The 72,089-nt window shown below is 43.9% G+C and overlaps 1 protein-coding gene and 1 long non-coding RNA gene across 2 annotated transcripts; one reads left to right on the top strand and one right to left on the bottom strand.

Annotated features, from left to right (window-relative positions):
* Positions 1 to 38,064: 38,064 nt before the first annotated feature.
* On the bottom strand, positions 38,065 to 41,139 carry LOC132885938 (uncharacterized). The gene is made up of 3 exons (XR_009654642.1): positions 41,087 to 41,139; positions 40,394 to 40,641; positions 38,065 to 38,127 (listed from the first exon to the last, which is right to left on the bottom strand). It is a non-coding gene; the product is annotated as an uncharacterized LOC132885938 (long non-coding RNA).
* Positions 41,140 to 41,270: 131 nt separating this feature from the next.
* On the top strand, positions 41,271 to 61,392 carry LOC132885937 (uncharacterized). Its single transcript, XM_060920467.1, has 4 exons — positions 41,271 to 41,426; positions 56,305 to 56,431; positions 59,393 to 59,410; positions 59,766 to 61,392. Exon 4 carries the CDS (start codon positions 59,783 to 59,785, stop codon positions 61,274 to 61,276), a length of 1,494 nt encoding a protein of 497 aa, XP_060776450.1. The 5' UTR covers positions 41,271 to 41,426; positions 56,305 to 56,431; positions 59,393 to 59,410; positions 59,766 to 59,782; the 3' UTR covers positions 61,277 to 61,392.
* Positions 61,393 to 72,089: the final 10,697 nt, after the last annotated feature.

Here is a 72,089-nt window from a genome sequence, read left to right as displayed (position 1 = left end):
CTGTAATTTAATGTTATATTCTTTATTTCTGTATACTGTTTGCAAATGTAAAAATAATATTTTATTTTTTTCTTGGACACAATCATTTCTGTGGATATAGAAGACTCACTTGTTTGACACATTAAATGATTTAGGCCTTTAGTGACATCAGCAGCTGTAGTTAACTTTATGTTGAATGTCAGGGGACGACACATTGCTAGTAATCTTAGGATCTTCGTTAAGCCCCATTTTTTTAAAGTTATCCATAATAAAACAGGGGTTCCTCAGTCAGAGCTAAGAGTAACATTGCAGAGGTGTGTAAATTAAAAAAAAAACAAAGCCAAATGGCATAATATGCACAGGCCCCATCCCAATGAGGTATGTAGCTTACAGTTGGCCTGGGTGATAAAACGATAGCAATATGTACCGTCAATAGACACTTCATCAATAACCCTAACAAATTTTTTTTTGACAGAATGTTTGATAGTTTTGATAGTTTTATAGTTTCTGGCAGTTTGCATTGAATGCAAACTGCCAGAAACAGTGTGGAGTGAGAGAATGAGCTGTGTTTCCCACTGCTCTTTAATATACTAATGGTGGTCGCTGGTGGAAATGGCCACCAGTGAGTGAATACATTTTTTTAACTTACAAAGTAGGAAATGAAACACACAAAAAATACACCCTAAAAACAAAAATGGTGTTTAACTTTCTGTTACTGACACAAAAATAAAATGATCCAATGTACACAGACAATGTCCTTTTAATAATCAGTTACATACATAGGTGAGAAAAAAAGTGTGATTACAAACCTGAATGCTAAAGACCTGCATTTTGTCAAAGTAACATTGAGAACAGATAATGTGCATTTTGATTAAGATTGTTTACAGCGTGAAAGCTATTGTAATTATATTCAAGTAAAAATCGGAAAATAAAACTTTTTTTCTTTGGCCACACAACTTCCATAATATGTAGAGTTCAAAAACACATGTTCCTAAGTTTAGGTTTAATTCTTAAAGGGTCAAACTAGACAGTGGGGGAAGAGATATGCTGATTCACATTTCCCTATGCATTAGACTGGTTTTTGTTTTTCTCTTTTATTTCTCTTGCTTGGTACGTAGGAGCTGCAAATCCTCAGGTCCAGATATTTATCTAGTCGTTACAACACCTGACGTGTTTATACTGCGTAACCTGCTTCCTGTAAATCGCCTGACTAACTGGAGACTTCATCTGATGCACTTCTTTATTTCTGTCACAAGCTGATTGCACAAGGTAAGTTCCCAGCAAGGGAATCTATATCATAAAATGTATATCAGTTAGAAGAAGTAAGGCAATTTAAAAACTAAATAAACACAGACATGGAAAGAATATTTTCTACACCAAATTTAAAAATTTACTCAACAATATTATTGTGGCAGCGGGGGCGTGGTCTAGCATCGGTCTGTGACAGGAGGGCGGAGTCGGGGAAGTTAAGTGGCAGAATCATTACAACTGTTGTTAATTGATGTGTTTGTGTGTCTTCCCAGTGACCGCACCCTTCTTAAGGAGAGAGAGTGAGAGCAGAGGGAAGCTCTCCACAGCAGACAGCTGATGTGTGTGCGTGTGTGTCTGTGTGTGTATTTACAGCTGAAAAGCTGAATAAAGAGTTTTTGTATTCTCAGTTCTGTCCTGCCGCCCTTCTGTGCTCCACCCATTTACACGAACTGCCACAGTGGTGCCGAAACCCGGGAAAATGAGCACAGAAGACAACAGCCCCATGGAGTCCTCCACCTTCGCCGACCTGATCCACGCCCTCGCCACGGCCCAACAGAGCCAGCACCAGGGGCTGCTCGCCCTCCGAAAGGAGCAAGAACAACGGTTCGAGGCCCTGGTGCTGGCGCAACAGGAAGATCGTCGGGCGTTCCGGCACCTCCTCGCCTCGGCGGGGTCCACCAACTCCACCGCCGCGGGCCCTTCCCCCCTCACCCTCACGAAGTTGGGCCCGCAGGACGACCCCGAGGCATTCTTCACGCTCTTTGAGCAGGTAGCAGAGACCTCGGGGTGGCCGGTGGAACAGCGCGCGGCGCGCCTCCTCCCCCTGCTAATGGGAGAGACGCAGCTGGCCACGCTACAGCTCCCCGCCGACCGCGGGCTGGCCTACGCGGACCTTCGCCGGGCCGTCCTCCAGCGGGTGGGATGCACCCCGGAGCAACATCATCAGCGTTTCCGCGCTCTGCGCTTGGAGGAAGTCGGCCGGCCGTTCGTGTTTGGCCAGCAACTCCGTGACGCCTGCTGGCAGTGGTTGAGGGCCGACAGCTGCGACGCCGAGGGACTCATCGACCAGGTGGTACTGGAACAGTTCGTCGCGCGTCTACCAGCGGGAACCGCAGAGTGGGTCCAGTGCCACCGCCCGGCGTCGCTGGATCAGGCAATCGAGCTGGCGGAGGATCATCTGGCGGCTGTCCCGACGGCAGGACAGCAGACGACCTCTTCTCTTCTCTCCTCTCTCTCTCTCTCTCTCTCTCTCTCCCCTCCTCCTGTGTCTTCTCCTCGCCCCATTCCCCCACCGTGGAGACGGGGGCCGGTGCCACCTCAGCCGGCCCGCCGCACCCGTGGTGCCCTTCCATGTCTCCCTTCTGTGTCTGTCTCTCCCCCCCCTCAGGTGAGTGAGCTCCAGAGCACTAGTGCAGAGAGGAAGCCCGGGCCGGTTTGCTGGCGCTGCGGGGAACCGGGCCACCTCCAACAGCAGTGCTCGATAATGGAGGTGGGCGCGGTGGTTCGGATCCCCAACGCGCCAGGAGCCGCCCTCGATCCGGCCGGAGCGTATCGCATACCGGTGAGTATCCAAGGGGATACATATCAGGCGTTGGTGGATTCGGGCTGTAATCAGACCTCAATCCACCAAAACCTGGTGCAAGATGAGGCATTGGGGGGAGCACAATTGGTGAAGGTGTTGTGTGTGCACGGGGATGTTCACAACTACCCTTTAGTGTCGGTCCACATTATTTTCAGAGGGGAAAAATTTATAGTGAAGGCGGCGGTTAATCCTCGCCTTACTCACTCTTTAATTTTGGGGACTGATTGGCCGGGATTTCGGGGTTTAATGACACACTTAGTCAAGAGTGGGTCCTGCCATTTGACAGGGGGAGGTCCCAGTGTCGCTTTGGCGGAAGCAGCTGTCACAGAGCCGTCTACGTCATCTCCGCGCCAGAGTGAGGAGCCGCCGGCTCCTCCTCTCTCTATTGGGGAATCCCTCGCGGATTTCCCATTAGAGCAATCGCGAGACGAGACTCTGCGGCATGCTTTTGACCAAGTGAGAGTAATCGATGGTCAAACGCTTCAGCCGAACGCCACCCCGTCCTTCCCCTACTTCGCGATTATGAAGGATAGATTATACCGAGTGACGCAGGACACTCAAACTAAAGAGCGAGTCACGCAGCTTTTAATTCCGATGAGCCGCCGGGAATTGGTATTCCAGGCGGCTCACTTTAATCCCATGCCTGGATACTTAGGGCAGGATAAAACACTAGCCCGAATAATGGCCCGATTCTATTGGCCGGGGATTCGCGGCGATGTCCATAGGTGGTGTACGGCATGCCGCGAATGCCAGTTAGTAAATCCAGCGGCCATTCCAAAAGCCCCTTTGCGCCCTCTACCGTTAATCGAGACCCCGTTTGAAAGAATTGGCATGGATCTCGTCGGGCCATTAGATCGGTCAACACAAGGGTACCGCTTTATATTAGTTCTGGTGGACTATGCAACGCGATACCTGGAAGCAGTGCCTCTTCGCAATATCTCAGCATGCAGTATTGCGGAGGAACTCTTCCGCGTCATCTCCCGAGTTGGAATCCCGAAAGAGATTCTGACTGATCAAGGCACCTCGTTTATGTCACGAACACTGAAGAAACTGTATGGGTTATTAGGTATTAAGCCGATCCGCACCAGCGTTTATCACCCACAAACGGACGGTTTAGTGGAACGGTTTAATCGCACCCTTAAAAACATAATTAAGAAATTTGTAAGTGAGGACGCGCGTAACTGGGATAAATGGCTCGAACCCTTGCTCTTTGCAGTGCGAGAAGTCCCCCAAGCCTCCACGGGGTTCTCCCCGTTTGAATTATTATATGGGCGTAAGCCGCGCGGCATTTTAGATGTGCTGCGAGAAAATTGGGAGGAGGGACTTTCACCAAGCAAAAATGAAATTCAATATGTTATTGACCTGCGCGCAAAACTCCACACACTCACACAACTAACCCAGGAGAATTTGCGGCAGGCCCAAGAACAGCAAACCCGCCTGCACGACAAGGGTACGTGCCTTAGAGAGTTTGCACCGGGAGAGAAAGTACTCATACTGTTGCCCACATCGAGCTCTAAATTAGTCGCCAAGTGGCAAGGACCCTTTGAGGTCACACGGCGAGTCGGGGACGTCGACTATGAGGTGAAATGAACGGACAGGGGTGGGGCGCTACAGATTTACCACCTCAACCTACTCAAACTCTGGAATGAGGAGGTCCCCGTGGCGTTGGTGTCGGTGGTTCCAGAGAAGGCAGAGCTGGGGCCGGAGGTTCAAAAAGGAACATTAGCATCACGTCCCTCTCCGGTCCCCTGTGGAGACCACCTCTCCCCAACCCAACTCCCGGAGGTTGCCCAGTTGCAGACCGAGTTTTCGGACGTGTTCTCACCCCTGCCCGGCCGCACTAACCTCATAGAGCACCACATTGAGATGCCCCCAGGGGTGGTAGTGCGTAGCCGCCCTTACAGGTTACCCGAACACAAGAAAAAGGTGGTTCGGGAAGAACTTGAGGCCATGCTCGAAATGGGCATCGTTGAGGAGTCCCACAGTGACTGGAGCAGCCCGGTGGTCTTGGTACCCAAGGCCGACGGGTCGGTCCGGTTCTGTGTGGACTATAGAAAAGTCAATGCGGTGTCTAAATTCGATGCGTACCCAATGCCTCGTATTGATGAGTTGCTCGATCGGCTAGGCACGGCTCGTTTTTACTCGACACTGGATTTAACAAAGGGTTATTGGCAGATCCCCTTGACTCCATTATCCCGTGAAAAAACGGCCTTTTCCACACCGTTCGGCTTACACCAATTCGTCACACTTCCTTTTGGGCTGTTTGGGGCGCCTGCTACGTTTCAGCGGCTGATGGACAGGGTCCTCCACCCCCATGCCACCTATGTGGCCGCGTACTTGGATGATATCATTATTTATAGTAATGACTGGCCGCGGCACCTACAACACCTGAGGGCCGTCCTTAGGTCGCTGAGGCGGGCGGGTCTCACGGCCAACCCGAAGAAGTGTGCGATTGGGCGGGTGGAAGTACGGTATCTGGGCTTCCACTTGGGCAACGGGCAGGTGCGTCCCCAAATTAACAAGACTGCAGCGATTGCGGCCTGCCCGAGGCCCAAGACCAAAAAGGGGGTGAGACAGTTCCTGGGGCTGGCTGGCTATTATCGTAGGTTTATACCTAATTATTCGGACGTCACCAGCCCGCTGACTGATCTGACTAAAAAGGGGGCACCAGATCCGGTCCAGTGGACGGAGCAATGCCAGGGGGATTTTTCTAAGGTTAAGGCTGCACTGTGTGGGGGGCCACTTTTACACTCCCCTGACTTTTCTCTCCCTTTTATGTTGCAGACGGATGCGTCGGACAGAGGGCTGGGGGCCGTTTTGTCCCAGCAGGTGGAGGGGGAGGATCGCCCTGTCTTGTACATTAGCCGCAAGCTGACGGTGCGTGAGGGGCGCTACAGTACCATCGAAAATGAGTGCCTGGCAATCAAGTGGGCGGTCCTCGCCCTCCGGTACTACCTGCTGGGACGCCCTTTCACCCTCTGTTCGGACCACGCTCCCCTCCAGTGGCTCCACCGCATGAAGGATGCCAATGCGCGGATCACCCGTTGGTATCTGGCACTCCAACCCTTTAACTTCAAGGTGATCCACAGGCCGGGGGCGCAGATGGTCGTGGCGGACTTCCTCTCCCATCAAGGGGGGGGGAAGTCGGCTGCGGGCCGGACAGCTGCCCGGCCTGAGTCAGGCGGTGGGGGTATGTGGCAGCGGGGGTGTGGTCTAGCATCAGTCTGTGACAGGAAGGCGGAGTCAGGGAAGTTAAGTGGCAGAATCATTACACCTGTTGTTAATTGATGTGTTTGTGTGTCTTCCCAGTGACCGCGCCCTTCTTGAGGAGAGAGATTGAGAGCAGAGGGAAGCTCTCCACAGCAGACAGCTGATGTGTGTGCGCGTGTGTCTGTGTGTGTATTTACAGCTGAAAAGCTGAATAAAGAGTTTTTGTATTCTCAGTTCTGTCCTGCTGCCCTTCTGTGCTCCACCCATTTACACGAACTGCCACAATTATATTGTTCTTTAATAATATAACATTTCTTTTATGAAAGCAGCAGTATGACACATAATATCACAATGCATGGAGGAAATGTTCAAGCAGATGCTATCTTAACTGAATGTTTATCTGTAGTCTTTCAGTTTTACACAGTTATTTTTCAAATATTGATTTCTTTTAGTTTTCTGTGATCTAATTTTAAATTAAACAACTGAGTCCAATTTTAATGCTTAACTTATTTGAGCTTTAATGTCAGTGAATCATCATCATCAATAATTTGTTGCTACAACCAAGATCACATCATTTCCTTTGGTCTGTTGCAGGAGATCTTGTTATCTCATTCAACTTATAACTTATCAATGGGGCCATTAGCTTCACATCGAGTTTTGGACAGACAGGGGAAAATTCCAATTCTTCAATAAAAATCAGTTCCAATGGAAACTTCTACATTCCATTTTTCTGAACAGAGACCTGAGATCAAGTGACCAAGGAGCATCAAAAGCAAACACTGATGTCTCTCTGTGTTCTTTGAATCAACGTGGGTTCTTAAGCTGCCTGTCTGGTCTTCCAGGTATTTAAAACTGCAGTGTCATTACACATTATACTGTACAATCATGCACTAAAAAGTTTTAAGAAGTTCTCATTTCTTATTCATCCAATGGAAAGTCATACCTATGCAAAGCTGATGGAGATTGTCTACAAATGTGTTTTCTGTATTCAACTGATGCATAAGAAATAAAGCACGAACGCAGTTGCAATCTCTTTTTCCTTTACGTAATTTTCTGCCATAAAAACTACATAGTTTTCAAAGTGACATGATTCACCCAACTAAGGTGTAGTAGTTAGACTGTCACCTCATAGCAAAAAGGTTCAGGGTTTGAGCCCAGTTGCTGGCGGGGGGCCTTTCTGTGTGGAGTTTGCATGTTCTCCCCGTGTCTTCTTGGGTTACCTCTGGGTGCTCCGGTTTCCCCCACAGTTCAAAGACATGCAGTTAGGTTAACATGAGGCAGCCTTGGGCTGAAGTGCCCTTGAGCAAGGCACCTAATCCCTAACTGCTCCCTGGGTACTGTCTCATAACCGCCCACTGCTCTGGGTATGTGTGTGGGTGCTCATTGCTCACGTGCGTGTGCGTTCACTTCTTTAGATGGTTTAAAATGCAGAGAGGAATTTCACTGTGCTTAGGCGTATGTGTGATAAATAAAGTTGTTCTTCTTAACAGATGTGCTTAACTTGTGTACAATATCTGCACCATGTACAATAATTCCTGTAAATTTAACAAACACCTCATTTCATAATTTCTTAGACAGTATGTATCCATTTCTTTCTTTCTTTCATTTGTACCACCATATGAAAAAATTAAAATAGGAACTGTTTTAGCCTGCTATAAATATACCTTGCTTACAATAGACAGAAACATGATAGAATAACTGTAATTTTATTTGTGCATTTTATTTACAGAAGTTAAAATCATTAATCATGGCATCACAAGGACAAGCAAGTCTCCGTTTTGTCACCTGGAACACATGTGGTATCAGAAGCCCACCTCAGAGGTTTTCAAATGTGTTGAGCAGTCTCAGTAATCTTCAGGCTGATATTGCCTTTATACAAGAGACACATGCTGGGCCAAGGTCTTACCAACTCTTAACAGATGTGAACCATTGGAAAATCTATTTCACTGTACACTGCTCTAAAAGCAAAGGAGTTGCAATACTGATAAAAAACACCATACCCTTTGAGTACATATGCCATGATGAGGACTGTAGTGGAGGTTACATTGCGCTCTTCTGTCATCTTCATGCTCATTAATGTGTACAATCATAAGCATGACAGAACTGTCTTGGGTAGATTGAAAGAATATTTGATAGAAACAGCTGAGGGTGTGCTGGTGGTTGGAGGTGATTTCAACACAGTTTTACATCCCTACTTTGATCGGAGACCTTCAGCTTTCAATCCGAATAATTCACAGTTGAAATGTTTTTTAGAAGACTTCATTGTTTCGCTGAATCTCAGAGACACCTGGTCATACTTGCACGCTGCTGATGAAGGTTTTACACGATGTCAGAATGAGAGTCAATCCAGGATAGACATGTTTTTCATGCACAATGACACAGTGGGACGAGTGCGCAGTATCACAGTAGAGCATGATGAAATTTCTGATCATAATCCAGTTGTCCTGGAAGTTGAAGTGCAGCAACAGACAGGAAATACATTTCCAAGAGTTGCACCAGAATCTTCCACATCCCAGTATCCAATATCCAACAGGATCTCAGGGGAGATTAGTGGGGCAGAAATCCTGAGTGTCATCAAGAGTTTGCCTGACTCACAAGAAGAAAGACCTAATCAAATGCAAGTGGGCGACTACAAATGTCTTCAGTGGCAAATGACAGAAATCTTAAAGACAAAGTACAATGACATGTTAAGGTCAAATTGTGTATATGAAGCACTTACAGAATCTCGTCTTTCACAAGACAGATTCATTTTCAATGTAGAATATTTGATATTCTCTCAGATTTTGGCCAAGCGCCTTAGTGCATACATTTTCCCTTACAACAAGGAAAAGCAAGAAACTAATCTTGATAAATTTCTCACTGTGACATTCAAGAAAGTTACACAAAAAATCAAATTGTCTTTCCTTGAGGCAAGCCTTGAATTTGAAGAAGACTTGAGAAGGAAAATGATCTGCTCTGCCCCACGAGCAAAATTTCGTATTCTGAGACACCTTCTGCCAGAAGACCAAGGCTCTTCAGGGGAACTCAGACTTTTACTGCCTGGCTGTCCACTCACCCGCACTCTCCTTAATTTAGCTCTGAATAAGCTAGATTGGATTCTCAATAGTGAGAATGAGTGCAGGAGCAGTGTTTGTTTTCAGAGACAGGTTTTGCTCATACATGCACACCAGAGCAAAAAAGAGGAAGTTTTTTGGAGAGTTGACGATTTCGAGAGAGATTCAGGATTGAAATTTGAAAAAACCTTTGCATTATAAACTGAGATTATTAAAGTGCACAGTTGTATGTGACAGACAGATTACATTCATTAATTTGCTGTTGTAGGATTACAAAATATCAAGACACAAGCAAGACAAACTATTTAATTTTATATTGTCATGCTTAATTTAACCCTTACATACTGTTCATATTCCATGCCTTCATGGTATGGTCTGGGTCAATTTTGACCCAGGCAAAGAATACCCTACTAATAAGAGTCCACACCCAATTTTGAGCTCCATATCTTTTTAAAACATATAAATGACCAATCTGACATTAATAAATGGTTGATTAATCCTTAATCAATGTTTCAGAAAGCAGAGAGAGTGTATTTTTTATATATTTACACTACCCGATTTTGGATAGAAACATCTTTCACACATTCTTTTTTACCTAAGACATGAAAACATAATAGTCATAATGATGTTAATATATTTTATTGAAAGTACAGTTTGCAAAAACATTTATAACTCTTTATAACATTTATAACATTTATTAACTCTTTATATAGGTCTATAGATTTTGTTACATTTCTGGTGCAGGTGCAGATCTCACGCCTGTTTCAAGGCACCCTCTGACCTCATATGACCTCTGTTCCTTATGTTTACTATGTATGATCACTGTGCAACTGTTTTTTTTCACTGTTTCGAGATTCCCCATGACTCTTCAAAAACTAACAGGTACATGTTCCTATGGAAACCATATTTTCTGTGAGAAAATATGGTGGGAACATGTAAAGTTCCCGAGACAGGTTCAAGTCCCCCCTTGAACACTGTCATAACTGTCCCATAAGTGATATACAAGAACATGGCATGTACTGTCCCTCCCCTCCCACCCTTTACCATGATTTAACACACTCTGGGAAGTTTAAAAGACATTCAAATGAATATGGGTCAAATTTGCCCCAGAACAGCCTAAGTGTACAAAAAATTGTAACCCCCCTGTAAAATTATACCAGTTTAAAATATTTTCAGTTTTGTGTATTTTGGATCACTTTAGGAAAAGTCATACGATATCAGGCCAAAAAAATGACATTTAGGGTATTTTTATTGCTGTCAAATGTTAAAATGGGTCAAATTTGACCCAAACAGTATGTAAGGGTTAAAACACTTTATGGATGTACAGAGCTACATTGTTTGTAAATATTTAGAGAATTTTTAAAGTTATCTTAAAATATTATGTATCAGACAGGTTCTTTACAGCATCTGCATTACAAATTGTGAAACAACTTCTCTGTCAGAGGTGCATTTATTTTTTCATGCCTGGCTAAAAATTTATATAACACTGATTTTTTATCTTTAATTGGTCTTATGATTATATTGATTGCCATTTTGTTCTTATTTAAAACATTTCTTTATTATTGTATTGACTACTGATTGTAAATATGTTTAATGTAATTTCTTTAATGTGATCCAATTTAAAGTGATATCATGCATCCATATGGTCATTTTTATTGGGACTGATAGAAAGTAATTTGAAATGCACTTCATTTCAGAAAATCTTAGAGGAAAAGGGTCTTCTGTTGGTCTCTTCAGGAGTGACCATATATAAGCATTCATAAGTACCACTACCATCACTGGAGCCACAATTAAAATGGAATCAGTAAAATATAAAGGGTTTCAGACATTATCTACACTTACTTATGTTAAGATGCACTTCATGAGCTGGAATTATTGGAGTAATCTGTCCGATGTAAAGATATATTTGAATGCTTAAATTGTATTTCTATTGAAACTGCTTTATTGTTTAACAAGATATAACTCTTGTTTAAATTTCTTGTCCAGTTTTGACAATTTATTATAGCAGTGGTACAGTGCTTCATGTCTGACTGCAATCATTATAGATATATAAACAGCAGGTTTTAGCCTTTGTCTTGTCTAATGCAACATTCAAATGCCGTCATGTTTACTTTAATTATGAGGAGATTGTATTTGAAAAAAATCATTAATATGTAATCTGTCTTCAAAAATGAATGCTGTGTCATGTAAAACCTGTCAGTTGTCCTGAGGTCCATACATATTTAGCTGAATAAAATTTATAAGGAAGTTCTGCTTTCCTCCCCTTTTAAATGAAAAAGTCATGAACCTATGCAGTTGGTGCTCATTTCCTTTATGCATTAATCTGTTACTTCCATCCCAGCTTTGATCAGACTTTCAGCTGCAAAGCATTCATCACTCAGAGTTATTTTTAAAGACTTCATTGCATCTCAGAGAGAATCTCAGAAACACTGAGTAATACCGTCACTCAACATGAGGGGATTACACAATTTCAGAATGACATACACTCACTGTCCAGTTTATTAGGAACACCTGTGCACCTGCGTGTTCATGAAATGATCTAATCAGCCAATCATGTCGCAGCAGTGCAAGGCAAACGTGCAAATCATGCAGATACAGGTCAAGAGCTTCAGGTAATATTCACATCAACCATCAAAATTAATTAAAAAGCTGGATCTCTGTGATATCATGGATGTCGCTACCAAGTTCAGGATTGAACCCAGGAACCTGGAGTTGCGAGGCTTTAATATTAGAAATTTCTTTGTCAGTACCAACATCCTTGCAAGCTTTTATAATGCAATTAGATTGTGTTCATATCATGTTGACTGATCACACTCACGCTACGTAATTCAAATTAGTAGATTAGATAATTGTTTTAATTAAAATTATTTTAATAATTAAAATAGTATTTTATGACAAATTAAATATTTTATGTGAACTATATATAAGCTATATTTTCTCTTATATCTGACTGTACATATATGGATTTTTCACTGTATCTGGTGGTCAGATGCAGTACAATTTTTAACCACACTCATTCCCATGTTAGTGAATCGGACAATCTTTCACTTGAAGTTACAGCTACACAAATTATTTTAGTATTAAAACCCTAATATTATTTTAGTTATAAAAACTTACAGCAAAATGATATTCAGTCTTCTCTGTCACAGATTATGTCAATATTTTAGTAGTAGTGCAAAAAATGCAGAGACCTGGATTCAGAAATCCACAATCATTTAGAAACATTTCAGGGGATCAACATACCATTTTTAAACTAATTGCTGCAGTCAAATAATGGGAGAAACACCTGACCATACAATTCTAAACTCAACAAAAATGAAATGTTTGATGTATGCACAGTATCGTGGCAAGTAATTTTCAAGATTTTCTTCATAACCTTTGAAATCACTACTAATACTTGTGTGGCAGCGGGGGCGTGGTCAAGCGTCGGTCTGTGACCGGAGGGTGGAGTCAGGGAAGGTAAGTGGCAGAATCAGTGCACCTGATGGTGGTTAATCTGTGTTTGTTTGTGACTGCGCCCTATATGAGGAGAGAAAGAGCAGAGGAAGGGGCTCTCTCCCCAACGAGACGACTGGTGTGTGTGTGTGTGTGTGTGTGTGTGTGTGTGTGCTTGTGTATGCTTAGTAAAGCTGAAAAGCTAAAATAAAGAGTTTGGTAAACTGAATTCTGGCCTGCCATCTTTCTGTGCTCCACCCACACGAACTGCCACAGTGGTGCTGAAACCCAGAAAATCGAGCACAGGAAAAAGAACAGCCCAATGGAGTCCTCCCCCTTCGCGGAAGTGGTCCACACCCTCGCCACAGCCCAGCAGAGCCAGCACCAGGCACTAGTCACCCTCCGAAAGGAGCAGGAGCACCAGTTCGAGGCCCTGGTGCTGGCGCAGCAAGAAGACCAACAGGCGTTCCGGCACCTCCTCGCGTTGGCGGGGTCCACCACCTCCACCGCCACAGGCCCTTCGCCCCTCACCCTCACTAAGATGGGCCCGCATGATGACCCCGAGGCCTTCATCATGCTCTTCGAGCAGGCAGCAGAGGCCTTGGGCTGGCCGGTGGAACAGCGTGCGGTGCGCCTCCTCCCCCTGCTAACGGGCGAGGCGCAGCTGGCCACGCTACAGCTCCCCGCCGACTGCCAGCTGGTCTACACAGACCTTCGCCGGGCCGTCCTCCAGCGGGTGGGGCACACCCCTGAACAACAGCGTCAGCGCTTCAGCGCTCTGCGTCTGGAGGAAGTCGGCTGGCCGTTCGCGTTTGGCCAGCAGCTCCAGGATGCCTGCGGGCAGTGGTTGAGGGCCAACAACCGTGACCCCGAGGGGATCATCGATCAGGTGGTACTGGAGCAGTTCATCACCCGCCTACCAGAGGGAACCGCGGAGTGGGTCCAATACCACCGCCCGGCGTCGCTGGATCAGGCCATCAGGTTGGCGGAGGACCATTTGGCGGCTGTTCCAACGGCAGGACAGCGGACATCCTCTTCTTCCCTCTTCTCTCCCTCTCTCCCCCCCCTCCTGTGTCTCATCCTCGCCCCGTTCCCCCACCGCAGAGGCGGGGGCCGACCCCACCCCAGCCGGCCCCTCACACCCGCAGTGCCGGCCCGTTCTTCCCTTCTGTGTCTGTCTCTTCCCCCCCTCAGGTGAGTGAGCCCCAGAGCACTGGTGCAGAGAGGAAGCCCAGGCCGGTTTGCTGGCTCTGTGGGGAGCCGGGCCACCTCCAACAGCAGTGCTCGGCGATGGAAGTGGGCGCGATGGTTCGGATCCCCGACATGCCAGGAGCCACCCTCGATCAGGCCAGAGCATATCACATACCGGTGAGTATCCAAGGGTATACATAGCAGGCTTTGGTGGACTCGGGCTGTAATCAGACCTCAATTCACCAAAGCCTGGTGCAAGATGAGGCATTGGGGGGAGCACAATTGGTGAAGGTGTTGTGTGTGCACGGGGATGTTCACAGCTACCCTTTAGTGTCGGTCCACATTCTTTTTCAAGGGGGAAAATTTAGAGTAAAGGCGGCGGTTAATCCTCGCCTCACCCACTCGATAATTTTGGGGACTGATTGGCTGGGATTCGGGGAGTTAATGAGCCATTTAGTGAAGAGTGGCTCCTGCCGTAGTTTAGCAGGGGGAGGTCCCGGGGTCGCTTTGGTGGGAGCAGCTGTCACAGAGCCGTCTACATCATCTCCGTGTCAGAGTGAGGAGCAGCAGGCTCCTCCTCCCTCTCTCGGGGAATCCCTTGGGGATTTCCCGTTAGAGCAATCGCGAGACGAGTCTCTGTGGCATGCGTTTGACCAAGTGAGAGTAATCAATGGTCAAACACTCCAGCCAAATGCCACCCCGTCCTTCCCCTATTTTTCTATCATGAAGGATAGGTTATACCGAGTGACGCAGGACACTCAGACTAAAGAACAAGTCATGCAGCTTTTGATTCCAAAGTTGGGATGGATCTTGTCGGGCCATTAGATCGGTCAACATGAGGGTACCACTTTATTTTAGTTCTTGTGGACTATGCAACGCGATACCTGGAAGCAGTGCCTCTGCGCAATATCTCAGCACGCAGTATTGTGGAAGTGCTCTTCCGCGTAATCTCCCAAGTTGGTATCCCGAAAGACATTCTGATTGACCAAGGCACCTCGTTTATGTCACATACACTGAACGAACTGTATGTGTTATTGGGTATTAAACCGATCCGCACCAGCGTTTATCACCCACAAATGGACGGTTTAGTTGAATGGTTCAATCGCACCCTCAAGAATATAATTTAAAAATTCGTAAGTGAGGATGCACATAATTGGGATAAATGGCTTGAACCCTTGTTATTTGCAGTGCGAGAGGTCCCCCAAGCCTCCACGGGGTTCTCCCTGTTCGAATTGTTATATGGGGGTAAGCCGCCCGGCATTCTAGATGTGCTGCAAGAAAATTGGGAGGAGGGACTTTCACCCAGTAAAAATCAAATTCAATACGTTATGGACCTGCGCGCAAAACTCCACACACTCACACACCTAACCCAGGAGAATTTGCGGCAGGCCCAAGAACGGCAAGCCCGCCTGTGCGACAGGGGTATGTGCCTTAGGGAGTTCGCACCGGGAGATAAAGTTCTCATACTGTTGCCCACATCGAGCTCCAAATTAATCGCCAAGTGGCAAGGACCCTTTGAGGTCACACGGCGAGTCGGGGACGTGGACTACAAGGTGAGGCGAACGGACAGGGGTGGGGTGCTACAGGTTTACCACCTCAATCTGCTCAAACTCTGGAAAGAGGAGGTCCCCGTGGTGTTGGTGTCGGTGGTTCCAGAGAAGGCGGAGCTGGGGCCAGAGGTTCAAAAGGGAACATTGGCATCACATACCTCTCCAGTCCCCTGTGGAGACCACCTCTCCCCGACTCAACTCACGGAGGTCGCCCAGTTGCAGACCGAGTTTTTGGACGTGTTCTCGCCCCTGCCTGGCCGCACCAACCTCATAGAGCACCACATTGAGATGCCCCCGGGGGTGGTAGTGCACAGCTGCCCTTACAGGTTAACCAAACACAAGAAAAAAGTGGTTTGGGAAGAACTCGAGGCCATGCTTGAAATGGGCATCATCGAGGAGTCCCACAGTGACTGGAGGAGCCCAGTGGTCTTGGTACCCAATGCTGACAGGTCGGTCCGGTTCTGTGTAGACTATAGAAAAGTCAACGTGGTGTCTAAATTTGACGCGTACCCAATGCCTCGTATTGATGAGTTGCTCGATCGACTAGGCACAGCTCGCTTTTACTCGACACACGATTTGATGAAGGGTTATTGGCAGATCCCCTTGACTCCATTATCCCGAGAAAAAAATGGCCTTTTCCACACCGTTCGGCTTACACCAGTTTGTCACACTTCCTTTTGGGCTGTTTGGGGCACCCGCTACGTTTCAGCGGCTGATGGGTAGGGTCCTCCGTCCCCACACCACCTATGCGGCGGCGTACCTTGACGACATCATTATTTATAGTAATGACTGGCTGCGGCACCTACAACATCTGAGGGCCGTCCTTAGGTCACTGAGGCAGTCGGGTCTCACAGCCAACCCGAAAAAGTGTGCGATTGGGTGGGTGGAAGTACGGTATCTGGGCTTCCACTTGGGCAACGGGTTGGTGCGTCCCCAAATTAACAAGACGGCAGCGATTGCGGCCTGCCCGAGGCCCAATACCAAAAAGGGGGTGAGACAGTTCCTGGGGCTGGCTGGCTATTATCGTAGGTTTATACCTAATTAATCAGATGTCATCAGCCCGCTGACTGATCTGACTAAAAGGGGGGCACCAGATCTGGTCCAGTGGATGGAGCAATGCCAGCAGGCTTTTTCTGAGATAAAGGCTGCACTGTGTGGGGGGCCACTGTTACACTCCCCTGACTTTTCTCTACCTTTTATATTGCAGACGGACGCATCGGACAGAGGGCTGGGGGCTGTTTTGTCCCAGAAGGTGGAGGGGGAGGACCGCCCCGTCCTGTACATAAGCAGGAAGCTGTCAGTGTGTGAGGGACGCTACAGCACCATCAAAAAGGAGTGCCTGGCGATCAAGTGGGCGGTCCTCACCCTCCGCTGCTACCTGGGGCGCTCTTTCACCCTCTGTTCAGACCACGCGCCCCTCCAGTGGCTCCACCGCATGAAGGATCACCTGTTGGTATCTGGCACTCCAGCCATCTAATTTCAAGGTGGTCCACAGGCCAGGGGCGCAGATGGTCGTGGCAGACTTCCTCTCCCTTCAAGGGCTGGGGGGGAGTTGGCTGAAGCCCGGACGGCTACCCGGCCTGAGTCGGGTGGTGCAGGTATGTGGCAGTGGGGGCATGGTCAAGCGTCGGTCTGTGACCAGAGGGTGGAGTCAGGGAAGGTAAGTGGCAGAATCACTGCACCTGATGTTGGTTAATATGTGATATGTGTTTGTGTGTCTTCCCCAGTGACTGCGCCCTATATGAGGAGAGAAAGAGCAGAGGAAGGGGCTCTCTCCCCCAACAAGAAGACTGGTGTGTGTGTGTGTGTGTGTGTGTGTGTGTGTGTGTGTGTGTGTATGCGTGTGCACGTATGCTTAGTAAAGATGAAAAGCTAAAATAAATAGTTTGGTAAACTGAATTCTGGCCTGCCGTCTTTCTGTGCTCCACCCACACGAACTGCCCCAACTTGCTAATACTTGGATGTATGGTCAAGTGCTAAACTGTGAAAAATGTGTGAAAAATCTCAGCATTACTACTGATGTGCAGTCTTTTATATTATTGCTGAGAGAGGAAATACACTTTCATTTTGTACTCTATTTTTAACATTAAATCCAGAATTTGTCTTTCATGCAGGTTAGATTTTGCAATGCAAAAGAAAGCTGAAGTCATTTCTTATTCATATTTTTTGCAAATGAATGTAGGCTTTGCTCAGGTAAAGTCTGAATATTTCCCTGCATGGAAGCTGGAAGCACTGACTGAAACGAAACTGAAACTGGATATGAGCAGGTGCTGTGTCAGTAGCATCAGTCTATGTCTATTTAGTCTATGTCTGCATTACAGCCTTGAAAGGCCGTTTAGCAGCTGCTTACAAATCAACACTGAAAGCTTAACACTAGTCAGGCAAAACATTTTCTCTTCCAAACATGACTTTCAGAGACACATGAGAATTTTAGTACCATTTATTAGGTTTATAAAGAGCTTTAAAGTTTATTTCTCAAATGTGATTTAATGTGATATTCTTTACACTGTTATTATGAGGTTTGCAAATGTAAAAATAATAATTTAGTTTTTCTTGGAAACAATTATTATTCTGGATATAGAAGACTCTATTTTATGACACATTAAATGATTTAGGCCTTTAGTGGCATCAGCAGCTGTAGTTTGCTGTATGTTGAATGTCAGGGGACGACACATTGCAGGTCATCTTAGGGTCTTCATTAAGCCCCATTTTTTAGTTGTCTATAATAAAACATGGGTTCCTCAGTCAAAGCTAACTAAGACTAACATTGCAGAGGTGTGTAAATTAACAAAGACAAAACCAAATGATATAATATGCACAGGCCCTATGACAATGAGGTGTGGCAATGTAGCTTACAGTTGACCTAGGCGATAAAACGATAGCAATATGTTCCGTCAATAGACACTTCATCAGAAGGACTAACAAAATTGTTTGATAGAATGTTTGATATTTTAACTAAAATGCATTGAATGCAAACTGCCAGAAACAGTGTGGAGTGAGAGAATAAGCAGTGTTTCCCACCGCTCTTTAATAATGGTGGTCGCTGGTGGAAAGGGCCACCAGCAAGTGAGTACATTTTTTTTTACTTACAAAGTAGGAAATCACACACACACACACACACACACACACACACACACACACACACACACACACACACACACACACACACAAATGGTGTTTAAATTTCTGTTACTGACACAAAAATAGAATGATCCAATGTACACAGACTGTTAATATCCTTTTAATAATTAGTTACATAGGCGAGAAAAAAGTGCTATTACAAAGCTAAATTCTCAAGCTCTGCATTTTGTCAGATTAACATTGAGAACAGATAATGTGCACATTGAATAAGATTGTTTACTATTGAAAGCTATTGTAACTATATTAAAGTAAATATGTGAAAATAAAACTTTCTTTTTTTCTTGGCCACACAACTTCCATAATATGCAGTGTTCAAAAACACATGTTCCTAAGCAAGTTTAGGTTTAGTTCTTAAATGGTCAAACTAGACAGTGGGGGAAGAGACGTGCTGATTCACATGGTGTACAAATTTTCCTATGCATTAGGCTGGTTTTTGTTTTTCTCTTTCATTTCTCCTGCTTGGTAAGTAGGAGCTGCAAATCCTCAGGTGCAGATATTTATCCAGTCGTTACAACATCTGACGTATTTTTCGTGTGTAACCTGCTCCCTATAAATCACCTGACTAACTGGACACTTCATCTGATGTACTTCTTGAATTCTGTCACAAGCTGATTGCACAAGGTAAGTTCCCAGCAAGATAATCTATATCATAAAATGTATAATATCAGGGAGAAAAACTGATTTAATTTTCAATTTAATTTTCAATTTCAATCAATGTAAAAAATTAAATAAACACAGACATGTATAGAATTTTATACACCAAATAAAAAAAATCCTCAACAATATTATATCGTTCTTTAAAAATATAATTTTTTTTATGAAAGCAGCAGTATGACATAAAATCTCAATGCATGGGGGAAAAGTTCAAGCAGATGCTACGTGAACTGAATGTTTATCTGTAGTATTTCAGTTTTACACAGTTATTTTTCAAATATTGATTTGTTTTAGTTTTCTGTGATCTAATTTTAAATTAAACAATGGAGTCCAATTTTAATGCTTAATATATTATTTGAGCTTTAATGTCAGTGAATCATCATCATCATCATCCAATTTGTAGCACCAAGATCACATCATTTGCTTTGGGCTGTTGCAGAAGATCTTATCTCATTTGACTTCATATAACTTATCAATGGGGGCATTAGCTGAAAACAGAGTTTTGGACAGCCAGGGAAAATTCCAATTCTTCAATAAAAATCAGTTGTAATAGAAACTTTTACTTTCCGGTTTTCTGAACAGAGACCTGAGATCAAGTGACCAAGGAGCATCAAAAGCAAACAGTGATGTCTCTCTGTGTTCTTTGAATCAATGTGGGTTCTTTAGCTGCAGTCTGGTCTTTCAGGTAAAATTGCAGTGTCATTACACATTATACTGTACAATCATGCACTAAAAAGTTTTAAGAAGTTCTCATTTCTTATTCATCCAATGGAAAGTCATACCTACGCAAAGCCGATGGAGATTGTCTACAAATGTGTGTTTTCTGTATTCAACCGATGCATAAGAAATAAAGCACAAATGCAGTTGCAATCTCTTTTTCCTTTACGGAATTTTCTGCCATAAAAACTACACAGTTTTCAAAGTGACATGATTCACCCAACTGTGGTGTATTGGTTAGACTGTCATCTCATAGCAAAATGGTTCAGGGTTTGAGCCCAGTTGCTGGCGGGGGGCCTTTCTGTGTGGAGTTTGCATTTTCTCCCCGTGTCTTCTTGGGTTACCTCCGGGTGCTCCGGTTTCCCCCACAGTTCAAAGACATGCAGTTAGGTTAACATGAGGTGGCCTTGGGCTGAAGTGCCCTTGAGCAAGGCACCTAATCCCTAACTGCTCCCCGGGTGCTGTCGCATAGCTGCCCACTGCTCTGGGTATGTGTGTGGGTGCTCATTGCTCACGTGCGTGTGCGTGTGTGTTCACTTATTTAGATGGGTTAAAATGCAGAGAGGAATTTCACTGTGCTTAAGCATACGTGTGATAAATAAAGTTGTTCTTCTTAACAGATGTGCTTAACTTGTGTACAATATCTGCACCATGTACAATAATTCCTGTAAATTTAAAAACACCTCATTTCATAATTTCTTACAGACAGTATGTATCCATTTCTGTCTTTCATTTGAACCACCATATGAAAAAATTGAAATAGGAGCTGTTTCAGCCTGCTATAAATATACCTTGCTTACAATAGACAGAAACATGATAGAATAACTGTAATTTTAATTGTGCATTTTATTTACAGAAGTTAAATCATTAATCATGACATTACAAGGACAAGCAAGTCTCCGTTTTGTCACCTGGAACACATGTGGTATCAGAAGCCCACCTCAGAGGTTTTCAAATGTGTTGAGCAGTCTCAGTAATCTTCAGGCTGATATTGCCTTTATACAAGAGACATATGCTGGGCCAAAGTCTTACCAACTCTTAACAGACATGACCCATTGGAAAATCTATTTCACTGTACACCGCTCTAAAAGCAAAGGAGTTGCAATACTGATAAAAAACACCATACCCTTTGAGTACATATGCCATGATGAGAACTGTAGTGGAGGTTACATTGTGCTCTTCTGTCATCTGTATGGTGAAATGTTCACTCTCGTTAATGTGTACAATCATAAGCATGACAGAACTGTCTTGGGTAGATTGAAAGAATATTTGATAGAAACAGCTGAGGGTGTGCTGGTGGTTGGAGGCGATTTCAACACAGTTTTACATCCCTGCTTTGATCGGAGACCTTCAGCATTCAGTCTGAATAAGTCACCGTTGAAATGTTGTTTAGAAGACTTCATTGTTTCGCTGAATCTCAGAGACACCTGGACATACATGCACACTGCTGATGAAGGTTTTACACGATGTCAGAATGAGAGTCAATCCAGGATAGATATGTTTTTCATGCACAATGACACAGTGGGATGAGTGCACAGTGTCACAGAGTGGATTATGAGCAGAATGAACTTTCTGCTCATAATCCACTCCTCCTGGAAATTGAAGTGCAGCAACAGACAGGAAATACGTTTACAAGAGTTGCAACAGGCTGTAATATATCCCAGTATCCAAGATACAACAGGATGTCAGGGAAGATTAGTGGGTCAGAAATCCTGAGTGTCATCAAGAGTTGGCTGACTAACAAGAACAAAGACCTGATCAAAAGCAAGTGGACGACTACAAAAGTAATCAATTGCAAAGGACAGAAAACTTAAAGATAAAGTACAACAACATAATAAAGACAAATCATGCATCTGAAGCATTTAAAGAATCTCGTCTTTCACAAGACAGATTCATTTTCAATGTAGAATATTTGATATTCTTTCAGATTTTAGCCAAGTGCCTTAGTGCATACATTTTCCTTTCTAACAAGGAAAAGAAAGAAACTAATCTTGATAAATTTCTCACTGTGACATTCAAGAAAGGCACACAAAAAATCAAATTGTCTTTCCTTGAGACAAGCCTTGAACTTGAAGAAGACTTGAGAAGGAAAATGATCTGCTCTGCCCCACGAGCAAACTTCCGTATTCTGAGACGCCTTCGGCCAGAAGTCCAAGGCTCTTCAGGGGAACTCAGACTTTTACTGCCTGGCTGTCCACTCACCCGCACTTTCCTTAATTTAGCTCTGAATAAGCTAGATTGGATTCTTAATAGTGAGAATGAGTGCAGGGGCAGTGTTTTTTTCAGAGACAGGCTTTGCTCATACATGCACATCAGAGCAAACAAGAGGAAGTTCTTTGGCTATGTAGAAATAGTTAGGGTCCGATAGTTAGCCATCCGATAGGCTTAATTCCAAGTAACCCATACAGTTCGCACAGTGTGCATGACATAAACGTTGTGCCTTTATCAGTCAGAATCTCTTTGGGGATTCTGACTCGGGAGATGACGCAGAAGAGTGCTTCCGCAATACTGTGTGCTGAGATATCGCGAAGAGGCACTGCTTCCGGATATCGCGTTGCATAGTCCACCAGAACTAAAATAAAGCAATATCCTCGTGTTGACCAATCTAATGGCCCGACGAGATCCATCCCAATTCTTTCAAACTGGGTCTTGATTAATGGCAGAGGGCGCAAAGGCACTTTTGAAATGGCCGCTGGATTTACTAATCTTTGGGATCAAAAGCTGTGTTATCAGTTCCTTAGTCTGAGTGTCCTGCGTCACTTGGTATAACCTATCCTTCATAATAGAAAAATAGGGGAAGGACGGGGTGGCGTTTGGCTGGAGTGTTTGACCATAGATTACTCTCACTTGGCCAAACGCATGCCGCAGAGTCTCGTCTTGTGACTGATCCCACGAGGGATTCCCCAAGAGAGGGAGGAGGAGCCTGCTGCTCCTCTCTCTGACGCGGTGATGATGTAGACGGCTCTGTGACAGCTGCTCCCGCCAAAGCCACACCGGGACCTCCCCCCGCTAAATTATGGCAGGACCCACTCTTCACAAAATACGTCATTATTTCCCTGAATCCCGGTGTAGCAGTTCTTATGTATGGGCGGAGCACAGAAGACGGCAGGACAGAGCTCAGGTTGATAAACCGTTTTATTGTCACACTTTTCAGTCTAACAACTATGCTTAAATTTTACAGACACACACACACTCAGCGTCTGGTTCTGGGAAGAGCCCCTCTGCTCTCGCTCTCCCTCCCTAAATAGGGCGCAGTCACTGGGAAGACACACACAAACAGGCTAATTGCAGTCAGGTGTAGTGATTCTGCCACTTACCTTCCCTGACTCCGCCCTCCTGTCACAGACCGGCGCTTGACCACGCCCCCGCTGCCATATAACCCCACCGCCCGACTCAGGCCTGCAGCCGACTCCCCCCCCCCGATGGGAGAGGAAGTCCGCCACGACCATCTGCACCCCCGGCCTGTGGACCACCTTAAAATTGAAGGGTTGGAGTGCCAGATACCAACGGGTGATCCGCGCATTGGCATCTTTCATGCGGTGGAGCCACTGGAGGGGCGCGTGGTCCGAACAGAGGGTGAAAGGGTGCCCCAGCAGGTAGTAACGGAGGGCGAGGACCGTCCACTTGATCGCCAGACACTCTTTTTCTATGGTGCTGTAGCACCCCTCACGCACCGACAGCTTCCTACTGATGTACAGGATGGGGCGGTCCTCCCCCTCCACCTCCTGGGACAAAACTGCCCCCAGCCCTCTGTCCGATGCATCGGTCTGCAACACAAGGGGGAGAGAAAAGTCAGGGGAGTGTAACAGTGGCCCCCCACACAGTGCAGCCTTTACCTCAGAAAAAGCCCGCTGGCATTGCTCCGTCCACTGGACCGGATCTGGTGCCCCCCCTTTTAGTGAGATCAGTCAGCGGGCTGGTGACGTCCGAATAATTAGGTATAAACCTACGGTAATGGCCAGCCAGCCCCAGGAACTGTCACACCCCCTTTTTTGTCTTGGGCCTCGGGCAGGCCGCAATTGCTGCCGTCTTATTAATTTGGGGACGCACCTACCCATTGCCCAAGTGGAAGCCCAGATACCATACTTCCACCCACCCAATTGCACACTTCTTTTGGTTGGCTGTGAACCCCACTTGCCTCAGCAACCTAAGGACGGCCCTCAGATGTTCGAGGTGCCTCGGTCAGTCATTACTATAGATGATGATATTATCTAGATAAGCAGCCGCAAAAGTGGCGTGGGGGCGGAGGACTCTGTCCATCAGCCGCTGAAACGTAGCAGGCACCCCACACAGCCCAAACAGAAGTGTATCGAATTGGTGTAAACCAAACGGTGTGGAAAAGGCCGTTTTTTCTCGGGATAATGGAGTCAAGGGGATCTGCCAATATCCCTTTGTCAAATCCAGCGTTGAGTAAAAGCGAGCCGTGCCTAGGCGATCGAGCAACTCATCAATACGAGGCATTGGGTACGCGTCGAATTTAGACACTGCATTGACTTTTCTATCGTCCACACAGAACCGGACTGACCCGTCGGCCTTGGGTACCAAGACCACCGGGCTGCTCCAGTCACTGTGGGACTCCTCGACGATGCCCATTTCAAGCATGGTCTCAAGTTCTTCCCGAACCACCTTTTTTTTGTGTTCGGGTAGCCTGTAAGGGCGGCTACGCACTACCACCCCTGGGGGCGTCTCTATATGGTGCTCTATGAGGTTAGTGAGACTGGGCAGGGGCGAGAACACGTCCGAAAACTCGGTCTGCAACTGGGCGACCTCCGTGAGTTGGGTCGGGGAGAGGTGGTCTCCACAGGGGACCGGAGAGGTAGTGATGCCAATGCCCCCTTTTGAACCTCCGGTCCCAGCTCCGCCTTCTCCGAAACTACCGACACAAACTCCACGGGGACCTCCTCATTCCAGAGTTTAAGCAGATTGAGGTGGTAAATCTGTAGCGCCCCACCCCTGTCCATTCGCCTCACCTCGTAGTCGATGTCCCCGACTCGCCGTGTGACCTCAAAGGGTCCTTGCCACTTGGCGATCAATTTGGAGCTTGATGTGGGTAACAGTATGAGTACCTTATCTCCCGGTGTGAACTCCCTAAGGCGCGTACCCTTGTTGTACAGGCGGGCTTGCTGTTCTTGGGCCTGCCGCAAATTCTCCTGGGTTAGGTGGGTGAGCGTGTGGAGTTTTGCGCGCAGGTCCATAACGTATTGAATCTCTTTTTTACGTTGTGAAGGTCCCTCCTCCCAATTTTCTCGCAGCACATCTAAAATGCCGTGCGGCCTACGCCCGTATAACAATTCAAATGGGGAGAACCCCGTGGAGGCTTGAGGGACCTCTCACACTGCAAATAACAAGGGTTCGAGCCATTTATCCCAGTTACATGCGTCTTCACTTACAAATTTTTTAATTATAAAAAACTGTGATTGAACCGTTCAACTAAACCATCCATTTGTGGGTGATACATGCTGGTGCGGATCAGCTTAATACCTAATAGCCCATACAGTTTGCTCAGTGTTCGTGACATAAAAGAGGTGCCTTGGTCAGTCAGAATCTCTTTTGGGATTCCAACTCGGGAGAGGACGCGGAAGAGTGCCTCCGCAATACTGCGTGCTGAGATATTGCGAAGAGGCACCGCTTCCGGGTATCACGTTGCATAGTCCACTAGAACTAAAATAAAGCGGTACCCTCGTGTTGACTGATCTCATGGCCCGACGAGATCCATCCCAATTCTTTTGAACGGGGTCTCGATTAATGGTAGGGGGCTCAAAGGCACTTTTGGAATGGCCGCTGGATTTACTAACTGGCATTCGCGGCACGCCGTACACCATCTACGGACATTGCCGCAAATCCCCGGCCAATAGAATCAGGCCATTACTCGAGCTAGTGTCTTATCCTGTCCCAAGTGTCCAGCCATGGGATTAAAGTGAGCTGCCTAGAATACCAATTCCCGGCGGCTTTTTGGAATCAAAAGCTGTGTGATTTGTTCTTTCGTCTGAGTGTCCTGCGTCACTCGGTATAATCTATCTTTCATAATAGAAAAATAGGGGAAGGATGGGGTGGCGTTCGGCGGGAGCATTTGACCATCGATTACTCTCACTTGGTCAAACACATGCCGCAGAGTCTCATCTCGCGACTGCTCTAATGGGAAATCTGCAAGGGATTCCCTGAGAGAGGGAGGAGGAGCTTGTGGCTCCTCACTCTGATGCGGAGATGACGTAGACGGCTCTGCGACAGCTGCTCCCGCCAAAGCGACACCGGGACCTCCCCCTGCTGAACTATGGCAGGACCCACACTTCATCAACTCCCCGAATCCCGGCAAATCAGTCCCCAAAATTATCGAGTGGGTGAGGCGAGGATTAACCGCCACCTTTACTATAAATTTTTCCCCTCGGAAAAAAATGTGGACCGACACCAACGGGTAGCTGTGAACATCCCCGTGCACACACAACACCTTCACCCCCTGTGCTCCCCCCAATGCCTCGTCTTGCACCAGGCTTTGGTGACTTGAGGTCTGATTACAACCAGAATCCACCAACGCCTGATATGTATCCCCTTGGATACTCACCGATATGCGATACGCTCCGGCCCGATCGAGGGCAGCTCCTGGCGCGTCGGGGATCCGAACCACCGCGCCCACTTCCACTGCCGAACATTGCTGTTGGAGGTGGCCCGGCTCCCCGCAGCGCCAGCAAACCGGCCCGGGCTTCCTCTCTGCACCGGCGCCCTGGGGCTCACTCACCTGAGGGGGGGAAGAGACAGACACAGAAGGGAAAAACGGGAGGGCACCGTGGGTGTGACGGGCCGGCTGGGGTGGGGCCGGCCCCCGCCTCCACGGTGGGGGAACGGGGCGAGGACGAGACACAGGAGGAGAGAGGGGGAGAGAGAGAGAGGAGAGAAGAGTATGTCCGCTGTCCTGCCATCAGAACAGCTGCCAAATGGTCCTCCGCCAACTCGATGGCCTGATCCAGTGATGCCGGGCGGTGGCACTGGACCCACTCCGCGGTTCCCTCTGGCAGGCGGCCGATGAACTGCTCCAGCACCACCTGATCGAGGATTCCCTCGGCGTCGCTGTTGTTGGCCCTCAACCACCGCCAGCAGGCGTCCCGGGGCTGCTGGCCAAAAGCGAACGGCTGGCCGACTTCCTCCAGCCGCAGAGCGCGGAAGCGCTGTCGCTGTTGTTCGGGGGTGCACCCCACCCGCTGGAGGACGGCCCGGCGAAGGTCCGCGTAGGCCAGCCGGCGGTCGGTGGGGAGCTGTAGCGCGGCCAGTTGTGCCTGTCCCATTAGCAGGGGAAGAAGGCGCGCCACGCGCTGCTCCATTGGCCACCCTGAGGTCTGCGCGACTTGCTCGAAGAGCGTGATGAATGCCTCGGGGTCGTCCTGCGGGCCCATCTTGGTTAGGGTGAGGGGGGATGGGTCCGTGGTGGGAGCGCTGGTGGACCCCGCTGACGCGAGGAGGTGCCGGAATGCCTGACGATCTTCCTGCTGCGCCAGCACCAGGGCCTCGAACTGGCGCTCTTGCTCCTTCCGGAGGGTGACTAGCGCCTCGTGCTGGCTCTGCTGGGCTGTGGCAAGGGTGTGGACCAGGTCTGCGAAGGGGGAGGACTCCATGGGGCTGTTCTTTTCCTGTGCTCCGTCCCGGGTTTCAGCACCACTGTGGCAGTTCGTAGGAGGGGGAGGAGCACAGAAAGACGGCAGGCCAGAATAAAGTTCCATACTTCAATTTATTTGTTCTTTTCAGAGACAAATATGTGGCAGATCACAGAATCCAGGGACACATGTCGGCCCGGGGGCATTTTGAGTTATTGACAGATTCAGAAAGTACAGTTTCTAAGCTTTCCAATGATGCCTTCCATGTGGAGATCTGACAATATTTGAAGAATGTGTGGCCTTTTGAAAGTGTATACTTCTTAAAACAGAAAAGGGAGAAAATTGCCCTCAAAGTTTTCCATCTCAGCTACTCTGGGTGTAGGGCGGGCACATAATGGTGCTCATTTGCATGGCATTAAGGAAAGCCCTACCCCCTACGAGCTAGCATGATACTATTTTCATGTAAACAAAGATCACCACGTCAATTTTCCTTCCATGCAAATATGCCCAACACAATTATGAAGTACAAAAATAAGTCCTAAAGTATACTTTAATGCTTTGTGGTTGAAAAATTACTCACACCGTAAGAAAGAAAGATAGCACGATGATGACACAACTAACACAACACTAGTTTCATGTAAAGCCTCGGTCACAACCGGCCGTACGTGCTCCTCCGGCCGGTCTACATGCAAAAAACGCAAGAAACACACGGAGAGCGCGCATGAAACTCACGAGAGCGCGCGTGTGAAAAGCACGAGAGCGCGCGTGTGATGTGCTGATGTTCGAGCCGCAGACCGGCCGCAGAGGTTCTTTTTCATGTCAAACAAACTCTACGGGCGCTTACGTTTTTTTCAGGTTGCAAGACAAACTTACGGCCAACGCGCGTCTTTCTCCGTGAACAAAAAAAAAACGCAGCGATTTGGGAAACGCCAAAAATCGCACGGCCAAAAAATCATACGCCCGGTTGTGACCTAGGCTTAAGCAAACCACAACACTCTCCGTTACATGCAAAAATAACCACACAGCCTTAGATTAATAAACTTACCCCATCAGAAAGAGAAACGGCGCCTTTATTTCTCTTGCTTGGTATACCAAGCAGGAGAAATGAAAAAGAAAAACAAAAACCAGCCTAATGCATAGGAAAATTTGTACACCATGTGAATCAGCACGTCTCTTCCCCCACTGTCTAGTTTGACCATTTAAGAACTAAACCTAAACTTGCTTAGGAACATGTGTTTTTGAACACTGCATATTATGGAAGTTGTGTGGCCAAGAAAAAAAGAAAGTTTTATTTTCACATTTTTACTTTAATATAGTTACAATAGCTTTCAATAGTAAACAATCTTATTCAATGTGCACATTATCTGTTCTCAATGTTAATCTGACAAAATGCAGAGCTTGAGAATTTAGCTTTGTAATAGCACTTTTTTCTCGCCTATGTAACTAATTATTAAAAGGATATTAACAGTCTGTGTACATTGGATCATTCTATTTTTGTGTCAGTAACAGAAATTTAAACACCATTTTGTGTGTGTGTGTGTGTGTGTGTGTGTGTGTGTGTGTGTGTGTGTGTGTGTGTGTGTGTGATTTCCTACTTTGTAAGTAAAAAAAAATGTACTCACTTGCTGGTGGCCCTTTCCACCAGCGACCACCATTAGTATATTAAAGAGCGGTGGGAAACACTGCTTATTCTCTCACTCCACACTGTTTCAGGCAGTTTGCATTCAATGCATTTTAGTTAAAATATCAAACATTCTGTCAAACAATTTTGTTAGTCCTTTTGATGAAGTGTCTATTGACGGAACATATTGCTATCGTTTTATCGCCTAGGTCAACTGTAAGCTACATTGCCACACCTCATTGTCATAGGGCCTGTGCATATTATATCATTTGGTTTTGTCTTTGTTAATTTACACACCTCTGCAATGTTAGTCTTAGTTAGCTATGACTGAGGAACCCATGTTTTATTATAGACAACTAAAAAATGGGGCTTAACGAAGACCCTAAGATGACCTGCAATGTGTCGTCCCCTGACATACAACATACAGCGAACTACAGCTGCTGATGCCACTAAAGGCCTAAATCATTTAATGTGTCATAAAATAGAGTCTTCTATATCCAGAATAATAATTGTGTCCAAGAAAACTAAATTATTATTTTTACATTTGCAAACCTCATAATAACAGTGTAAAGAATATCACATTAAATCACATTTGAGAAATAAACTTTAAAGCTCTTTATAAACCTAATAAATGGTACTAAAATTCTCATGTGTCTCTGAAAGTCATGTTTGGAAGAGAAAATGTTTTGCCTGACTAGTGTTAAGCTTTCAGTGTTGATTTGTAAGCAGCTGCTAAACGGCCTTTCAAGGCTGTAATGCAGACATAGACTAAATAGACATAGACTGATGCTACTGACACAGCACCTGCTCATATCCAGTTTCAGTTTCGTTTCAGTCAGTGCTTCCAGCTTCCATGCAGGGAAATATTCAGACTTTACCTGAGCAAAGCCTACATTCATTTGCAAAAAATATGAATAAGAAATGACTTCAGCTTTCTTTTGCATTGCAAAATCTAACCTGCATGAAAGACAAATTCTGGATTTAATGTTAAAAATAGAGTACAAAATGAAAGTGTATTTCCTCTCTCAGCAATAATATAAAAGACTGCACATCAGTAGTAATGCTGAGATTTTTCACACATTTTTCACAGTTTAGCACTTGACCATACATCCAAGTATTAGCAAGTTGTGGCAGTTCGTGTGGGTGGAGCACAGAAAGACGGCAGGCCAGAATTCAGTTTACCAAACTATTTATTTTAGCTTTTCATCTTTACTAAGCATACACGCGCGCACACACACACACACACACACACACACACCAGTCTTCTTGTTGGGGGAGAGAGCCCCTTCCTCTGCTCTTTCTCTCCTCATATAGGGCGCAGTCACTGGGGAAGACACACAAACACATATTAACCAACATCAGGTGCAGTGATTCTGCCACTTACCTTCCCTGACTCCACCCTCTGGTCACAGACCGACGCTTGACCACGCCCCCGCTGCCACATACCCCCACCGCCCGACTCAGGCCGGGTAGCCGTCCGGGCTTCAGCCAACTCCCCCCTACCCATTGAAGGGAGAGCAAGTCCGCCACAACCATCTGTGCCCCCGGCCTGTGGACCACCTTGAAATTAAACAGCTGGAGTGCCAGATACCAACGGGTGATCCGCGCATTGGCATCCTTCATGCGGTGGAGCCACTGGAGGGGCGCGTGGTCTGAACAGATGGTGAAAGAGCGCCCCAGGAGGTAGCAGCGGAGTGCGAGGACCGCCCACTTGATCGCCAGGCACTCCTTTTTGATGGTGCTGTAGCGTCCCTCACGCACTGACAGCTTCCTGCTTATGTACAGGACGGGGCGGTCCTCCCCCTCCACCTTCTGGGACAAAATAGCCCCCAGCCCTCTGTCCGATGCGTCCGTCTGCAATATAAAAGGTAGAGAAAAGTCAGGGGAGTGTAACAGTGGCCCCCACACAGTGCAGCCTTTATCTCAGAAAAAGCCTGCTGGCATTGCTCCATCCACTGGACCGGATCTGGTGCCCCTTTTTAGTCAGATCAGTCAGCGGGCTGATGACATCCGATTAATTAGGTATAAACCTACGATAATAGCCAGCCAGCCCCAGGAACTGTCTCATCCCCTTTTTGGTCTTGGGCCTCGGGCAGGCCGCAATCGCTGCCGTCTTGTTAATTTGGGGACGCACCTACCCGTTGCCCAAGTGGAAGCCCAGATACCGTACTTCCACCCACCCAATCGCACACTTTTTCGGGTTGGCTGTGAGACCCGCCTGCCTCAGCAACCTAAGGACGGCCCTCAGATGTTGTAGGTGCCGCAGCCAGTCATTACTATAAATAATGATGTTGTCAAGGTACGCCGCCGCATAGGTGGTGTGGGGGCGGAGGACCCTACCCATCAGCCGCTGAAACATAGCGGGTGCCCCAAACAGCCCAAAAGGAAGTGTGACAAACTGGTGTAAGCCGAACGGTGTGGAAAAGGCCATTTTTTTCTCGGGATAATGGAGTCAAGGGGATCTGCCAATAACCCTTCATCAAATCCAGTGTCGAGTAAAAGCGAGCCGTGCCTAGTCGATCGAGCAACTCATCAATACGAGGCATTGGGTAGGCGTCAAATGTAGACACCACGTTGACTTTTCTATAGTCTACACAGAACCAGACCGACCCGTCGGCATTGGGTACCAAGACCACCGGGCTGCTCCAGTCACTGTGGGACTCCTCGACGATGCCCATTTCAAGCATGGCCTCGAGTTCTTCCCGAACCACTTTTTTCTTGTGTTTGGGTAACCTGTAAGGGCAGCTGTGCACTACCACCCCCGGGGGCGTCTCAATGTGGTGCTCTATGAGGTTGGTGCGGCCAGGCAGGGGCGAGAACATGTCCAAAAACTCGGTCTGCAACTGGGCGACCTCCGTGAGTTGAGTCGGGGAGAGGTGGTCTCCACAGGGGACCGGAGAGGTATGTGATGCCAATGTTCCCTTTTGAACCTCTGGCCCCAGCTCCGCCTTCTCTGGAACCACTGACACCAACACCACGGGGACCTCCTCATTCCAGAGTTTGAGCAGATTGAGGTGGTAAACCTGTAGCGCCCCACCCCTGTCCGTTCGCCTCACCTCGTAGTCCACGTCCCCGACTCGCCGTGTGACCTCAAAGGGTCCTTGCCACTTGGCAATTAATTTGGAGCTCGATGTGGGCAACAGTATGAGAACTTTATCTCCCGGTGTGAACTCCCTAAGGCACGTACCCCTGTCGTACAGGCGGGCTTGCCGTTCTTGGGCCTGCCGCAAATTCTCCTGGGTTAGGTGTGTGAGTGTGTGGAGTTTTGCGCGCAGGTCCATAATGTATTGAATTTGATTTTTACTGGGTGAAAGTCCCTCCTCCCAATTTTCTTGCAGCACATCTAGAATGCCGCGCGGCTTACGCCCATATAACAATTCGAACGGGGAGAACCCCGTGGAGGCTTGGGGGACCTCTCACACTGCAAATAACAAGGGTTCAAGCCATTTATCCCAATTATGTGCATCCTCACTTACGAATTTTTTAATTGTATTCTTGAGGGTGCGATTGAACCGTTCAACTAAACCGTCCATTTGTGGGTGATAAACGCTGGTGCGGATCGGTTTAATACCCAATAACCCATACAGTTCGTTCAGTGTATGTGACATAAATGAGGTGCCTTGGTCAGTCTCTTTCGGGATACCAACTTGGGAGATGACGCGGAAGAGCGCTTCCACAATACTGCGTGCTGAGATATTGCGCAGAGGCACTGCTTCCGGGTATCGCGTTGCATAGTCCACAAGAACTAAAATAAAGTGGTACCCTCGTGTTGACCGATCTAATGGCCCGACGAGATCCATCCCAATTTTGGAATCAAAAGCTGCGTGACTTGCTCTTTAGTCTGAGTGTCCTGCATCACTCGGTATAACCTCTCCTTCATGATAGAAAAATAGGGGAAGGATGGGGTGGCATTTGGCTGGAGTGTTTGACCATTGATTACTCTCACTTGGTCAAACGCATGCCACAGAGTCTCGTCTCGTGATTGCTCTAACGGGAAATCCCCAAGGGATTCCCCGAGAGAGGGAGGAGGAGCCTGCTGCTCCTCACTCTGACACGGAGATGATGTAGATGGCTCTGTGACAGCTGCTCCCGCCAAAGCAACCCCGGGACCTGCCCCTGCTAAACTACGGCAGGACCCACTCTTCACTAAATGGCTCATTAACTCCCTGAATCCCGGCCAATCAGTCCCCAAAATTATCGAGTGGGTGAGGCGAGGATTAACCGCCGCCTTTACTCTAAATTTTCCCCCTCGAAAAAGAATGTGGACCGACACTAAAGGGTAGCTGTGAACATCCCCGTGCACACACAACACCTTCACCAATTGTGCTCCCCCCAATGCCTCGTCTTGCACCAGGCTTTGGTGAATTGAGGTCTGATTACAGCCCGAGTCCACCAAAGCCTGCTATGTATCCCCTTGGATACTCACCGGTATGCGATATGCTCTGGCCCAATCGAGGGCGGCTCCTGGCGTGTCGGGGATCCGAACCACCGTGCCCACTTCCATCGGTGAGCACTGCTGTTGGAGGTGGCCCGGCTCCCCGCAGAGACAGCAAACCGGCCTGGGCTTCCTCTCTGCACCAGTGCTCTGGGGCTCACTCACCTGAGGGGGGGAAGAGACAGACACAGAAGGGAAGAACGGGCCGGCACTGAGGGTGCGACGGGCCGGCTGGGGTGGGGTCGGCCCCCGCCTCTGCGGTGGGGGAATGGGGCGAGGATGAGACATGGGGGGGGAGAGAGGGAGAGAAGAGGGAAGAAGAGGATGTCCGCTGTCCTGCCGTCAGAACAGCCGCCAAATGGTCCTCCGCCAACCTGATGGCCTGATCCAGCGACGCCGGGCGGTGGCACTGGACCCACTCTGCGGTTCCCTCTGGTAGGCGGGTGATGAACTGCTCCAGTACCACCTGATCGATGATCCCCTCGGGGTCACGGTTGTTGGCCCTCAACCACTGCCCGCAGGCATCCTGGAGCTGCTGGCCAAACGCGAACGGCCAGCCGACTTCCTCCAGACGCAGAGCGCGGAAGCGCTGACGCTGTTGTTCAGGGGTGTGCCCCACCCGCTGGAGGAAGGCCCGGTGAAGGTCCGTGTAGACCAGCCGGCAGTCGGCGGGGAGCTGCGCCTCGCCCGTTAGCAGGGGGAGGAGGCGCACCGCGCGCTGTTCCACCGGCCAGCCCGAGGCCTCTGCTGCCTGCTCGAAGAGCATGATGAAGGCCTCGGGGTCATCATGCGGGCCCATCTTAGTGAGGGTGAGGGGTGAAGGGCCTGTGGCGGTGGAGGTGGTGGACCCCGCCGACGCGAGGAGGTGCCTGTCGGTCTTCTTGCTGTGCCAGCACCAGGGCCTCGAACTGGTGCTCCTGCTCCTTTCGGAGGGTGACTAGTGCCTGGTGCTGGCTCTGCTGGGCCGTGGCGAGGGTGTGGACCACGTCCGCGAAGGGGGAGGACTCCATGGGGCTGTTCTTTTTCCTGTGCTCAATTTTCTGGGTTTCAGCACCACTGTGGCAGTTCGTGTGGGTGGAGCACAGAAAGATGGCAGGCCAGAATTCAGTTTACCAAACTCTTTATTTTAGCTTTTCAGCTTTACGAAGCATACACGCGCACACACACACACACACACACACACCAGTCGTCTCGTTGGGGAGAGAGCCCCTTCCTCTGCTCTTTCTCTCCTCATATAGGGCGCAGTCACAAACAAACACAGATTAACCACCATCAGGTGCACTGATTCTGCCACTTACCTTCCCTGACTCCACCCTCCGGTCACAGACCGACGCTTGACCACGCCCCCGCTGCCACACAAGTATTAGTAGTGATTTCAAAGGTTATGATGAAAATCTTGAAAATTACTTGCCACGATACTGTGCATACATCAAACATTTCAGTTTTGTTGAGTTTAGAATTTTATGGTCAGGTGTTTCTTCCATTATTTGACTGCAGCAATTAGTTTAAAAATGGTATGTTGATCCCCTGAAATGTTTATAAATGATTGTGGATTTCTGAATCCAGGTATCTGCATTTATTGCACTACTACTAAAATATTGACATAATCTGTGACAGAGAAGACTGATTATCATTTTGCTGTAAGTTTTTATAACTAAAATAATATTAGGGTTTTAATACTAAAATAATTTGTGTAGCTGTAACTTCAAGTGAAAGATTGTCCGATTCACTAACATGGGAATGAGTGTGGTTAAAAATTGTACTGCATCTGACCACCAGATACAGTGAAAAATCCATATATGTACAGTCAGATATAAGAGAAAATATAGCTTATATATAGTTCACATAAAATATTTAATTTGTCATAAAATACTATTTTAATTATTAAAATAATTTTAATTAAAACAATTATCTAATCTACTAATTTGAATTACGTAGCATGAGTGTGATCAGTCAACATGATATGAACACAATCTAATTGCATTATAAAAGCTTGCAAGGATGTTGGTACTGACAAAGAAATTTCTAATATTAAAGCCTCGCAACTCCAGGTTCCTGGGTTCAATCCTGAACTTGGTAGCGACATCCATGATATCACAGAGATCCAGCTTTTTAATTAATTTTGATGGTTGATGTGAATATTACCTGAAGCTCTTGACCTGTATCTGCATGATTTGCACGTTTGCCTTGCACTGCTGCGACATGATTGGCTGATTAGATCATTTCATGAACACGCAGGTGCACAGGTGTTCCTAATAAACTGGACAGTGAGTGTATGTCATTCTGAAATTGTGTAATCCCCTCATGTTGAGTGACGGTATTACTCAGTGTTTCTGAGATTCTCTCTGAGATGCAATGAAGTCTTTAAAAATAACTCTGAGTGATGAATGCTTTGCAGCTGAAAGTCTGATCAAAGCTGGGATGGAAGTAACAGATTAATGCATAAAGGAGGTGAGCACAAACTGCATAGGTTCATGACTTTTTCATTTAAAAGGGGAGGAAAGCAGAACTTCCTTATAAATTTTATTCCGCTAAATATGTATGGACCTCAGGACAACTGACAGGTTTTACATGACACAGCATTCATTTTTGAAGACAAATTACATATTAATGATTTTTCTCAAATACAATCTCCTCATAATTAAAGTAAACATGACTGCATCTGAATGTAGCATTAGACAAGACAACGGCTAAAACATGCTGTTTATATATCTATAATGTTTATATATCTATAATGATTGCAGTCAGACATGAAGCACTGTACCACTGCTATAATAAATTGACAAACCTGGACAAGAAATTTAAACAAGAGTTATATCTTGTTAAACAATAAAGCAGTTTCAGTAGAAATACAATTTAAGCATTCAAATATATCTTTACATCGGACAGATTACTCCAATAATCCCAGAACATGAAGTGCATCTTAACATAAGTAAGTGTAGATAGTGTCTGAAACCCTTTATATTTTACTGATTCCATTTTAATTGTGGCTCCAGTGATGGTAGTGGTACTTATGGACGCTTATATATGGTCACTCCTGAAGAGACCAACAGAAGACCCTTTTCCTCTAAGATTTTCTGAAATGAAGTGCATTACAAATTACTTTCTATCAGTCCCAATAAAAATGACCATATGGATGCATGATATCACTTTAAATTGGATCACATTAAAGAAATTACATTAAACATATTTACAATCAGTAGTCAATACAATAATAAAGAAATGTTTTAAATAAGAACAAAATGGCAATCAATATAATCATAAGACCAATTAAAGATAAATAATCAGTGTTATATAAATTTTTAGCCAGGCATGAAAAAATAAATGCACCTCTGACAGAGAAGTTGTTTCACAATTTGTAATGCAGATGCTGTAATTTAGCTTATTCAGAGCTAAATTAAGGAGAGTGCGGGTGAGTGGACAGCCAGGCAGTAAAAGTCTGAGTTCCCCTGAAGAGCCTTGGTCTTCTGGCAGAAGGTGTCTCAGAATACGAAATTTTGCTTGTGGGGCACAGCAGATCATTTTCCTTCTCAAGTCTTCTTCAAATTCAAGGCTTGCCTCAAGGAAAGACAATTTGATTTTTTTGTGTGTCTTTCTTGAATGTCACAGTGAGAAATTTATCAAGATTATTTTCTTGCTTTTCCTTGTTGTAAGGGAAAATGTATGCACTAAGGCGCTTGGCCAAAATCTGAGAGAATATCAAATATTCTACATTGAAAATGAATCTGTCTTGTGAAAGACGAGATTCTGTAAATGCTTCAGATACACAATTTGACTTTAACATGTCATTGTACTTTGTCTTTAAGATTTCTGTCATTTGCCACTGAAGACATTTGTATTTGATTAGGTCTTTCTTCTTGTGAGTCAGGCAAACTCTTGATGACACTCAGGATTTCTGCCCCACTAATCTCCCCTGAGATCCTGTTGGATCTTGGATACTGGGATGTGGAAGATTCTGGTGCAATTCTTGGAAATGTATTTCCTGTCTGTTGCTGCACTTCAACTTCCAGGACAACTGGATTATGATCAGAAATTTCATCATGCTCTCCTGTGATACTGCGCACTCGTCCCACTGTGTCATTGTGCATAAAAAACATGTCTATCCTGGATTGACTCTCATTCTGACATCGTGTAAAACCTTCATCAGCAGCGTGCAAGTATGACCAGGTGTCTCTGAGATTCAGTGAAACAATGAAGTCTTCTAAAAAACATTTCAACTGTGAATTATTCGGATTGAAAGCTGAAGGTCTCCGATCAAAGCAGGGATGTAAAACTGTGTTGAAATCACCTCCAACCACCAGCACACCCTCAGCTGTTTCTATCAAATATTCTTTCAATCTACCCAAGACAGTTCTGTCATGCTTATGATTGTACACATTAATGAGCATGAAGATGACAGAAGAGCGCAATGTAACCTCCACTACAGTCCTCATCATGGTATATGTACTCAAAGGGGATGGTGTTTTTTATCAGTATTGCAACTCCTTTGCTTTTAGAGCAGTGTACAGTGAAATAGATTTTCCAATGGTTCACATCTGTTAAGAGTTGGTAAGACTTTGGCCCAGCATGTGTCTCTTGTATAAAGGCAATATCAGCCTGAAGATTACTGAGACTGCTCAACACATTTGAAAACCTCTGAGGTGGGCTTCTGATACCACATGTGTTCCAGGTGACAAAACGGAGACTTGCTTGTCCTTGTGATGCCATGAATAATGATTTTAACTTCTGTAAATAAAATGCACAAATAAAATTACAGTTATTCTATCATGTTTCTGTCTATTGTAAGCAAGGTATATTTATAGCAGGCTAAAACAGTTCCTATTTTATTTTTTTCATATGGTGGTACAAATGAAAGAAAGAAATGGATACATACTGTAAGAAATTATGAAATGAGGTGTTTGTTAAATTTACAGAAATTATTGTACATGGAATTATTGTACACAAGTTAAGCACATCTGTTAAGAAGAACAACTTTATTTATCACACATACGCTTAAGCACAGTGAAATTCCTCTCTGCATTTTAAACCATCTAAAGAAGTGAACACACACGCACGTGAGCAATGAGCACCCACACACATACCCAGAGCAGTGGGCGGTTATGAGACAGTACCCGGGGAGCAGTTAGGGATTAGGTGCCTTGCTCAAGGGCACTTCAGCCCAAGGCTGCCTCATGTTAACCTAACTGCATGTCTTTGAACTGTGGGGGAAACCGGAGCACCCGGAGGTAACCCAAGAAGACACGGGGAGAAAATGCAAACTCCACACAGAAAGGCCCCCCGTCAGCAACTGGGCTCAAACTCTGAACCTTTTTGCTATGAGGTGACGGTCTAACTACTACACATTAGTTGGGTGAATCATGTTACTTTGAAAACTATGTAGTTTTTATGGCAGAAAATTCCGTAAAGGAAAAAGAGATTTCAACTGCGTTTGTGCTTTATTATTTATGCATCAGTTGAATACAGAAAACACATTTGTAGACAATCTCCTTCAGCTTTGCATAGGTATGACTTTCCATTGTATGAATAAGAAATGAGAACTTCTTAAAACTTTTTAGTGCATGATTGTACAGTATGGGGCGGCACGGTGGTGTAGTGGTTAGCGCTGTTGCCTCACAGCAAGAAGGTCCGGGTTCGAGCCCCATGGCCGGCGAGGGCCTTTCTGTGCGGAGTTTGCATGTTCTCCCTGTGTCCGCGTGGGTTTCCTCCGGGTGCTCCGGTTTCCCCCACAGTCCAAAGACATGCAGGTTAGGTTAACTGGTGACTCTAAATTGACCGTAGGTGTGAATGTGAGTGTGAATGGTTGTCTGTGTCTATGTGTCAGCCCTGTGATGACCTGGCGACTTGTCCAGGGTGTACCCCGCCTTTCGTCCGTAGTCAGCTGGGATAGGCTCCAGCTTGCCTGCGACCCTGTAGAAGGATAAAGCGGCTAGAGATAATGAGATGAGATGAGACGCTTAAGCACAGTGAAATTCCTCTCTGCATTTTAAACCATCTAAAGAAGTGAACACACACGCACGTGAGCAATGAGCACCCACACACATACCCAGAGCAGTGGGCGGTTATGAGACAGTACCCGGGGAGCAGTTAGGGATTAGGTGCCTTGCTCAAGGGCACTTCAGCCCAAGGCTGCCTCATGTTAACCTAACTGCATGTCTTTGAACTGTGGGGGAAACCGGAGCACCCGGAGGTAACCCAAGAAGACACGGGGAGAAAATGCAAACTCCACACAGAAAGGCCCCCCGTCAGCAACTGGGCTCAAACTCTGAACCTTTTTGCTATGAGGTGACGGTCTAACTACTACACATTAGTTGGGTGAATCATGTTACTTTGAAAACTATGTAGTTTTTATGGCAGAAAATTCCGTAAAGGAAAAAGAGATTTCAACTGCGTTTGTGCTTTATTATTTATGCATCAGTTGAATACAGAAAACACATTTGTAGACAATCTCCTTCAGCTTTGCATAGGTATGACTTTCCATTGTATGAATAAGAAATGAGAACTTCTTAAAACTTTTTAGTGCATGATTGTACAGTATGGGGCGGCACGGTGGTGTAGTGGTTAGCGCTGTTGCCTCACAGCAAGAAGGTCCGGGTTCGAGCCCCATGGCCGGCGAGGGCCTTTCTGTGCGGAGTTTGCATGTTCTCCCTGTGTCCGCGTGGGTTTCCTCCGGGTGCTCCGGTTTCCCCCACAGTCCAAAGACATGCAGGTTAGGTTAACTGGTGACTCTAAATTGACCGTAGGTGTGAATGTGAGTGTGAATGGTTGTCTGTGTCTATGTGTCAGCCCTGTGATGACCTGGCGACTTGTCCAGGGTGTACCCCGCCTTTCGTCCGTAGTCAGCTGGGATAGGCTCCAGCTTGCCTGCGACCCTGTAGAACAGGATAAAGCGGCTAGAGATAATGAGATGAGATGAGATGAGATGAGATGAGATGAGATGAGATGAGATGAGATTGTACAGTATAATGTGTAATGACACTGCAGTTTTAAATACCTGGAAGACCAGACAGGCAGCTTAAGAACCCACATTGATTCAAAGAACACAGAGAGACATCAGTGTTTGCTTTTGATGCTCCTTGGTCACTTGATCTCAGGTCTCTGTTCAGAAAAATGGAAAGTAAAAGTTTCCATTGCAACTGATTTTTATTGAAGAATTGGAATTTTCCCCTGGCTGTCCAAAACTCGATGTGAAGCTAATGGCCCCATTGATAAGTTATAAGTTGAATGAGATAACAAGATTTCCTGCAACAGACCAAAGGAAATGATGTGATCTTGGTTGTAGCTACAAATTATTGATAATGATGATTCACTGGATTAAAGCTCAAATAATTTAAGCATTAAAATTGGACTCAGTTGTTTAATTTAAAATTAGATCACAGAAAACTAAAATAAATCAATATTTGAAAAATAACTGTGTAAAACTGAAAGACTACAGATAAACATTCAGTTAAGATAGCATCTGCTTGAACATTTCCTCCATGCATTGTGATATTATGTGTCATACTGCTGCTTTCATAAAAGAAATATTATATTATTAAAGAATAATATAATATTGTTGAGTAAATTTTTAAATTTGGTGTAGAAAATATTCTTTCCATGTCTGTGTTTATTTAGTTTTTAAATTGCCCTACTTCTTCTAACTGATACTATACATTTTATGATTTAGATTTCCTTGCTGGGAACTTACCTTGTGCAATCAGCTTGTGACAGAAATAAAGAAGTGCATCAGATGAAGTATCCAGTTCGTCAGGTGATTTACAGGAAGCAGGTTACGCAGTAAAAAACACGTCAGGTGTTGTAACGACTAGATAAATATCTGGACCTGAGGATTTGCAGCTCCTACATACCAAGCAAGAGAAATAAAAGAGAAAACAAAAACCAGTCTAATGCATAGTCTACTCATTTATCCAGTCGTTACAACATCTGACGTATTTTTCGTGTGTAACCTGCTCCCTATAAATCACCTGACTAACTGGACACTTCATCTGATGTACTTCTTGAATTTTGTCACAAGCTGATTGCACAAGGTAAGTTGCCAGCAAGATAATCTATATCATAAAATGTATAATATCAGGGAGAAAAACTGATTTAATTTTCAATTTAATTTTCAATTTCAATCAATGTAAAAAATTAAATAAACACAGACATGTATAGAATTTTATACACCAAATAAAAAAAAATCCTCAACAATATTATATCGTTCTTTAAAAATATAATTTTTTTTATGAAAGCAGCAGTATGACATAAAATCTCAATGCATGGGGGAAATGTTCAAGCAGATGCTACGTGAACTGAATGTTTATCTGTAGTATTTCAGTTTTACACAGTTATTTTTCAAATATTGATTTGTTTTAGTTTTCTGTGATCTAATTTTAAATTAAACAACGGAATCCAATTTTAATGCTTAATATATTATTTGAGCTTTAATGTCAGTGAATCATCATCATCATCCAATTTGTAGCACCAAGATCACATAATTTGCTTTGGGCTGTTGCAGAAGATCTTGTTATCTCATTAGACTTCATATAACTTATCAATGGGGGCATTAGCTGAAAACGGAGTTTTGGACAGCCAGGGAAAATTCCAATTCTTCAATAAAAATCAGTTGTAATAGAAACTTTTACTTTCCGGTTTTCTGAACAGAGACCTGAGATCAAGTGACCAAGGAGCATCAAAAGCAAACAGTGATGTCTCTCTGTGTTCTTTGAATCAATGTGGGTTCTTAAGCTGCCTGTCTGGTCTTTCAGGTATTTAAAATTGCAGTGTCATTACACATTATACTGTACAATCATGCACTAAAAAGTTTTAAGAAGTTCTCATTTCTTATTCATCCAATGGAAAGTCATACCTATGCAAAGCCGATGGAGATTGTCTACAAATGTGTGTTTTCTGTATTCAACCGATGCATAAGAAATAAAGCACAAATGCAGTTGCAATCTCTTTTTCCTTTACGGAATTTTCTGCCATAAAAACTACACAGTTTTCAAAGTGACATGATTCACCCAACTGTGGTGTAGTGGTTAGACTGTCACCTCATAGCAAAATGGTTCAGGGTTTGAGCCCAGTTGCTGGCGGGGGGCCTTTCTGTGTGGAGTCTGCATGTTCTCCCCGTGTCTTCTTGGGTTACCTCCGGGTGCTCCGGTTTCCCCCACAGTTCACAGACATGCAGTTAGGTTAACATGAGGTGGCCTTGGGCTGAAGTGCCCTTGAGCAAGGCACCTAATCCCTAACTGCTCCCCGGGTGCTGTCGCATAGCTGCCCACTGCTCTGGGTATGTGTGTGGGTGCTCATTGCTCACGTGCGTGTGCGTGTGTGTTCACTTCTTCAGATGGGTTAAAATGCAGAGAGGAATTTCACTGTGCTTATGCATACGTGTGATAAATAAAGTTGTTCTTCTTAACAGATGTGCTTAACTTGTGTACAATATCTGCACCATGTACAATAATTCCTGTAAATTTAACCAACACCTCATTTCATAATTTCTTACAGACAGTATGTATCCATTTCTGTCTTTCATTTGAACCACCATATGAAAAAAATTAAAATAGGAGCTATTTCAGCCTGCTATAAATATACCTTGCTTACAATAGACAGAAACATGATAGAATAACTGTAATTTTAATTGTGCATTTTATTTACAGAAGTTAAATCATTAATCATGACATTACAAGGACAAGCAAGTCTCCGTTTTGTCACCTGGAACACATGTGGTATCAGAAGCCCACCTCAGAGGTTTTCAAATGTGTTGAGCAGTCTCAGTAATCTTCAGGCTGATATTGCCTTTATACAAGAGACATATGCTGGGCCAAAGTCTTACCAACTCTTAACAGACATGACCCATTGGAAAATCTATTTCACTGTACACCGCTCTAAAAGCAAAGGAGTTGCAATACTGATAAAAAACACCATACCCTTTGAGTACATATGCCATGATGAGGACTGTAGTGGAGGTTACATTGTGCTCTTCTGTCATCTGGATGGTGAAATGTCCACTCTCGTTAATGTGTACAATCATAAGCATGACAGAACTGTCTTGGGTAGATTGAAAGAATATTTGATAGAAACAGCTGAGGGTGTGCTGGTGGTTGGAGGTGATTTCAACACAGTTTTACATCCCTGCTTTGATCGGAGACCTTCAGCATTCAGTCTGAATAATTCACCGTTGAAATGTTGTTTAGAAGACTTCATTGTTTCGCTGAATCTCAGAGACACCTGGACATACATGCACACTGCTGATGAAGGTTTTACACGATGTCAGAATGAGAGTCAATCCAGGATAGACATGTTTTTCATGCACAATGACACAGTGGGATGAGTGCGCAGTGTCACAGTAGAGCAGAATGAACTTTCTGCTCATAATCCACTCCTCCTGGAAATTGAAGTGCAGCAACAGACAGGAAATACGTTTACAAGAGTTGCAACAGGCTCTAATATATCCCAGTATCCAAGATACAACAGGATGTCAGGGAAGATTAGTGGGGCAGAAATCCTGAGTGTCATCAAGAGTTGGCTGACTAACAAGAACAAAGACCTGATCAAAAGCAAGTGGACGACTACAAAAGTAATCAATTGCAAAGGACAGAAAACTTAAAGACAAAGTACAACAACATAATAAAGACAAATCGTGCATCTGAAGCATTTAAAGAATCTCGTCTTTCACAAGACAGATTCATTTTCAATGTAGAATATTTGATATTCTTTCAGATTTTAGCCAAGTGCTTTAGTGCATACATTTTCCTTTCTAACAAGGAAAAGAAAGAAACTAATCTTGATAAATTTCTCACTGTGACATTCAAGAAAGGCACACAAAAAAATCAAATTGTCTTTCCTTGAGACAAGCCTTGAACTTGAAGAAGACTTGAGAAGGAAAATGATTTGCTCTGCCCCACGAGCAAACTTCCGTATTCTGAGACACCTTCTGCCAGAAGTCCAAGGCTCTTCAGGGGAACTCAGACTTTTACTGCCTGGCTGTCCACTCACCCGCACTTTCCTTAATTTAGCTCTGAATAAGCTAGATTGGATTCTTAATAGTGAGAATGAGTGCAGGGGCAGTGTTTTTTTCAGAGACAGGCTTTGCTCATACATGCACATCAGAGCAAACAAGAGGAAGTTCTTTGGCTATGTAGAAATAGTTAGGGTCCGATAGTTAGCCATCCGATAGGCTTAATTCCCACTAACCCATACAGTTCGCACAGTGTGCGTGACATAAACGTTGTGCCTTTATCCGTCAGAATCTCTTTGGGGATTCTGACTCGGGAGATGACGCGGAAGAGTGCTTCCGCAATACTGTGTGCTGAGATATCGCGAAGAGGCACTGCTTCCGGATATCGCGTTGCATAGTCCACCAGAACTAAAATAAAGCAATGTTGACCGATCTAATGGCCCGACGAGATCCATCCCAATTCTTTCAAACAGGGTCTTGATTAATGGCAGAGGGCGCAAAGGCACTTTTGAAATGGCCGCTGGATTTACTAATCTTTGGGATCAAAAGCTGTGTTATCGGTTCCTTAGTCTGAGTGTCCTGCATCACTCGGTATAACCTATCCTTCATAATAGAAAAATAGGGGAAGGACGGGGTGGCGTTTAGCTGGAGTGTTTGACCATAGATCACTCTCACTTGGCCAAACGCATGCCGCAGAGTCTCGTCTTGTGACTGCTCTCATGGGAAATCCGCGAGGGATTCCCCAAGAGAGGGAGGAGGAGCCTGCTGCTCCTGTCTCTGACGCGGTGATGATGTAGACGGCTCTGTGAGAGCTGCTCCCACCAAAGCCACACCGGGACCTCCCCCCGCTAAATTATGGGAGGACCCACTCTTCACAAAATGCGTCATTAATTCCCTGAATCCCGGTGTAGCAGTTCTTATGTATGGGCGGAGCACAGAAGACGGCAGGACAGAGCTCAGGTTGATAAACCATTTTATTGTCAAACTTTTCAGTCTAACAACTATGCTTAAATTTTACAGACACACACACACTCAGCATCTGGTTCTGGGAAGAGCCCCTCTGCTCTCGCTCTCCCTCTCCCTCCCTAAATAGGGCGCGGTCACTGGGAAGTCACACACAAACAGGCTAATTGCAGTCAGGTGTAGTGATTCTGCCACTTACCTTCCCTGACTCCGCCCTCCTGTCACAGACCGGCGCTTGACCACGCCCCCACTGCCACATAACCCCACCGTCTGACTCAGGCCTGCAGCCGACTCCCCCCCCCCCCCCCAATGGGAGAGGAAGTCCGCCACGACCATCTGCACCCCCGGCCTGTGGACCACCTTACAATTGAAGGGTTGGAGTGCCAGATACCAACGGGTGATCTGTGCGTTGGCATCTTTCATCCGGTGGAGCCACTGGAGGGGCGCGTGGTCCGAACAGTGGGTGAAAGGGCGCCCCAGCAGGTAGTAACGGAGGGCAAGGACCGTCCACTTGATCACCAGACACTCTTTTTCTATGGTGCTGTAGCACCCCTCATGCACCGACAGCTTCCTACTGATGTACAGGACGGGGCGGTCCTCCCCCTCCACCTCCTGGGACAAAACCGCCCCCAGCCCTCTGTCCGATGCATCGGTCTGCAACACAAGGGGAGAGAAAAGTCAGGGGAGTGTAACAGTGGCCCCACACAGTGCAGCCTTTACCTCAGAAAAAGCCCGCTGGCATTGCTCCATCCACTGGACCGGATCTGGTGCCCCCTTTTTAGTGAGATCAGTCAGCGGGCTGGTGACATCTGAATAATTAGGTATAAACCTATGGTAATAGCCAGCCAGCCCCAGGAACTGTCTCACCCCCTTTTTGGTCTTGGGCCTTGGGCAGGCCGCAATTGCTGCCGTCTTATTAATTTAGGGACGCACCTACCCATTGCCCAAGTGGAAGCCCAGATACCATACTTCCACCCACCCAATTGCACACTTCTTTGGGTTGGCTGTGAGCCCCGCTTGCCTCAGCGACCTAAGGACGGCCCTCAGATGTTCGAGGTGCCTCAGTCAGTCATTACTATAGATGATGATATCATCTAGATAAGCGGCTGCATAAGTGGCGTGGGGGCAGAGGACTCTGTCCATCAGCCGCTGAAACATAGCAGGCACCCCAAACAGCCCAAACGGAAGTGTGACGAATTGGTGTAAACCAAACGGTGTGGAAAAGGCCGTTTTTTCTCTGGATAGTGGAGTCAAGGGGATCTGCCAATATCCCTTCGTCAAATCCAGTGTCGAATAAAAACGAGCCATGCTGAGTCGATCGAGCAACTCATCAATACGAGGCATTGGGTATGCGTCGAATTTAGACACTGCGTTGACTTTTCTATAGTCCACACAGAACCGGACCGACCCGTCGGCCTTGGGTACCAAGACCACCGGGCTGCTCCAGTCACTGTGGGACTCCTTGACGATGCCCATTTCAAGCATGGTCTCAAGTTCTTCCCGAACCACCTTTTTTTTGTGTTCGGGTAGTCTGTAAGGGCGGCTACGCACTACCACCCCCGGGGCGTCTGTATGTGGTGCTCTATGAGGTTAGTGCGACTGGGCAGGGGCGAGAACACGTCCGAAAACTCGGTCTGCAACTGGGCGACCTCCGTGAGTTGAGTCGGGGAGAGGTGGTCTCCACAGGGGACCGGAGAGGTACATGATGCCAATGCCCCCTTTTGAACCTCCGGCCCCAGCTCCGCCTTCTCCGGAACTACCGACACCAACGCCACGGGGACCTCCTCATTCCAGAGTTTAAGCAGATTGAGGTGGTAAATCTGTAGCGCCTCACCCCTGTCCATTCGCCTCACCTTGTAGTCGACGTCCCCAACTCGCCGTGTGACCTCAAAGGCTCCTTGCCACTTGGCGATCAATTTAGAGCTCGATATGGGCAACAGTACGAGTACCTTATCTCCCAGTGTGAACTCCCTAAGGCGCGTACCCTTGTTGTACAGGCGGGCTTGCCGTTCTTGGGCCTGCCACAAATTCTCCTGGGTTAGGTGGGTGAGCGTGTGGAGTTTTGTGCGCAGGTCCATAACGTATTGAATCTTGTTTTTACTTTGTGAAGGTCCCTCCTCCCAATTTTCCCGCAGCACGTCTAGAATGCCGCGCGGCTTACGCCCATATAATAATTAGAACGGGGAGAACCCCATGGAGGCTTGGGGGACCTCTTGCACTGAAAACAACAAGGGCTCGAGCCACTTATCCCAATTACGTGCGTCCTCACTTACGAATTTTTTAATGATATTTTTGAGGGTGCGATTTAACCGTTCCACTAAACCGTCCGTTTGTGGGTGATACACGCTGGTGCGGATCGGCTTAATCCCCAATAACCCATACAGTTCGCGCAGTGTCTGTGACATAAACATGGTGCCTTGATCAGTCAGAATCTCTTTCAGGATTCCAACTCGGGAGATGATGCGGAAGAACATTTCTGCAATACTGTGTTGAGATATTGCGCAGAGGCACTGCTTCCAGGTATCGCATTGCATAGTCCACCAGAACTAATATAAAGGGGTACCCTCGTGCTGACCGATCTAATGGCCCGACGAGATCCATCCCAATCCTTTCGAACGGGTTCTCGATTAATGGTAGAGGGCGCAATGGCGCTTTTGGAATGGCCGCTGGATTTACTAACTGGCACGCCGTACACCACCTACGAACATTGCCGCGAATCCCCGGCCAATAGAATCGGGCCATTATTCGGGCTAGTGTCTTATCCTGCCCTAAGTGTCCAGCCATGGGATTAAAGTGAGCCGCCTGGAATACCAATTCCCGGCGGCTCTTTTGAATTAAAAGTTGTGTGACTCCCTCTTTAGTTTGAGTGTCCTGCGTCACTCGGTATAACCTATCCTTCATAATCGCGAAGTAGGGGAAGGACGGGGTGGCATTCGGCTGGAGCGTTTGACCATCGATTACTCTCACTTGGTCAAACGCATGTCACAGAGACTCGTCTCACGACTGCTCTAATGGGAAATCTGCGAGGGATTCCCCAATAGAGAGAGGAGGGGCCGGCGGCTCCTCACTCTGACGCGGAGATGACGTAGACGGCTCTGTGACAGCTGCTCCTGCCAAAGCGACACCGGGACCTCCCCCTGTTAAATGGCAGGACCCACTCTTTACTAAGCGTGTCATTAAATCCCGAAATCCCGGCCAATCAGTCCCCAAAATTAAAGAGTGGGTAAGGCGAGGATTAACCGCCGCCTTCCCTATACATTTTTTTCCCTCAGAAAAAAATGTGGACCGACACCAAAGGGTAGCTGTGAATGTCCCCGTGCACACACAACACCTTCACCCCCTGTGCTCCCCCCAATGCCTCATTTTGCACCAGGCTTTGGTGAATTGAGGTCTGATTACAACCGGAATCCACCAACGCCTGATATGTATCCCCTTGAATACTCAGCGGTATGTGATACGCTCTGGCCCGATCGAGGGGATCCGAACCACCGCGCCCACCTCCATTGCCATGCACTGCTGTTGGAGGTGGCCTGGTTCCCCGCAGCGCCAGCAAACTGGCCCGGGCTTCCTCTCTGCACCAGTGTTCTGGGGCTCACTCACCTGGGGGGGGAGAGACAGACACAGAAGGGCAAAACGGGAGGGCACCGCGGGTGCGGCGGGCCAGCTGGGGTGGTGCCGACCCCCGCCTCCATGGTGGGGGAATGGGGCGAGGACGGGACACAGAAGGAGGGGGAGAGAGAGAGAGAGAGAGAGAGAGAGAGTAGAGGAGAGAAGAGAAGAGGCTGTCTGCTGTCCTGCCGCTGGAACAGCCACCAAATGGTCCTCCGCCAGCTCGATGGCCTGATCCAGCGACGCCGGGCGGTGGCACTGGACCCACTCCGCGGTTCCTTTCGGAGAAAAAATTAAAATTAAAGAGCAGGGTAGAGCAACGCCTCAAATTGACTTGGTGAAAAAGGTAGGGAATAATACTCGTTCCTTTCAGCTGTCCTGGTACGAGAAAGTGAATTGGCTAACAGCAAGTGACCCACATCAACAACAGTAAATAGGCTACTTTAGTAATATGTCATGGATGGACCAAAAATATAGAATCTATTTAAAATGTTTATGCTGAGTATATTATATTGGAATATATATTTTTCTGGATATGAATTAAACACAGCTACAATTTGGAAAACATTTTTAAACAAAAACACAGCAGAGAACATTTCACACTACAGACCTGGATTAAAAGTGAAGGGTTATCAAAACTGTCAATAAAACATTTCTCAGTCAAAATAAGTAAAATATAGGGAAAGTGTCATTGAATGAAATGTGTGGCACCCAGCTCTACTGCTGAGGTTCCTGACAAAGCGCTGCTTTCAATAATGATCTATTTTTAAACATGCCACAATTTTAAAATATAAAATGTTAAAATATACTCCTCCCCCCCAACACCACCATCATGTATATTGGACAGTAGGCTAATGGGCCAAAAGAACCTGTTATTTCACAGTTTGTGATGCTGCCAACAATCAGCCAGATCAGAGGCAAGAGTATGGGCAAAATTGATGTTTTTTCTTTTAAAATCTGGAAATATCGTAACCGACCAGCCTCCCCTGTTTGAAAGACTACCAGCCGCCACTGGTTTCTATGATATACTTTTGAAATAAATTCATTTTGTCATTTACTTTTCAAAATATGCAGTAAATATCTTGTTTTTGTTCAGCACAAATCATTTTTATTTTTCCTTTCTTAAGTTTTGAACAAGCACAGCTTTTGTAATTCTACATCAAGTTTACACACATGGGTCAGAAATGACCCGCATGCATTTACTACAGTGTTTGGTGGGAACTGTGAATTGTGCTTGTGTCAGACATTTCACAGCTCAGCACAGCGCCCTTTGCCCATCTAATACATGTAAGTAATGTTTTTCAATTGTTCTAACATTACCTTAGAAAAAAGTTGATTATGTTTAGGTTACCTTGAGAGTGAGTAGATTACTTGTCAGAAAGTTACAAGCAATTACTATTAGCTACCTAGCTGTTGACATATTCTTCTTTAGTTAGCTAATTTTATTGTAGTTGGCTTAGCTAACTACTTAGTTAATAAATAAATAACTGGCCCCATTCACTGCTAAAGTAATTACTTGAAACAAATTATTATTATAGTATTAAGACATTTAATTTTAAATCACACTTGGATGACCCATGTGTAATAATATAAAAAGTATTTTTGTTCATAAAGTAGGAAAGAAAAATTAAATTAATGATTTGTGGTAATTAAAAACAAGATATTTAAAGAATACTTGGAATATTCAATCATAAAATAAATTGATTTCAAAAGATAGAGCAAAGAAAAACTCAGTCAGCATGAAATAACCTGGAAAATGAATGCGGGTCATTTTTGACCCATGTTGTGCATTAGAAGGGGTGTGCATATGTTTTGCATCAAAGGGTTAAAAAAACATACAATTTTTGTGATAGGATGAACCAGAGATGTAGAGAGCTCTTTGAGCATAACTGTGTTCATACCAATGACATCCCTAGCTCTTGATGACTTAAGAGATCCAATCACTCTCATTACATCAGACTCAGTGATAACATCAGTATTGAATGTTGGTTCTTTTAGTCTGATTTGGGAGGTCTAAAAAGTGAGCTTGAGATGTACACACAGTATAAAAATGATCACCATCAACTTTTCTGAAATCTTCATCAACCCAGGTGCAGTTTGCGACGTTTAGTGAGCCTAAACAATCCGACAGCCAGATACTGTGCCACGTTTAGTTAGCAAAAAAAAATCCGACAGCCAGCTAGCTTGCAGACAACCTGCAACTTTTTACAAGCTGCTCTATGATAAGCAAACTAATGTTAGGCCTACATGTCTGCTGATAGTTTTCTAACATTTCATTTTAGCAAGCAGGAAGAATGATGGAAATAATGCATCATTTGAATTAGGCTATTTCATATGATTACAAAACTAATTCTTAACTATTTTGGGTCATGTGTGTAATGTTAAAATGAAGGCAATTCGAAAAATGCCTACGGAAAAGAGGCGGATTCAAGAGAGAGAGAGAGACAACTCAAAGAGGCAGCTAAGGGGAGCACCTCTCTGCAGAGTTGGCTGCGAAAAAGCCAAGCAACAGGTGAGACAGAGACTTTGCAACATTGTCATAAAAATGACACTGTAGGCTAATTGATTAATCATCCTCATATTTTAGCCTGCTAATGGCATTTTCTCATAATTGCATTACATTTAAGATGAGGAGCAGCCACAAACCTCCTCACTTCAGGAAAATGTGGACCAGGAGGAGGCATTTAGGGCAGGTAGGCATAATGCTGATTACCCGATATAGGATTAAGCTACAGGTTTAAAGACCAGCAAGCTATATATCAGGCTGTATATAAGATAAAATAAAATCATTACAGCAATAAAAAAAACAAAGGAGGAGAACAGAGAAAGGAGAGATGAGCAAGAGGATGAGACGAGGGAGAGGACAGCATCTGAAAGGGAGGATGTTCAGAGTTTGGCAGAATCTACTGATTTTGATTTTCTGCTGAGGTTGTCTAATCCCACTGATCCAGCACATGTAGAGAGCAACAATCTTAAGTACGATCAGAACTTCATCAGATTCTGCACTTCAGTCGGGCCTTGCCGTCCTATGGTGAAGTTCCCAAAAAAAATCAGATGGGCGCTCTTTTCAAGCTCAGTGGTACAATGACGATCCCTGGCTGGAATATTCTCCTCTCAGAGATGCCATGTACTGCTTTAGCTGCAGGAATTTCATGAACGAGGAGAAGTTTCAGAGCAAGAAAGGATGGAAGTCTATAGGGATAACCTTGTGGAGGTAGGCCAAAGTAAAGATCAAAGAGCACCGCAGCAGTGAAGCACATATGCTCAGCATGATCAGGTGGAATGCCTTTAAAAAAGATACACTGCAGAGAGCATTTGCAGCAGCTGATGCACAGATGGAAGCAGCGAAAGAAATAGAGAGGCAGAAAAACAGAGAGATAATCTTCCGTTTAATGGATATCACATTATATCTGGCAAAACAAGCTTTGGCCTTTCGGGGTAATGAAGAAGGCTTGTCAAGTTCAAACAAAGGAAATTTCCTGAACCTGGTAGATTTGCTTGGCCAATATGACAGCGTACCCGGGCGTCATCTTGACATAGTCAAGGAAAGCCAAGCATCAAACAAAAGGCCCCAGGTGTCTCTCCTATCCAATAGGACTCAGAATGACCTCATAAAAGCACTTAGTGTTTATGTCAAATGAGTCATACAGAAGGAAGTGATGGAGGCATCACAATTTTCTATTCTGCTGGATGAGACCACTGATGTGTCACATATTGAGCAGGTGTCCTTTGCTGTGCGATATGTCCACAACATGACTATAAAGGAACGCTTTGTTCAGTTATGTGATGTGGCATCAACAATTGCAGAGGCACTGGAGAATGTTGTGATGAAGTTGCTTGAGGAAAATAACTTCAACATTCAAGATGTCTGTGGACAGGGATACGATGGGGCAGCTAACATGAGCGGACGCTACAATGGGCTACAGTCCCGGATTCAGAGGCTAAACGAAAAGGCACTGTATGTGCACTGCCATGCACATTGTTTGAATCTAGTTTTAGTTGAGAGTGCAAAATCCAACAAGTTCTTTGTGGATTTCTTTACAGTTGTTGAGAGGCTGTACACATTTATTGCCAGCTCCACAAAGCGCCACGCTGCATTTGTGGATACTCAAAAAGCCATGAATCCAGACCAACGTGTCCTTGAACTGCAGAGGCTTTCAGACATCTGTTGGAGCTGCAGGGAAGATGCTTTGAAGACAATTAGGAAGGTACTCCCTGCTATCCTATCCCTGCTATACTTGAGAGGTCTGAGAGAATCTGACACCCCCCCACCCCACCCCCGATCTGGCTGCAGGAGAGGCTAAGATGCTGTTGAGCAGCATAGATTTTGAATTTCTGCTCTGCCTTGAAATAGCAACGCCAGTGTTCATGGAGACATCAGTGGCTTCTAAAGTTCTCCAGCAGAATGACCTGGACTTGGCTGCTGTTTACTCTGTTTTGGATGGTGTCATGAAGCGAGTAGGGGAACTGAGGAGAGACAGTCATTTCTCACAAATTTACAACACTACCACAACAATTGCAGAGGAACATGACATAAACATCCCGACAAGCATTCCAGGTAGGCACAGAAAAGTCCCTGCAAAGCTGAAATACACCTCTAAATCTGCGAGGGAAGATGATGAAGTTCAGACCTTGGAGGAGTACTACAGGGGAAGAACATACTATACATTTTTGGATAGACTGAGACAAGAACTAGAGAGAAGATTCTATGGAGAAGGGAAGACTCTGGACATTGTGATGTCATTACAGAGACTCACTGACCCAGAACAGTGAGTGAATGTTGCTAGCAGCCAAGGTCAACATACGGCCCATACGCTATGTGAGTTTTATGGTCTTCAGGGGGAAGAAACCAGTCTACAAACAGAGCTGAGAGTCTTCCATGCATCTTACAAGTGTCCCAAGAAGACAGTGAAAGCCATGCTGGAAATATTAAGGGAAAACCATGCTGACATTATTTTCCCCACACTGTTCAAACTGATCAAAATCTATGCCACTCTGCCAGTCTTCACTGCAACAGTGGAACGCTCATTCTCAAAGCTGAAGCTGGTGAAAACAAGGCCCCGTAATCAGTGTGGTCAAGAGCGGCTGTCTGACCTCCTCCTCCTGGCCATAGAAAAGGACATAGAAATCAACAAACACGAGGTCCTGAAGATTTTTGTTGACATGACCCCTAATAGGCGCCTTCTTTTTTGAATGTTTGCGCTCTCACTATGTTCAATATGTATGTATGTAAATAAATATGTTTAGTTTCAATTAGTAGTAGTTAGTGAGACTGAGTGCTGAATTTCTGTGGTTTACTTATTTGTAATATTTCAATAAAGACCGTGTGCTTCATAGTTTAAAGCCTGTGAGGTTGTGTGTGTGTGTGTGTGTGTGGGGGGGGGGGGGGGGGGTCTGCCCTTTCTTCAGGTCAGAGCAACTGCCCTTCATAATTCCTGTGCACGTCCCTGCCTAGCCCTCTGTCTGATGTGTCTGTATGCAAAATAAAGGGGAGAGAGAAGTCAGAGGAGTGTAAAAGTGCCCCCCCACAGTGCAGATTTTACCTTGTTGAAAGCCTGTTGGCTCTGCTCCGTCCACACGGCAAGTTGGGTATGTCAACTATGAGGTAACGCGAATAGACAGAGGTGAGGTGTGGCAGATATACCATGTTAATCTACTCAAATGATGGAATGAGGGGGTCCTCATGCCATTGGCAACAGTAATTCTGGAGAAGACAAAGCTGGGACCAGAGGTAAAAACAAAATTCGCTGTACAATCCACCCCAGTCCCCTATGAAAACCACCTCTCACCAGCCCCCAGAGGTTGCCAGGTTGTAAAAAGAACTTTCCAATGTGTTTTCACCTTTTCCTGGCAGCACTCACCTCATAGAACACCATGTCAAGACACCCTCAGGGGTAGTGGTGCATAGCCGCCCATACCATTTACCCGAACACCAGAAAATTGTAGTTTAGGACTAACTCAAGGCCATGCTCAGCATGGGAATAATTGAGGAGTCATGCAGCAACTGGAGCAGCCCAGTAGTTTTGGTTCTCAAGATTGACAGGTCAGTCTGGTTTTGTGCGGACTATCGAAAGGTCAATGCAGTGTCTCAATTCACTGTGTATCCGATGCCTCGCATCGATGAACTGCTCGATCAGTTAGACGTGGTTCATTTTTATTCAACATTGGATTTGACAAAGGGCTATTGGCAGATCCCCTTGACTCCCCTATCCCAAGAGAAAATGGCCATTTCCACCCTGTTCAGTTTACACCAGTTTATCACCCTTCTGGTCAGGTTATTCGGGGCTCCCATGTCATTCCAGTCACTCATGGACAAAATCCTCCACCCCCATGCTGCCTATGCTGTAGCCTACCTAGATGACATGATCATATCTAGCAATGATTGGCTGCAGCACATGAAACACCTCAGGGCCTTTCTAGAGTCGTTGAGGTGCACAGGGCTCACAGCTACCCTGAAGAAGTGTGAAACTGGGTGGGTGGAAGTACAGTATCTGTGTTCCACTTGGGTCATGGGCAGGTGTGTCAACAAATTGACAAGACTGCAGCCATTGAGACTTGCTCAAGGCCCAAGACCAGAAAGGGAATGAGACAGTTCCTGGGGCTGGCTGGCTATTATCGTAGGTTTGTGCCTAATTATTTGGACATCACCAGCCCGCTGACTGATCTCCCTAAAAAAAGGGAGTGCCAGATCTGGTCTAGTGGATGGAGCTGTGCCAACAGGCCTTCATCCAAGTTAAAGCTGCATAGTATGGTGGGCCACTTTTACACTCCCCTGACTTCTCTCTCCCTTTTATTTTGCAGACTGACATGTCAGACAGGGAGCTGGGGGCCATTTTGTCCCAGGTAGTGGAAGAGGAGGAGTATCCAATGCTGGACATGAGTCATAAGCTCTCAATGCGAGAGACTAAGTACAGCATCATCGATAAGGAGTTCCTGGCCATCAAGTGGTCAGTCCTCCCACACTGGTACTATCTGCTGGGATGCCCTTTCACCCTCTGTTTGGATCATGCACTGCTCCAGTGGCTACACCGCATGAAGGATGCCAATGTACAGATGACCCGTTAGTATTTAGCTCTGCAGCCCTTTAATTTTGAGGGGGTCCACAGGCTGGGGGCTCAGATGGTGGTGGCGGACTACCTCTGCTGTTGGGGGGGTGTCAGCTGCAGGCTGCATGGCTCCCTAGCCTGAGTCAGGCGGTAGTGGTATGTGGCAATGGTGGCATCGGTTTATGAATGGAGGGTGAGGCTGGGGAAGGTGAGTGACAAAGTGGATGCAGCTGTGTTTAATTAATGTTGTTTGTTTTACAATGATTGGCATGGGCTGATAAGGAGAGGGAGAGCCAACAGTCAGAGGTCTCCCCACCAAAGTGTCGTGTGTATATGTGTGTGCAGGTGCATATATCACGATTGCAGCTGGAAAGCTACGTGCCCAATAAATGTGGGGAATTTGTACCACCACCCGCCTTTCTCCATGCTTCATTGTCAACCCCAATCAGTGAACTGCTACAACATCATCAAGGTAAAATGGTGGCTACTTTGAAGAATCTAAAATATGAAACATATTTTGTTTTTTCACACTTTTTTGTTTACTGCATAATTCTACATATGAAGAGTTTGGTTCCAAAACATGTTAAGCACCATTTGCAAAAAAAAATCAAGTTCCCACCAAAGAAGTTTGGCATCTGATCGCTATTTAAAGTTCCATAATCAATTTCATGCAAAACGCAATGTCCGTCACATTTCTCTGCATTGTATATTCCCTTTCTTTCCAAACCGCGACAAACACCACTATTGATTTTCAGCAAAACCCGATATCTCCACTTGACCAATCACAGTGCACCATTCTAATACGGAAACAGTAATGGCAGCTCCCACTGACTGTCAGCATCACTGAGAATCCCTGTATTTTACTGAGATTTTGAATGAAATAAATGAATAACTTTGATGGAATAAAACATTTCTTGTCTTTTTTTTTTGTCTTGAGCTAATGTCACCATTTCTCAAAGGATTTTCACCAAATTTGGCAAGTAGGTCCGAGAATGACCCGGAATTTTGCAGATATAAGCAAAATTCATGTACAGGCCCCAGGGAGGTCCCTGGGGGGCACAACAACACCCATCTCCTCTCTCAATGCCTTTCACATTACATTTATCAACACAAACTCTTGACAGATCTTCACTAAACTTGGCACATAGGTATAGAGAGAGCCACAATTTGGCAGGACTCAGAAATTCCATATTTGGTCCCCAGGGGGTCTCCAGTGGGCCCCTGGGTGGTGGATGTTTGGATTTTTGTTTGTCTTGGGTTAACATATTGTATATCACATACTAAAAAATACACATACAAGATTCACCCCCTACCCAGGCAACCTGCTAGTGTGTGTGTGTAAAAAAAAAAAAAAATATATATATATATATATATATATATATGAGACCTGGTGACTTGACCAGGGTGTACCCTGCCTTTCGCCAGTAGTCAGTCAGCTGGGATAGGCTTCAGCTTGCCAACGACCCTGTAGAACAGGATAAAGTGGCTAGAGATAATGAGAAGAGATGACATGAGATGCTGTAGAAGGTGTCCAAACTTCTAAAGTTATTGTTCAGAATAAAAAAAAAAAATTCCTTTAAAAAAAAAAAGGTTTCCATGTAAACATCTGCCTGGGCTTATTAACATTACTCAGTGCTTTGTGTGTAAAACAGATTGGGCCTTGTAGATGACAAGATGAATGTAATTTTTGAAAATCTGTGGTCCAATATAAGAGATGGTCCAAGTTCAAATATGTGTATATCAACTTTACTTCTTGCTTCTAGTTATATTTTACACACACACACGCACAAAAAAAACCCCCTTTTATATTGATGTAATGGATTTATAGCATTTTGGGGAAAAATGTGTCATGGATATATTGCAAGTTAGAAAAAAATATATTTTTTCAACATAAATATCAAAATCTAGATTTGCATTTTTCATGTTATAATTAAAAATGCAAGTGTGTGTGTGTAATATATATATATATATAAGCACAAACAGAAAATAGTGTGTGTAATTTATATATATATATATATATATATATATATATATATATATATATATATATATATATATTATGGCACGCCATTCAGGAAATCTTTGAATATATTGAATGAAACTTTGAATATATGGAATGAAACTTGGCTGACGTCATGAAGGCACTGCCGCCGTCCTGCAGCAAAAATGAGTCAGTCGGCTCGGGATTTGGTTGCGGCTATTTTAAACAATAAAGACATTGTTAACACTCTGGCGAATGCTTGTGGTTTTATTAGTGTTTACTTCTTTTTTGTGCAACGAAGCTATGGTGACAAAGTCATTTCCCTCGTGGATCATATTTGTATACCGGTATTTTCTGTATATAAAACTAATTTGTAAATTTTGTTTGTCGAGTTTTACAGCATTTCTCAATATACTCTAATACTCTCCTCTGAGTCAAAGTTTTTCTTGGGACCTGTTGTCTGTCTGCCAAGCTGTGGGAGCAGGGGCAGAATACAAAGTTTCATTCCATATATTCAAAGTTTCATTCCGTATATTCAGGGTTTCAATCCATATATTCAAAGTTTCATTCAGTATATTCAGGGTTTCATTCCATATATTCAAAGTTTCATTTAATATATTCAGGGTTTCATTCCATATATTCAAAGTTTCATTCAGTATATTCAGGGTTTCATTCCATATATTCTAAGTTTCATTCCATATATTCAGGGTTTCATTCCATATATTCAGAGTTTCATTCAACATAGCCAGGGTTTCATTCCATATATTCAGGGTTTCATTCCATATATTCAAAATATTCAAAGATTAATTTCCTGAACGGCAGTATATATATATATATATATATATATATATATATATATATATATATATATATATATATATATATATATATAAAAGCACAAACAGAAAATAGTGGTTTTCATGCTACCACTTTTTTGGTAAAGTAAATACATTTTTTCTCAATTGCAGTGGATTTACAGCATTTTGGAACCAAACTCTTCATATACTCCATATGTTATTTCATAAATTTGATGTCTTCAGTACTGTTCTACAATGTAGAAAATAGTCAAAGTACAGAAAAACCTATGAATGAGGAGGTGGTGTGTCCAAACCTTAGACTGGTAGTGTAAACAGCATTAGTTCTCCATTCTTCCTTTTTAAATGGAAAGTCATGAAACTATGCAAATTTTGTACAAATGAATTTGTCTGCTCTTTTTTTATATTTTAAGCTGATACATACTAATAAATAAAACAGAAATGCAGTTGCAATCTATTTTTCCTTTATAAGATTTTATGCAATGAAAACTAAAAATTGTCAAATGTGAGATAATTTACCCAACTGTTATCCACCACGTGTGATGTAATTGGCTTGTGCACTAAACTTTCACTATGTTCATTAAATCTTATGTGCAGTAATGCTTTATTTCACATTTTCTTTTATTTCTACCACCAGCTGACTGCTGAGCACAAGGTAAGTTTTCAACAAGGGAACCTTTTATAATATAGCACTTATTTTGGGATTGATATTTATTGAACCAAATTATATATTTCAATCAGGATTACATTCTTAAGAGAATTAAATTCTTCCCTTTATATACTGTAATTGAAAAAAAAGATGCTTGAGTATGCATTGAAATCTGTGAGAAAACACAATGAATAGAGGAATGTGTTCATAAAGACATTCTCAAAACTCCTTCATAAATGTATGGCCTGATGTGAAAGAATCAAAATAGGTGCTGTTTGGGCCTTGCTTTACAGTGCATAACATATAATAGAATTAAATGTTTACAATATCTGTGATTTTAAATTCTGTATTTTATTTACAGGAGTTCAGTCATTAACCATGACATCACTAGCAAAAACAAGGCTCCGTTTTGTGACCTGGAACACATGTGGTATAAAAAACCCACCCCAAAAATTTTCAGATTTGTTGAACAGCCTCATTTCCTTACAGACTGATATTGCCTTTATACAAGAGACACATGTTGGGCCAAAGTGTTACCAAATCTTTGAGAAAGCTGACAAATGGAATGTCTATTTTACTGTGCACAGCTCTCGCAGCAAAGGAGTCGCAATACTGATAAGACACGAAGTACCATTTGAGTATATATGCCATGATGAGGATTGCAGTGGAGGTTACATTGTGCTCTTCTGCCGTCTGTATGATGAACTATACACTCTCGTTAATGTGTACAATCATAAGGCAGACAGAAATATCTTGGCTAGATTGAAAGATTACCTGAGGGAAGCAGCTGAGGGTATACTCGTGGTTGGAGGAGATTTCAACACTGTTTTGGATCCCAGCTTTGATCGGTTATCTCCAGCTGTTGTCACACAGCGGTCTCCACTAAGAGCTATTTTAAACGACTTTACTACTTCTTTGAATCTCAGAGACACCTGGTCATATCTACGCTTTGCTGATGGGGGCTTTACACGACGTCAGAATGAGAGTCAATCCAGGATAGACATGTTTTTCATGTGTAATGATGCAATGGGACAGGTGTGTGATAGCAAAATAGAGAGCAATGAAATTTCAGATCATAATCCTCTTGTCCTAGAACTCATAGTGCAGCAACAGACTGGAAATAACACTCCAAAGGTGGCCTTGCTTTTGGAGAAAACTAGAAGTGTTGAAGAACCTGACAGGAGACCATGGAAGATTAGTGGGGCAGAAGTACTGAGTGCCATCAAGTCTCTGACTGGCTCGAACCAAAGACATGATACACCTGATGTGGATAAGTACAAAAGGGATTGTTGTCAGTGGACTGAGCCTTTAAAGATAAAGTATAACCTCATGGTAAAGAACAAGCAGGTACCTGAAGCTTATAATTCAATAGGTAATTTCAATGTAGAGTATTTGATATTTTCAGAAATTTTGGCCAAGCGCCTTAGTGTGCTCATTACTCCTTCTTCAGGGAGAAAGAAGAAAGCAAAGTTTGATATTCGTCTCACCATGACCTTTACGACAGACCCACAGGAAGTTAAATGGTCTTTCCTGGAACAAATCCTCAGGAAACAAAAACAGACACTGTCTGTCCCTCTACTTGACTTCAGCATTCTGGACCTCCTTCTTCCTAAAGTCCAAAACTTTTCTGGGGAACTCAGACGTCTGCAGCCTGGTTATCCCCTCACCAACACTATCATCAATCTGGCTTTGACACATCTAGAAGAGCTGATTCTCAGAAGTGAAACAGAGTGCAGTACCAGTGTTTCCTTTCACAGACAGACTCTGCTCATAGATGCGCACCAGAGCAAACGACAGAAAGTTGTTAGGGTACTAGAGAAATTCCAGGATGATTCAGGGATGAGACTTACAGAATGTCACATAATAGATTGAGATGATGATGATGATGATGATGATACTATGTTAACATAGCTTAAATTTACACTATCCTTAAATATCATGCAGATTATAAAAATACTTTATTGTTGTACATGTTTAGGGACTGGGATGCAAGCACAATTATTTTTATTTTTATTTTTTGTTCAATGTTGAGTATAAAGAATAGCTTGTGGGGATGGTTGCCAAGTTTTATCAAAATTCCCAACCAATTCAAAAACTACATAAAAAGACTTGACTTGAAAATATTCCAAAATGTTCAAGCATAGTAGAAGACAGGACTCTTTTTCAGGAGAAACAGTCTTGGACATGTCTGATTTTCAGTATCTAGCTGCAATTCACATTACATGCAGAACTTGGCAACAGTGGTTTTGGAACTTTAAAAAAGAGCTACTTTTTCATTACTAATGAGAATTAGATTTTAGCCTACTGCCTGAGCTCTAAATGATAACTATATTGCTACCATATTTTTGTACAAACAGAATAAATATGCTTTCATTAATTGAGCTGTTGCTCCAGGTAGCTCGCACACCATGCATTGTGCACAGAGCTCTCAACAGAATTCATAATTTAATATTGTATTTTGAACATCTCATCTCATTATCTCTAGCCGCTTTATCCTTCTACAGGGTCGCAGGCAAGCTGGAGCCCATCCCAGCTGACTACGGGCAAAAGGCGGGGTACACCCTGGACAAGTCGCCAGGTCATCACAGGGCTGACACATAGACACAGACAACCATTCACACTTACGGTCAATTTAGAGTCACCAGTTAACCTAACCTGCATGTCTTTGGACTGTGGGGGAAACCGGAGCACCCAGAGGAAACCCACGCGGACACGGGGAGAACATGCAAACTCCACACACAAAGGCCCTCGCCGGCCCTGGGGCTCGAACCCAGGACCTTCTTGCTGTGAGGCGACAGCGCTAACCACTACACCACCGTGCCGCCCTATTTTGAACATATTTAAGATATTGTAAAACATGTACATTAATTGTGCATATTTGTAGTCATTCATAAATACTAATTATCCAGCTTTATTACAATAAATTGCTTTCAAAAATTCATATGGTCATTATAATGAAATGCTGCTTAAAGGATCTAACCCATTTTGACTCATATAGGACTGTAAGTGCGCCCCAGTTTTATACTAGACTCTGACAGCATGTCCCACAAACTTTTCAGATTTTTCTGCAATGTAACAAACCCAAAAAATGGCACTGGGTTACACCCATAATATGCATGTTAGGGTTTTGCTGGGATTCAAACCCGGGTCACTGGTGTGATAATCCAGCAAACCCCCACTAGGCCACCAGGGGGATGACGCAAGTGCAGAGGCGTGAGGCAAAAGTAGAGTATCAAAAAACAGTTTATTTACACCATGTACAATATTTACAATCCAATGAAAAAAAAAAAAAGAAAATCCAAAAGCTCAGAAGATAAAAATAAAAATATCCAAAAGGTGCAAAGTCCAAAAACAAAAGGAAAGGCAAAATGCTGAACGCTCAGAAGATCCGAAAACACAGTAAATACTTAGGTCTAAAAAGCAAAGTGCAAAACCAAAAAGACAACGAACACGGTAAAGAGGAAACTGGAGCTAACCATAACAACACAACATAGGAAAAAGACTCCGTGACAAGGGAACAAACAGAGGGGTATTTATACACACAATAAATGGGAAACAGGTGACACTAATGAAGACAATCAGGCAATCAACACAAACACAAGACACAGGAACAGTGGCGGCCTCTAGAGGCCAAAACAAACATGACATGAAAAGGAAATAACAGCGGCCTCTAGAGGCCAAAACAGTCCCAGTCCTAACAATGCATCCTGACACTAGTTCAGCAGGGCATCATGCGCACACACACACAGGCAGATTTTTCACTTTATACTTATACGATTATTTGACTAAGATTTTGATACAGAACCTATTTATTTAAAAATAATTTTCTGTTCTTTTTCCACCCTTGCACTTTAGGCAATTCATGAAACTTAATAAGCAATATGATCATAGGTGTACCCAAATATAGCTCAAGGGTTAGAATGGAACTAAGATATAAGACATGGATAAGATATAACAGATCCAAGGACTCTTATTTATCAATGTTATATTTGTTCAATTCTCTCCCTGAAAAAAAAAAAGAATGAATGGGCTTAATCCATAAGTTTTGAAGGAAGCTGCACTGACATTTCAGAATGTAATGACTGATGGAACAGACAGAAAAACTTTTTTTTCTAATCTTCACGTATTAACTTGGCTTATGGTGCATAAATACACTGGATGAATACAGTAGAAATATATCCATCTATTCAGAAGAAACAAACTAACAATTTTTGTAAATAAAGCTACTGTTAAAACTGTAACATATCAGTAAATGTTATGTTATGCTACTGTTCATTTCATTACTTTAAGTACTATAAATAGATAAATGCTGTGCTATGTAATACTCAACAACCCTTGGATGTATAAACAAAACAAAAAAGAAATTAAACATATTTACACATTGTTGGCAACAAATTATACTAACTTTCATAAGCACATTAATTAAATACATGAAACATTGAATGAGAAGTTGATAATTAATAGATAATACATGACAGATCATCTGTAGTCATGATTACAATCTACATACTAATTTCCTGCACCCTTGAATATATTCCTTTATTACTAAATGAACTGCAATACATTTGAACATGTTTTAAAAATAATTTCAGTTTCAAAGAATCAGTAAGATGTATAGCTTTCTAATACAACCCTGATTCCAAAAAAGTTGGAACAAAGTACAAATTGTAAATAAAAATGGAATGCAATGATGTGGAAGTTTCAAAATTCCATATTTTATTCAGAATAGAACATAGATGGCATATCAAATGTTTAAACTGAGAAAATGTATCATTTAAAGAGAAAAATTAGGTGATTTTAAATTTCATGACAACAACACATCTCAAAAAAGTTGGGACAAGGCCATGTTTACCACTGTGAGACAACCCCTTTTCTCTTTACAACAGTCTGTAAACGTCTGGGGACTGAGGAGACAAGTTGCTCAAGTTTAGGGATAGGAATGTTAACCCATTCTTGTATAATGTAGGATTCTAGTTGCTCAACTGTCTTAGGTCTTTTTTTTGTCATATCTTCCATTTTATGATGCGCCAAATGTTTTCTATGGGCGAAAGATCTGGACTGGAGGCTGGCCAGTTCAGTACCCTGGACCCTTCTTCTACACAGCCATAATGCTGTAATTGATGCAGTATGTGGTTTGGCATTGTCATGTTGGAAAATGCAAGGTCTTCCCTGAAAGAGACATCATCTGGATGGGAGCATATGTTGCTCTAGAACCTGGATATACCTTTCAGTATTGATGGTGTCTTTCCAGATGTGTAAGCTGCCCATGCCACACGCACTAATGCAACCCCATACCATCAGAGATGCAGGCTTCTGAACTGAGCGCTGATAACAACTTGGGTTGTCCTTCTCCTCTTTAGTCCGAATGACACAGCTTCCCTGATTTCCATAAAGAACTTCAAATTTTGATTCGTCTGACCACAGAACAGTTTTCCACTTTGCCACAGTCCATTTTAAATGAGCCTTGGCCCAGAGAAGACGTCTGCACTTCTGGATCATGTTTAGATATGGCTTCTTCTTTGAACTATAGAATTTTAGCTGGCAACGGCGGATGGCATGGCGAGTTGTGTTCACAGATAATGTTCTCTGGAAATATTCCTGAGTCCATTTTGTGATTTCCAATACAGAAGCATGCCTGTATGTGATGCAGTGCCGTCTAAGGGCCCGAAGATCACGGGCACCCAGTATGGTTTTCCGGCCTTGACCCTTACGCACAGAGATTCTTCCAGATTCTCTGAATCTTTTGATGATATTATGCACTGTAGATGATGATATGTTCAAACTCTTTGCAATTTTACACTGTCGAACTCCTTTCTGATATTGCTCCACTATTTGTCGGCGCAGAATTAGGGGAATTGGTGATCCTCTTCCCATCTTTACTTCTGAGAGCCGATGCCACTCCAAGATGCTCTTTTTATACCCAGTCATGTTAATGACCTATTGCCAATTGACCTAATGAGTTGCAATTTGGTCCTCCAGCTGTTCCTTTTTTGTACCTTTAACTTTTCCAGCCTCTTATTGCCCCTGTCCCAACTTTTTTGAGATGTGTTGCTGTCATGAAATTTCAAATGAGCCAGTATTTGGCATGAAATTTCAAAATGTCTCACTTTCGACATTTGATATGTTGTCTATGTTCTATTGTGAATACAATATCAGTTTTTGAGATTTGTAAATTATTGCATTCCATTTTTATTTACAATTTGTACTTTGTCCCAACTTTTTTGGAATCAGGGTTGTAAATTAAATTCTGGATATATGATAAGAAAACATTTCTAAATATTGAGATAATGTATTTGTAACATTAAAGGCTAGTTTTTAGTTGGCCTTGGTCCACCATGAGTAATGTGTGCTCTGCTTGCTATGGACTGCGGTGTGCTTGTTGCTCTTGCCAACATCTTGGGTTGCCCAGCACTCCGTGCAGTGATGTCTCTGTGCTTACATTCAGTGCGTTTACATGCACATAGAGAAAATCGAATTTCTGCCGTTGCTCGACTGAAATTGAAGCTCTAAATGGCATGTAAACACCTTAGCTCGGCTGAAATTGAACCGAACTTGATTTCTCGCAATCGAGCTACACGACCTAGATTATGCGATTGTAGCCGAGCTACTTAGTGCATGTAAACTCTATCGAGCTACGGAGTCGAGCCGCTTACTTCAGCACTGCCCCTTCCGGAAGTGACAAGTGACGAGACCAAAAGCGGGAAAAACAACAGCCTCGGTCGGCATGACAACGGCATGAATCTTTTCTTTTTGTGGCATTGTTTGCACTGTTAAAATTTAGCTCACTTACTGTATCACCAAATACATCTGTACAGCTGTTGCATAGCTGTGAATTGTGTACATAAACAAGTCACTGTATGTGTGTGTGTGTGTATGTGTGTGTGTGTATGTCCAACATCTGAAGAATGTCAATAAAAACAAAACAATTGAACTTTTTGTGTGTTTATTAAGACATAAGTTAAATTGTAAGCAAAAAAAAATTTTTTTTTGTAAGCAAAAAATGGACTTTAGAAAAAAATTATTGTGCAAAATAAGTTGTCTTACAAAACAGTGGTCTGCGCCGGACAGTTTGTAGCCGTACAGTCTGTTAGAGCAAGCCTAACAGCTTGAACACGGAACTGCCAGTGTTGCCAGATTGGGGGGTTTTAAGTGCATTTTGGCGGATTTGAACATGTTTTGGGCTGGAATACGTCAGCAGTATCTGGCAACGCTATAGCTCTTCTTCATGACGACAACCGGAAGTGTACCAACACGATGGGGCGTGTAGCGCCACCTGTGGCTCAGGTGCACAATGCACCTTGCACAATAGCCCGATTTCACTTGTGCATGTAGGATTGGATTTCTCTGGCACCCCTGCTGGGACCCTTTGCTCGATTACCAACAGTAGCTCGATTTGGATGTGCATGTAAACGTACTGAGTGTGGATCCATGTTGCAGTGTTTGGAGCACTATTGCACAGTGACATTGCAGCCGCTGTACAGGCAGAGTGGGACATATGTGTGCATCTTTCAATGGGACTGTGAGCAGCTATGCCACTAGAGTTACATACTGACAACTTTTGGAGGAGTTTTCCTTTATTTCCCCTGTTTGTTTTTGTAACTGTAAAGTGAGCTTGTGAGAAAGGCACTATATAAATTAAACTTTATTATTATTATTATTATTATTATTATTATTATTATTAAGCGTAGAAAGATTTATAATTATAGCTATATGCAGTTGTAAAAACTTGTTCTCAAATGTGTGTAAGACATAAATCCAATAGTTATAGAGCTATCTGCAGTATCTAAACTAAAGTAAAATCTGATTTTATTTGTTTCTAAACATTTGTATTCTATCAATAAATGTATCTCAATTTCCTGTGCATGTTAATGTAATATTAATTGAATACAAACTTATCTTTCCATGATGTATGACCATGCATACTCCAAATCATTTTTTAACAGAACTAACAAATGTATTTCCTCTCTTCTCTGTCACTCTTTATGTCAATATTTTAGTGGTAGTGAAATAAACATGGAGTGTAAGAAACATGTTTTGTCAACAAGTCTGTACAATTCACAGTTAAAAATACTAACACTCAATCATTAAAAAATGCACATCAGTAAAGATTAGCCAAGATTGGAGCTCTAGTGGTTAAGTGGATAAAGTACAACAACATTGGCATGGTTTTTGCTCCTTGAACCTGATTTCCCTTTTCACCCATATACTCAAGGGACATTCAGCTCATACTGTGGTGGGTTTCCCAAAAGCCTCTTAATGCTAAGAGCATCTTAACTAGGAGAGAGAGTGTTCATTGTGATGCTCGGTCTACCATTTAATGATGGTCTTTGTGTTACGATGCTTTCGGGAAACCCACCACTGATTTGCTGCAGCCAAGTGCCTTCAGTATCCTGTTGTTCCTTCTGAATGTCTTTTGTTTTATTTTTCAATTAAATATCTAGACCATCAACTTTAAACACAAGCAAGTGCTTTTTTCTAGACTTCCTATATTTTTTTAGATTTTTAATTTCTGGATTTTTAAATTATTTTGACATATTTTAAGAATATGAAAAATTAAATTTTGTATTTGTATGTATATTAGAAGTGAGTGTGACTAAAAGACTGAATAGACTATATACTAGGGATTAAAAAAAAAATCCTCCCAGATGCTTAAGTATGAAGTGCTAAACAATGATTGTCCAAATCATTTATTTGTCTACTAATCCATTTTATTAATGGCTGTTAAATCTTATAAATGGTTGTTTCTCTTATACTATTGCCAAGAAAAGAAATACATATTTTGTACCTTCTTTTACAATGAATCCAGGATTTGTGTTTCACGTGGATTTACAGTATGCCTCTGTCTTTGATATCCTGTTTGTGCCTCGCCTTAACCTTGCCTGCCTTTTGAGTCTGCTGTTGTCTCTCATTTTGGATTTGTTTGCCAGATTGCCTGAATAAACTCTCTTTCTGCTTTTACATCTGTCTGTAGCCTGTATACCTGACATTTACTAGTCTTCAAAACTATCTTATAAATGCCTGTTTATATGCATATTTAACTGTGGTTTGGATTTAGTGTTGTATTTATTCCTATCAACATTTTTCTTTATACTATTGATAGAAGAACTATACTTTTATTTTGCGCCTTATTTTACATAGGTGAGATTTGACTATACAAAAGCCACCTGAGCCTATTTCTGATTCATATCTTTGCAAATGTATGTAGGCCTAGTGAAGACAGTTTGACTATCTGTACTGAGTATCTGTATGGGAATTTCAGGCAGAGGACATTTGCATCAGTCTGTTTGTCTCACATACTGTGAGCAGCAGCTGCTTTGAGATCAAAAGCAAGAGCTTAAATGGGATCAAGCAATGCTACATTTTCATTTTTGCTTCCAACTTGATTTCACATGCCCAAATCATAAAATCAAGCACAGATGTGTACATATAGCACACAGGGCACTTATAGTTGCATTTATTAATTTATAAAGTGTTTTTGTTTGTTCATTTATCATGTCAAATTCTGCATGTTCTTGATAGATTTGTAGTACAAATGTGAAAATAAAACTTTTTTTTTTTCTTGGGCACACAATTTCTATATTGTTTTGTGTTCAGAAACATGTATTCCCAAGCAAGCTTAGAATTAGGTTTTGAAGAGTTAAACAATACATCACAAACCTAGACAAGTGCTCATGCAAATGGTGCACAAAAGTCTGGTGCACAAAGGGCAAATCAAGTTGCCTTTTCTTTCCTTTTTTTCCCTTTGTGTTTTAAATAGGAACTAAACTTATTTTTCTCACCAAACATTACATAGTGCAATCACTTTTTGTTGTTAATCTTATGGACCAGCTAATTACCAAATAGTTGCAAGACCTGTGATGTGCTTTTCCTATGTATAATGCTTCCATATTTTGAGCATTCCTATAAATTGTATGACTATTTTGATTATTTATCTAATTCACTTCTTCATTTTTGCCGCCAGCTGAGTAAACAAGTGTAACACTCTGACAGCTCTTGCCTGCAGCCAACCCACCCCTCATCAGTCTGATGCCAAAATGTGTAGATTGCATGACAATTGTTTGATTTTTGAGTGTTTAAAATATGTAAGAGCAGTCAATAAGGGGAAAGTCTCTTTTAAACAGCCAGCATAAGAAACCCTCAGAACTGGGAAAAGGGTTTATTTAAAATATGGAATTACATGCTTTGTTTCAGGAAATTCACACAATCATTTTGATGCCAAAAAAATTGTAGATTTAGTGGGATAATTTATTTTTTTTTAATGGGCAATAGCTTTTAAACTCAAACTTTTAAAGGGAGAATAAACCTCTCCCCTTTTCCATTTTTTCTTTGGGAAGGTTGCAGTAGTGAAATGTGTCTCCTGCACAATAAGAAACAAATCAATATTCATTTAAGTGCATTATGAGTAATATAAACAATATGTAGACAAAACATATCAAATAATGACAAAATATATGTATACCAGATGTGGGGTAAGCGAAGCATGCTAGTCAATATGCTAGCACCTCTGTCCTGCACACTCCTTCGGCAACACCTCTGTTCCAGCCAGGGTTTGGATCACCGAAGTCCTTCCCACAGTTCAGCATGCATTCATGTATATTTGCATTGATAGTAAACTCAACAAACTGTTTGAAATTTTTCCAGCATGAAGTCAAGTCAAGTCAAGTTTATTTGTATAGCACTTTTAACAATAAACATTGTCGCAAAGCAGCTTTACAGAATTTGAACGACTTAAAACATGAGCTAATTTTATCCCTAATCTATCCCCAATGAGCAAACCTGTGGCGATGGTGGCAAGGAAAAACTCCCTCAGACGACATGAGGAAGAAACCTTGAGAGGAACCAGACTCAAAAGGGAACCCATCCTCATTTGGGCAACAACAAACAACATGATATTAACAGTTTTAACATGAAGTCAGTATCGTTGATGTTATAACTCTTCATTGATGGAAACTTGAGTGCAAAACTGTTCATGACAACTGCGGTCCATTGTCAGAAATGAAAGCCTTTTATTATACTGTTAGGATGGTACACATTTGCACACAAGCAGCTGCTTGCTACCTGGATAGCAAGTGAGCCACTTTGCTTTTTTGAGCTCCCTTATCATCTGGAACCATGACAAATAAAATATCCTCTGAAAAATATGCTTTAAATAATCTACAGGGAGCTCATAACTCACGATACAGTTAAATTTCCACCAGTCTTAGCACTGAAGAGCACAAACGAATGTTGGCAGCCATGCTGAAAAAAAACACCAAACTTCTCTGAATGGGTTTCACTCTGGTGGTTTGTCCAAGTTGCCACTCGGAACATAAAACTGTCCTTATTCATTGTTTCTTTAAAAATTAGTGATTCAAAAATGGCAATAAAAAAAACACAAGCAGACTGAATTAGTTGTATACAAGCACACTGCTCGAGACAAGACAAACAAGTTAAAATTGGTTTGGGTTCAATATTTCAAAAACTGTTGGAGAAAAAATTTGAGGGAATAATAAAAATCAGAGAACGATATGAAATTGCTTCACAATCACAAACTAATCAAGATTTTATATTTGCACAGGTTCCACAATGCTGTCTCAAATACAGTGTATACAGTATAAAAAGGATATAAAAAAGTGTACACACCCCATTAAAATTATAGGTTTTTCTGATGTAAAAAATGAGACCATGATAAATAATTTCTAAACTTTTCCCACCTTTAATGTGACCTATAACCTGTACAATTCAATTAACCCTTTGGTGACTGACCCCTTGAAAATGGTTCCTCCAGGAACGATGACGTTTCAGTTGTCAAGACAATGGAAAAACTAAAATACAAGAGCATTTTGTTTTGTGCACAAGAGCATTGTGACGTATCTTTCTGTTTTTGTATTTTAGTTTTTCCGTTGTCTTGACAACTGAAATGTCATCGTTCCTGGAGGAACCATTTTCAAGGGGTCAGTCACCAAAGGGTTAAAAACAAACAAATCTGTTAGGGGAAAAAAACATTAAAAAAATTAAAAAAACATACAATAAGCTGGTGGCATAAGTGTGCACACCCTTAAACTAATACTTTGTTGAAGCACCTTTTGATTTAATTACAGCATTAAGTCTTTTTGGGTTCACACCTGCCATCAATTAAAATGACTCTGATTTACCCCAAATGAAGTTCAGACAGGTGGCATGGTGGTGTAGTGGTTAGCGCTGTCGCCTCACAGCAAGAAGGTCCGGGTTCGAGCCCCGTGGCTGGCGAGGGCCTTTCTGTGTGGAGTTTGCATGTTCTCCCCATGTCCGCATGGGTTTCCTCCGGGTGCTCCAGTTTCCCCCACAGTCCAAAGACATGCAGGTTAGGTTAACTGGTGACTCTAAATTGACCGTAGGTGTGAATGAGTGTGAATGGTTGTCTGTGTCTATGTATCAGCCCTGTGATGACCTTGCGACTTGTCCAGGGTGTACCCCGCCTTTCGCCCATAGTCAGCTGGGATAGGCTCCAGCTTGCCTGTGACCCTGTAGAAGGATAAAGTGGCTAGAGATGATGAGATGAGATGAGATGAGAAGTTCAGACATTGACTCAGTTGCATCCTCCAGCAAAAGCCAGGGTTCGCAGAGAGCTTACAAAGCATCAAAGGGATCTCATTGTTAAAAGGTATCAGTCAGGAGAAGGGTACAAAAGAATTTCCATGGTATTAGATACAGTGGTATGCAAAAG

Source organism: Neoarius graeffei, chromosome 5 (genome assembly GCF_027579695.1).
Source record: "Neoarius graeffei isolate fNeoGra1 chromosome 5, fNeoGra1.pri, whole genome shotgun sequence".
NCBI classification, from domain to species: Eukaryota; Metazoa; Chordata; class Actinopteri; order Siluriformes; family Ariidae; genus Neoarius; species Neoarius graeffei.
Note: the sequence above shows the minus strand (reverse complement) of the source record. Positions and strands in the feature narration are given on the sequence as shown.

Coding starts and splice junctions, on each gene's coding strand:
- LOC132885937 (XM_060920467.1), top strand. CDS start 59,783: ATGACATCACTAGCAAAAACAAGGCTCCGTTTTGTGACCTGGAACACA.